This window comes from Arachis ipaensis, chromosome B8 (genome assembly GCF_059453495.1).
Source record: "Arachis ipaensis isolate K30076 ecotype BB chromosome B8, ASM5945349v1, whole genome shotgun sequence".
NCBI lineage: Eukaryota > Viridiplantae > Streptophyta > Magnoliopsida > Fabales > Fabaceae > Arachis > Arachis ipaensis.
The window spans coordinates 141,431,795-141,492,742 of record NC_142443.1 but is presented as its reverse complement, the minus strand read 5'-3'; the positions used below and the strand labels follow the sequence as shown (position 1 = coordinate 141,492,742).

The following is a 60,948-nucleotide window of genomic DNA, read 5'->3' as shown; positions in this document are numbered from 1 at the left end:
GATAATCTTTTTTAAGAATTTAATTTCGATGTATTATCAATATAAAATAATTTTATAAGTATATCTAATTATATAATATCATATCAATAAAAATAGCTACTATGTATCAAAATTAAATTATTAAAATAAACCCACAAAAATTATATATATAAAATTTTAAAAGTTATTTAAGTAAAAAAGGGTAATAATTAATTTTATTTTCTCCATACCAATTAGTATTATATATTTTGCTTTAGGAGGTTCTAATAATAAAGCAAATTAACCATCAATGATGTGGATTGCAACATATGGGGATAAGACTGAAAGATGTCAAGTACATATCTGGTTCTTTTCTTTTCTTTTCTTTTGATAAAAAAGGGAGAAGTTTAAGATATTGGGGGAAAAGAATATAACCAAATTAAATGGTTGATAATTGCTCTAGAGATTTTGGTAGATTTATCACATGTATAAGATTAGATTAGATCCCATGCACCCACTTCCCTCATCCTCTATCTGTCGTTGGTTTAGTACTTTACTTTGGCCCTCTCTCTATTCATTCTTGCTATACCTACTACTCTATGCTAGCCATGTCATTTCACATATTATAATTTTGGAAGAATTTTAAATATTCTTGGAATATAGGTGTTTCAATTATTTTAGTTGTTGTTTTTAATTATAAAAAAGTATATATAAAATATATTAATTAAAATTAAGTAAAAACTAGGTGAAGTCGACTTCACGTGAAGTTGATACCTGAGAGCCGTTAGATAAAAATTTAGTCAAATCAGTCAAATCATCTAACGGCTCTCAGGTATCAACTTCACGTGAAGTCGACTACACATGAGTTTTCACCTTAAAATTAACAGTTGTCAATGAGTTATAACTCAAATGATATAATTTTTTCATATTTATTTAAGAGGTAGTAGGTTTAAATCTCTCTATCTTTAGTTAAAAAAAAAATTAAAATTAACTGTTCAAATTATTGAAACATTGGCGTTTTTGGAATGTTTAAAATTGTTTTCTATAATCTTAACAATAAATTTATGAGTAAGTTATGGTCTACTAATTTTAAAATATTTGAACAATTAAGATTTTAATAACTACGAAAGATATAAATTAATTGATATTTATAAAAAATTAGATTAGTTTAATAAAATTATTTAAAATAGATAAATTTTTGAGTAATTTTATTGAATAACTTAACAATTTAAACAAATTAATTCAATTTTTAATGGATGTTAAATTAGTTTATATATTTTATAATTAGAATAATTAAGATTCAAACTTTTATAATAAAAAATGATAATTTATAATTTTATTTTATTCAAGATATATATGAATTCTGCCAATTTTTTATGATTGTGAAACTTGTGGCAATTCATGAATACATTTATCTCATAAGAAAAATTAAAATTTAGTGAATTATTTAATAACAACGTACACTAAATTGTAATTTTAAAATATTACGTGAACATAAAAAATCAGCTAAATGATCAGTTATTATATATTTATATATAAATATATATGTGTTTTTAACTCATTTAAATATATATTTTATATTTTAATAAATATTATATATAAATGACTGATTTGATAATTAATTTTTGATATTCATGTAAGAATATTTATTTTAATTTTTCTGAGATAAAGAGATTTTTCAAATATTCTGTAAATTTGAACTGTGTAATTATGAGGTAATTATTTTTTCCAATCAACCGTGGTAGCTAAAGTTTGGGATATTTAAATGTCAACTAATAACTAATAAGTTTGTTCCTACATTTTTAATGCATCACAATATTCAAATGGTAAATATATATGGTCTTTGGAAAATATTACTGAATTAATTAAAAGATTATATTTCTATTTTGGTTTTTACTGTGCATATAATACATGTGACATATCCAACATTTTAAAATCAATTTTCTCATTTTCAAATAATGGTGCCTATCTTCAAATTTACTGTGCAATAATATATTTATTTATTATTTTTTTTATTGTCCACGGTATTTCTCCGTCCGAAAGGCTAAGGATTAATCCGTTTCGGATTTGAGCTCTATTTAAGGGTTTGTCGTTGGCCAATGAATTACTACATGTACAAGGCAGAATTCAAACTTCCGACACTTGTTTAAGTGGACGAGTGAGCTCACTACGCGACCAACCCAAATTGGTTTTTATTTATTATTATTATTAATATTATTATTATGATTATAGCTATCTAGCTGGGTCTGGCCCTAATGAAATATGGAATGGCGTGAAGCATGCAACACTACTTCTACTTTTACCTTTTACCATTTTTCTTTGAACACAACATTTTCATGCCTGACTCCATAATCCATACTATATAGCTTCACCCATTTGTACAACACAATCAACACCATAACCCTACTCTTCTCAACTCTACTCAATCTATTACCAAATTCTTTTGATAAAAAATTTTTACTATTTAGCCTATGAAACTTTATTTTAATATGCATTTTATATCGTGGAAGATATTTGCTGTATAAAAAATAGACGTGTACAAGAGAGCAATACTAAAAAATAGTGCATATAACACTTCTCTTTATTGTTTGATCCCTAAAGTTTTTTAATTTTATAAACCTTGAGCAAATTTTATTTTCAAAATAACTCTCTTATTTACATATTTGCCTTAGCACGTCAAATTGTAAATTTTAAAATTTTAGAAGCTATAAAATATAAATTACATTTTGTTTTTCTTGCTTTTTTATCTTATTATTCTGTTGTAGTGTATAGACTCATTGATTATAAAATTAGATATAAATATTTTAGTTTGCATTTTGTTTTCACAGGTTGAGATGGCCGAGTTGGTCTAAGGCGCCAGATTAAGGTTCTGGTCCGAAAGGGCGTGGGTTCAAATCCCACTCTCAACATATTTAAATATTTTGGAGTTTCACAATTATTATTTTTCGATGACTGGATTTTTTTGTACAGGTTTGAGGACTAGATTTAAAACAATCCAATAAAGCCCAACCCACGATCCTTCTATTTTTAATGCGGGCCGTTGTTTATACTGTTCTTATTGGGCTTTTCGGGTTGGGTTATCCGACCCTACACATGAAAAAAAAAAAATCAGGCTTGAGAGCGGAGAACGACGAAAGAGAAGGTGCGTTTCGGTGGCGATGCCGGTGGGGAACAATTGGAGTCTGGAGAGCATCAGTAACAGCTAAAATGACGTCAAAAACCACCACCAACAACAATGAGAATGAGAAGAAGAAGAAGAAGAAGAAAAACGAGTTCGAATTCTGCAAAGTATGCAAGCTGAATCACAACCAAGGTCTCCGCCACAAGTACTTCCCCAACCATAACAAATCACTCTCCAATTTCCTCTCCAGGTTCCGCAATAAGCTCACCGACGTTCGATTCTTCCTCAAAAACCCTAAATTTCTCTCTCCTCAGTTCGCTTCTCAGAACCGGTTCTGGTGCGTCTTCTGCGACGTTGATATCGTTGAGCTCCATAGTTCCTTTGCCTGGTAACCGCCAGTTTCCAAACTCGATCCTATTTTTATTTACTCTTAATTTGCGTTTTGAAATTCGAAGCTGTAGGATTATTGCTTGAGTTGTTTTTTTTTTAAATAATTCAATTGAATGTGTGGCGCGTGGATATTGTGTTAGTGCTAATGGAATTCGTCACCTTGCGAGTGCTGAGCATGTGAAGAATTTGAAGCACTTCTTCTGGAAAAATGGTGGCTCGGTGGATCAGTTGGATGCTTTTATGGTCTCTGATGATGATGTTGCTAAGGTGATTGATAAATTTGTTTTTACACCAAATTGGTCCCGTTATGAATTGGCATGAACTACAAATTACTAACAGTTTTAGAATTAGAATGTAATGAATGTGTTGATTTTGGAATGTGATTTCTCATTGGTAGTTATTGTTTGTTTCTTTGTGACTGCAGTGGGAGAAGAAGTGTGAGGCTCTGCAAAATGAAGCTGTGTCGGGGAGTGGTGGATGTCGTGGAGCTGTGATTGGTCCTTCAAGTGATATCCATAATCAACCCAACAATGGAAATATTGATAGTTTTGAAAATTTTTATTCCCATTCCGTGAAATCATATCCTTCTTCAAATGATGTTTTGCCTTTACAATACTATACAAATGAGAATCAGATATCGGGACTCTCTGGAGTTCACAATGCTGGTGTTTTAGGTTACGCTACGTCTGTGGTACCTTTGGAAGCATCGAGCTCTGGTGAAAATTCTTTTGCCTTGCAGGATTTTGTAGGTAAGGATATCCTGTGTGTTAGAAAGTTCTTTCTGTATCCCTTACAACTATTATCCACATGGGATTTTTTAAAATTGGGTCTTATCTTCTGCCTGCTTATATTGTGTCTCAGTTGACAAGAAAAGCCATTTCTCCGGTAATAAAGGGGTTAGTTCCTTGTCTTCTTCCTCTACTATTCTAACTTTTAAGGCCTTAATTGTTTCTCATCTGAATCTAGCTATTTGTGTCTCATATTCGAAGTCAATGATTGGTAACTTCATTGGTTTGCAAGATCAATATTCTTTGAGTTTTGCAGAAAGAAAAAGTTTTGTCTTGCCAATCGATGAATATATTTATTTCGAATATTCTTGTCTTGATTCTCCATTTGTTGGTCTCTTAATATTGTGTCTACAAATATTGTTTCTAACTTCAACGCTTATAAGTTGTAAAAGGATTTGGTTCTGTATGAATGTAGCAGGTGTTAGACAATGGTAGAATGTTAAGCCGAGAGAGCAGTCATCATGGTACTTATCTACATATGTATCAAAGCTATTTTGCTTCCGTTCTTATAATACTATAGCCAGTAAACTGCAGAGCGTATGTCATATATTTAAGATTATGCTGTGCACCAAAAAAGTTATGTACTTACTATGGCATTATAACTTGCTTATGGATCGTTAGCATAGAGGAGTTTGTATGTGTGGTTAACTTGTTTGAGTGATGTGTTTTCTGCTTATGGTCCTGCATTTTCAGGTCTACAGATGCTCACCCAAATCTCTTCTGTGCCTTCCGAAAATGCTGGTGGAAATGTTCATTCTGGAGCACCCCCACCATGGTTTGAAGCAACTGAGGGGTTTCAGATACATTCTATACCTGTTTTAGGAGGTGTAGCTTCCAATTCAAACATGTCTGGGAAGTCCAAAAAATTGAATCCAAAGCGGGTTGGAGCTGCTTGGGCAGAAAAGAGAAAGATTGAGCTGGAGAGGGAAAAGAGAGGAGAGGTTGTGCGAAATGAATATGATCCCACATGGCTTCCTAATTTTGGTAGAGTCTGGCAATCCGGTAGCAGAAAAGAATCCCAAAAAGAATTCAAGAAGGAGAAACGAAATTTATTCAATGTTGAAACTCAATCTGAGATGCCACTCAAGATACAACCTTATGTTAGCAAAAGAATGGTGAGTCCTTTTCCTAATTCTTGTATTGCTCCTATAGTTTCTTTAGAACTGTCAGCCAAGTCACCAGAATTAAGCTATTCCAACCATCAATTTGTAAAATCTTTCAATGTGTTTCCTTTGTTTATTCTTTGCAGCGCATGGAAGGAGGTGGTGATCAAGCAAATGGGTGACATTTCAGGTTATAGACTAGTTCAAGGAGTCACCTTTGCGGTATGCACATGTCATAATCTTTTACAATGAGCAGAGGCTGAATGCAATTAACAGATGAAACATGGTGTTCAAATCAAATCCTGGATATAAAATATAGAGCAATCATTTCTTATATTGTCCTGAAACAATTGTAGTTCAGTAAAATAGGTGTGTGTGTATTAGTATATGCATTGAGCAAGGAGTGAGGCAGTTATTCAGCACCCATGTTGATCTGCCCAATTTTTGTGCAGCTTCTTGGTTTATTGTCGCCAGCCAGCTAAATTTTGAATATAGGGTTGACTCAGTTACTGCTATGAACATTTAGATAGGGTTTAAAATGTTGCTCTTTTCCATGTTAAACGGTCAACTTATCCACACTAGTGTACAGAATTGAGAATCCTGTCAATTTAATAAACTTGTGTTCATTTTGCTTGTGATGTTTTTAGTAGTGCAGTTTTGTGAACTGACACAACTCTCAACCCAAGGTATTAGGAATCATTCTGTGAGTCGGAATTTCTTTTCATTTTGGATATGGTTAATTTCTGCAAAAATGACAAGGTTTGGACTAAAGGGTAGTGTTTGATTATTGTGCCGAGATAGAGGAGATAGACATGTTAAGGATAGAATCATATTTGGACTTTGGAGACAATAGACAGACAACAAGGTTGTTGTTTTGGGATAATTTCTATGATAATTTCTTTACTTCCAACATAAATTAATACAAGAAGTATGCGAGGTGCGCGTTTCTATCCTACTGGCTCCGTTCCTGTTGACAGAGGAACTGGCTCCATTGCAGAGACATGATTTTGTTGTTTAACATGATTTATGGTGAAAATTGATACTTGATTGGTGATTGATAACACTATTGGTCGTATCCATTCTAGGCAGAATCTTGTGGAATTGAAAGTGACTCTGATCTTGAAGTGCAATAATTTCCTCTTAGGGTACACAGTTCAACGTAACCATGCATCTTGTTTTTTGAAGCAATCTTGGGTTTGATGATGATGATGCACGACCAGGGTTATTCCTAGCATGCTTCTTGAGCAAATTGTAAGCTACTTTTTGCTGTCACATTATAGCCTATTTATACAGACGTTAGGACTTGGAAACAATTAAAATTATACCAGACGAACAAGTAAATTTCTTATTAAAATGGTATTTCAGGGCGTATGCTACTGCGTCCAAGAGAAAATAAGAAGTGTAATGCTCTTTAAAAATTAATTTGCTATAACCAATTTGGGTTGGTCGAATGGTCAGCTCACTTATCTATTTAAACAAGTGTCAGGAGTTCAAATCCTTGTGCATACAGCAACTCATTGGCCAACAACAGATGCTTAAATGGAACTCAAATCTTGTGCATACAGCAACTCATTGGCCAACAGCAGATGCTTAAATGGAACTCAAATCTGCGACGGATTAGTCATTAGCTTGTCGGGTTAAAAAATACCATGGGCAACTAAAAAAACAAAAAATTAACTATTAAAGATGAAAAATAAAATATTTTAAATCTTTAATTCTAAATATTAAATTTAAATTATTAATATAAAATATGATAAATAAAGAGGTAAACTTTGTTTAAAAAGAAGTCCAACACTTTTTATTTATTAACGGGTGTTTAAGGATGAATTGTATCTAATTTATAAAATTATCTTATTCTAGATAAAGTTCTAATAATTTGCTAAGAGAAGGGCACATGATTTAATTTTTACTTCTAATAGTAGGTTATTTTATAAAGAGCATTGCATTCCTATTTATTTTAGAATTCATTAGCATTCATCTAATAAATTGTACATTATTTTCAGTAAGAAGTCACACGATTTTCATTTATTAATTGAGTTATTTAATGCAATAAAGCAAATGGAGAAATTGCCTAATGCCTATTGCTGATTGCGGCATCCAAATAATTTCTAAATTCAATATAGAGCCTACCTCAAATCAATAATGTCTACTGAGGATTAACTCACTAGTCCGTTTAAGTATTGGGAGTTTGGATTTTACTTTATGTATTGACTTTCGACAAATTCAAATAAAATGTTGACCTATGACAAATTAGTGTTTAACTTGATTGATAGGAAAATACCGTAGACAATCAACAATATCCACTAGAACCATTCCGTCACACACAGGAGCGGAGCTACATTGTAGCAAAAAAGGACAATGGTCTTCTAATTTTAATTTTTTACATGTAAATTATACGTAAATTTTAGTTTAGTCCTGCTTAAAATTTTATTTTAGTTTTATTTTATTATATAAATATTTTTTATATTTCTCTAATCTTTCATCTAACTCCCCCCTAGTGACACACAAAATTGTTTTTATCTTAATGCATGTGACTTGGTAATATTAAATATATATATTACTTGTGACCACCTCATTCTTGTCCATATATAGTCTTCTTCTTAAGGCATCTCTAAGCGGCATATTCTCACCTTTCTTAGCAAAGATTATGTTGATTTATATTGTATTGGTTGGTTTTTTTATTAATTTTGAAGACTATAATTGGTTTGTTCCGAAGTCCGAAACAATTAATATGGAAGGTCAAATCCCCTACAAGACCTATATAAAACTTAATATAGTCTTGTTTTAGGAGGAAAACAATCTAGTTTGCGGGAGGTGTGGGCAACATGTTATATTACCTTTTTTTTTTATAATATAGTTTAGGGTTTAGTGGGTTAAGTAGAAAAAAAAATTTCTTATTGAAACAAGGTTTTTTATATTTTAAATTCATTGAATATATATATATATATATTTTAAATTGCCTTATAAGATAGTTATTAGCTAATTCTTTATGTTTTTTATTCACCATCGTTTTTTAATATTTTTTTCTTTAGTTGTCTAGTTGATAATTGTTTTGGTAAAGTTAAAAAGTTCTGTCTCATTATTTTTAAAAATACGTAACCTCTCGAGTGGAAGTTGATTTCATATTTTACCTAATCACATTTCCATCCTATTAATTTTATTTAGGTTGTTTTTTTTTTACAAAAAATAAGAAGACTCGAACCCACAACTTTATAGATGAATATAAAAAAATTATGTTATTTGAGTTATAACGGAATTTTGTTCAGGTTGTTTGCTACAAGCCTACAATTCTTTCAAATAATGTTTCTCTAAATTTCATTTCTTCTTTACTTACGTTTAACACCGAATCAGTCAAATAATACATAAATTCATTTTCTACCGGTTTCTTGAATGAGTTTTAAATAAAAATGCTTCATTGAACACCAGAAACCAATATTACATATTTGAGTATATTTATATATATTTTACATATTTTTTAACAAAATATTTAATTACCAAACTAATCAAATGTTTTCAAACAAAATAATAAACTTTTCAAAAGAAAATAATCACACATTTTTACAGCAGCATCAAACTTTTCATGAAATAAAAAATCAATCAGTATTGTATTTTATACTTTTATTTGTATTTAAATTATATATATAAATTTAATTTATTATATTATTTATGAAGTTTGATTATAAATATAAATTGTTATTTAACTACATCCATTCGTTTAAATTACCATTCACGTGGTCAATAAAAAAGATAGATATTTTTGTTAATGTGATAATACAAGACTAGATACAAGTGTAAAACTGTTTCAAATTCAATATAAATACATTGTTTTTTTATATTTAAATATACATTTTTATTTTTTATATAGATGACTGGTTTTTTTTATCCATTCAAAAAAAAAAACGACAAATCAAACCTGGATTATATCAAAATTCCTAATAGTAATAGCATGATTTAGACACCAATGGTAAAAAAAATTATCTTAACCAGCTTATTCTTAGCAAAGTGATTCAAAATGAAAATGAAGCCAAGGCTTTGTTTGACTTTTTCATCAAAAGGTTCTCAAATGGTCATTTTCCATCCAACATATAAAATTCCCACACTGACGTTTCTTTGCCATTAACAAATTTTATATATTGTGATGTTGTTGCCATTCCAAACTTGCACCTCCAGAATCTTCTCCTAACGTGTTGTTCTAAATTTCAATTGATACCATAATAATAATAACCAGGTCCAAATTTTAAATTAAGGTTTAGTGTGAATTTAATTTTGATACATTGTTAGTCAATATAAAATTGTTTTATTAGTAAAAGTAATTATTTTTTATATTTATCGTGTGAATAATTATTCAAAAAAATCATTATGATTGTACGACTGTGCAAAATATTATTATTTGTTATAAGAAATTAATTTTAATGTACTGACAGTGTAAGACAGTGTAACACAATCATACAATTATATCTATTTTTTTAGATGATCATTTATGCAGTCAATAAAAAATATAGTTATTTTTATTAATGTGACATTGCATAATTAGATGCACGTGTAAAACTATTTTATACTAACAGTGCATCGAAATTAAATTCTTATAACAAATAATAATGTTAATTATTATGGGTACAAAAGAATAATTCCTGAGAATAATAATATTAATGTGCAAGAGGATAAAACTATTCACCATTTCATCATCACCTCATATATAAATATATACTTCACTTGATTTCTTTATTATTTTGCCATTAGATTCATCTAAGTGATTTTTTTTTTTTTTAGGGTTTCACATTCTTACACTTGTTTCTTGCTTCATTTTCCAAAGTGATTGTTTTCATGTTCTATTCAAACCTCCTTCAATTTCAATGTAATTAAATTTTCTAGAAGTTTCAAACTTTTTATGATCACAAATTGATATTGCTATTATTAATATTATGGGAACTAACAGCACAGAGCATGGAGGATCTGAGGTAAAGTGTTCACAATTCAAAGCTATTGTTTTTTATATAGTTCATGTGAGTTTCTATTTCAAACTGCTAAAAAGCTTTTGAATAATTCTGAATTCATTCACCTTATTCAGGAGATTATGGAAAATGAAGTCAAGGAAACTAAGAATTTTCCTATACACAAATTAATAGCAGATAGTAGTTCTAAATCAAACAGTATGGTCATAAAGGTAAATTATTGATCAGATTCTTAGTTTCTAAATGTTGTATTGCATCATAGTTTTGTGTTCATTGAAGGCTAACTAATGGTTCTGTATTGGTTTTGGTACTGGAAACAGAAACGCCATGCAGTGATTCCTCCTCACATCATAGCTGAGGCCATATCAACTATGGGAATTGACCTTAGATTTTCTGGTCCAATCACACAGAAAGAAATGGAGTATGTTGAGCAATATGTGCTCGCGAAGTATCCGGAATATGGAGGCCTAATTCAAGGAGATGGAAATGGAATAGACTTGTCTAGCTTCATCATCAATGAGGAGCCTTCAGAATGCACACAAGATGATCGAGGAAAGTCGCCAATAGGGACTCCTAGAGAGTCTTCTATGTATCTGTTTGGAAGCAATCTCCCTGAAATGGATCGAGCGCAGTTGGAGCCGTCGAGGCTACTAGACATTCTCAACAAGAAAACTTCATTCCATGGAAGTTTTATCTCAATCCCAGAAATCCAAGTTACAAACAAGGTTTTGAAGCATTGCGGCTTGCCGGATGATGAGTACCTTGTTCTCTTCACTCCAAGTTACAAGGATGCTATGATGTTGGTTGGAGAAAGCTACCCTTTTGTTAAGGGTAACTACTACATGACAACTCTTGGCGAAGAAGAAGATTGCATACGCGAATTCGCTTCTTTTAAGGAGTCAAAGGTGATTCTCGCGCCGAAAGCTTGGCTTGATTTGAGGATCAAGGGTTCACAGCTGAGCCAGAACTTTAGGAGGAAGTGTAAGATCAGCTTGAAAGGGTTGTTCTCTTTTCTAGCAGATGTGAATGGAACAATGCATTGGATTTCTGAGGCTCACAGGAACAGTTGGCATGTCCTGCTTGATGCGTCTGCGTTGGTGGTCGGAAAGGATAGTCTCCGGCTCGCACTTCACCGGCCAGATTTCGTTGTTTGTAGCCTTGATAACACTCATTCCAACCCTTCAAAAATCATCACTTGCCTCTTGGTGAGGAAGAAATCCTTTGATACTTCCTCAGCTACTTCTTCTCAGGTATTTGAATAAGTGAGAAGATGTACTTTACTTTGTGATTAATAATTTAGAAACAATTGAGAGCAAAATTGATATCCATGCCTACTTTGTAGATTCAATAAAGTATAACAAGTACAGATAGCAAATCATTTATTCTTGGTTTGGATGCATATTATATTTCTAATCATTTGTGCTTGCATTTGTTAGTTACTTGTTCTGTTCACTATTTAAGTGTTATTTTTGGACTGTATTTTAATAACACTTAACAGCTGATGGAAGTAGTAATAACTTAATTCAAACTTTAGTTTGGATTCTAAATCCAACTCTTTCCAATAACAATTGAATGGATTTTAAGATTTATTATGTCTTGATATAAATTCTAAGGTACCTTGTTCAATTACTACCACAAAAAGCTCTTATCCTGTTTTGGAAATGCACGTGTATGCCTATTGATTTTGCAACCAAACTCTTAGATTCCTATCATATTTGCAAACAATAACCATTCATTCATGATACCAAGTGGTCATGGTAGGTGACACATTATTCACTATTCAGTGTTGGCAACTTGATTCAGCTTCAAAAGTGTTTGAACATTTAGTGGCTAATTTGTTTTGCTTGAAGACAAAAGACATGATTTCCATTAAATGTTGAAGGGACCATTTATGTCCTAACCTCATAAAATAGTGCAATGAATGAGGATATTGTTATTACCAAATGAATGCAAACAGATTCTATTAGATTCATCCTACTTGACATCTTCATACCATTTTAATAAAATGCTTCATTGTCTCATCATAGTTCCAAGGTTATTTATAATCAAAACCAAGGAATGTAAATTTTAAACATGTATTTAACCCAACCAAAATAGCCCAAAGATACATTATTTTGTATTCTTTAATTACTATTTATTTTATTTTTATATTCATTAATTACTACTAGAATAATTGAATAATATTAAGTTAGTTTCCCTAGCATTATAAGAAGAAATCGTGCGAGTTTTAGGCTAATACGAAATTTTATATAAGCTTCTAATATATTTACTCTAATAACTATGACTTCATTCTCTCACCATAGCAAAAAAGCAAGAGTGGAACAAAGATGACATACAACAAATACATGCCACTGTCTGGTTACTACTACATGAAGAAAAGGAAAGTAACTAACGTTGCTAACCAAAGCACTAGTTTTACTACAACAAACTATGATGCTTACAACATGTCAAAAACTTAGATTTATGATAATAAGCATACCATAATACAAAACCATTCATCAGTATTTCGTTCTTCCATCACCCTCAGTAATCACATCATTGAAGGATCCATTACTTGGGATCATTGGCAAGACATGCTCTTGATGAGGCACAATCACATCAAGAAGGTAAGGGCCGGGCGTGTCCAGCATCTTCTTGATTGCGGCTCTAAGATCTTCCTTCTTCGTCACACGTGCTGCTGGTATTCCACAACCGTCGGCGAACTTCAACATGTTTGGAAAGATCTCAGCCTCATTCGTAGGGTTGCCGAGGTATGTGTGAGCTCTATTGGACTTGTAGAACCTGTCTTCCCACTGAACAACCATACCCAAGTGCTGATTATTCAACAACAGAATCTTAACCGGTAGATTCTCCACCTTTATGGTTGCCAACTCTTGTACATTCATGATGAAGCTACCATCCCCATCGATGTCAACAACGACAGTTCCAGGGTTAGCCACAGCTGCGCCAATTGCAGCAGGCAAGCCGAAACCCATAGCGCCAAGACCCCCTGATGTCAACCACTGCCTCGGCCTCTTGTACTTGTAAAACTGTGCTGCCCACATCTGATGCTGACCTACACCGGTACTAATGATTGCATCCCCATTTGTGAGCTCATCAAGAACCTGAATTGCATGCTGCGGCGAAATCAGATCACCAAAAGTCTTATAACTCAATGGGAACTTCTGCTTCTGCACACTCAGCTCTTCCCTCCAATCCTCAAGACCAAGATTCTTTTTATTGACCCCCTTTTCCTCCAAGATCCCATTGATCCCTTCCAATGCCACTTTCACATCTGCGCAAATCGACACGTGTGGGATCTTGTTCTTCCCAATCTCAGCAGAATCAATATCAATGTGCACAATCTTCGCCCTACTCGCGAAAGCCTCAAGCTTCCCAGTTACACGATCATCAAACCTAACCCCGAATGCAAGCAACAAATCACTCTTATCAACAGCATAATTAGCATAAACAGTTCCATGCATCCCCAACATCTGAAGAGAATCATCACCACCAACAGGGTAAACACCAAGTCCCATCAAAGTACTCGCTACCGGAATACCCGTAATCTCCACAAACCTTCTCAATTCCTCACTACAATTCAAACACCCACCACCAACATACAAAACCGGTTTCTTCGCCTCCGAAACTAGCCTCACAACGCTCTCTAATTCCGCCAAACTGGGAATCTTTGGCATCCTAGAAACATAACCAGCAACCCTAACAGGCAAATCCCAATTGGGAACCGCCAATTGTTGCTGAACATCTTTAGGAACATCAATCAAAACAGGTCCAGGTCTACCAGTAGTAGCTACAAAAAATGCCTCTCTAACAATCCTAGGGATTTCATCAACATCAAGAACAAGGTAATTATGCTTCGTGATAGATCGAGTTACCTCAACGATTGGGGTTTCTTGAAATGCGTCGGTTCCGATCATGCGGCGGGGAACCTGGCCGGTCACGGCAACGATAGGGATTGAGTCCATCATCGCGTCGGCGAGGCCGGAGACGAGGTTGGTGGCGCCGGGACCGGAGGTGGCGATGCAGACGCCGGGGAGGCCGGAGGAGCGGGCGTAACCCTCGGCGGCGAAGGCGCCGCCTTGTTCGTGGCGGGGGAGGACGTTACGGATGACGGCGGAGCGCGTCAGAGCTTGGTGGATCTCCATCGACGCGCCGCCGGGGTAGGCGAAGACGGTGGTTACGCCTTCACGCTCCAGAGCCTCCACGAGGATATCTGCGCCCTTGCGAGGCTCGCCGGCGGGAGGACGAGTGGCGATGGAGGGTGCGGTGGTTGGTGTGGTGGTGGTGGTGGTGGTGGTGGTGGTAGCGGATGGTGGTCGTGGTTTAGGGTTGTTTGAGATGGTGTTTGATATTTTGAGGGAATGGTGCTTCTTATTATTGGTGAGAATGGAGGAAAATGGGAGCGTGGATCTGAGAATACGGTTTGGGAAGGTGGAGTGAGAAGAGGAAGTGGAAGAAGATGGAGATACGGTGGAGAATGGGGTTCTGGAAGTGGCTGCCGCCATTTTTGAAGGTTGCAGAGTTTTTTTTTGTTGCAAAAACAAAACAGAGTGTGTGGTGTGTGGCTTCGAATCTCCGATGAACAAGTGAAGTGAGTGTAAGTGTTTGTCTATTTACTTTATTGCCCTTACAATATATAAAATAATCACTAAATTTATGAAATAAGGGTCTTCAGTTTTGTCTTTATCATTATATCCACGTGATTTAAAGAAATGATTAGTAAAATCTCTGTTAAATTATTTCATTCTTATAATAATAAGGGTAAAAAACACATTTAAGTCAAGGGGAGAAACTTATTACACATATCAGTTAAATGAGAATCTGTTTCATCAATCAACAAAGCACACTATAATATAATTCGAAACAACCTTATTCGAATTACATTCTTTAATAATTCGAATTAAGATAGGTCGAATTACTCCCACTCAGTTCCTACAAGTAATTCGAAGCAACCCGTCTCGAATTACTAGCATCGCGTGAAGAAAAAGTAGTTCGAACCATATTGATTCGAATTACTCACTTTTGGAAACATATGGTAATTCGAATTATTAGGGAGTCGCCTATATAAGGAGTTCGAACGAAGGTCATTCGAATCACTTTTCCATTCTTATACCCCACCAAATTCCAGAGAAAACGACATAGAATCGGTCCGAGAAAGACTTGATCGGCATACTCACGTTCACATCATATATATACAGTTCTGCTTCACAGTAATTCGAATCATCCTCATTCGCACTATATATATGTAATTTGAATCAAGACATTTCGAATTAGCCTTTGTTATCAAAATGGAGTAATTCGAATTAACATGATTCGAACTTTCTCCATCATCACATGATGTTAGTAATTCAAATTGACATAATTCGTTCTATAATTCGATGCATCTTGATTCGAACTACTTTGGCAGAATGGTTGGGAATAATTCGAGTTATATCAATTCGAATTATGTAGAAGTATAATTCGAATTTTATTGATTAGAATTACATTAAAGTTTGTTTTGGTTGATTGATGAATGAGAATCTCATTTGGCTGATTTGCGTAATATAGAGCTCCTCTTGGCATATATCTATTTTTTACCCGAATAATAATTTACTATCTCAAAAAACGGATATTAGTTGACAAATAATTCCTCTTTTTGCACTTGTTTTCTCTTATTTAATCAAGTTATTAGTAAAAAAAGTTATATGTTGTTTAATATTTTTAAATGAATAATTATTTTGGACCGTATTGAATTTAAAACTAGACAATATTTGATAGTGAGTGTGCACCTCATATTCAGTATTTGTTAATTAAAATGTGGAAAACAGTTTATTTCCTTTTCTATTGCAATGGTTGGTAGAACAGCATGGGGTAAGTAGGACTGGAAGTGAGCCGAGCTAGACTAAGCTCAAGTTCGGCTCACAAAAATTGAGTTTGGTTCTCGACTTGACTCATTAATAATTGAGCTTATTTCTTAAGCTCAAGTTCGGCTCATCGAAAGCTCACGAGCTGGCTCGAGCTCACGAGTTGGCTCAAATAATAGAAACATAAATACATAATCTATAATTCTATATCAATAAATTATAATTTATATATTTTATAAAATATTTAAAAAGATCAATTTTATATATTGTTATCTATCATTAAATTATAAATTTTTTATTTATGTCCTACATCAAAATTATATGTAAAAATTAAAAATAAAATTTTAAATAAGTAAGATCATATATATATATATATATATATCGAGTCAGTTCACGAGCTAATGAGCTGAGCTTATTCAAACTCAAGCTCAGCTCATTTAATTTATGAGCTCAATTCAAGCTCAAGCTTAGCTCACTAGCTCACGAGCTTAGCTTATCGAGCTATTAATGAGTCGAGCTCGAGTTAGCTCATTAACTGACTTGACTCACTTCCAGCCCTAGTGGTAAGGAAGTATAACTCAAATAGTATATTTTTTTTTATATTTATCTAAAAAGTCGAGAATTTAAATATTTCTATTTAAATAATAATAACAATAATAATAATAATAATAATAATAATAATAATGAATAGGCTGCTCGTTGCTGATTGCTTTTGTTGGCTTATGAGAAGTGTGGTTTGGTTTGAATACATACGTGTGGCTCACATGACACGAGTCGCATCAATCATCGTCCACTTGTTTTACGATTTATTTTTAGGTGGGTTTTATAGTGTCTTTGTTATGGTACTTAAATTGTCTAACTTTTCTTTTAAAGTAAAAAATAAAATATTTAAAATAAAAAATAAATCATATAAAATTTATTAAATATTATTTATTTACATTTTTTAGTAACTTAAGTACAAAGTAATAAACACCATAGCATTTACTTTATTTTTATAAGTTCTGTTAAGGAACCAATCAAATATTTGTAGAATGTGTACAATAGACTATATGAGTTAAAAAATGAACATAATGAAAAAAGATAATACTAATAGTTATATCTCTAATATTTTCCTAAACCTCTATTGTTTATATTGTACAAATATTTCATTGACTTTTTATACTTCCTCTATTTTTATATAATTTTTTTTATTTAAATAAACAAAATTAATTATTTACTCAATTAAATAAATTTTTTAATTTTTACCCTTTTAAACACACTTTTGTAGTAAAAGAGCGAACGGTTTCATTGACAACAACGCGCATTTAGGGGTGTCCGCGGATCGAATTGGATTGGATCGGATATGATATCCGCATTTTTTTAGTGCCGGATCGGATATCGGATATCGGATATATCTGCATAATTTTTTTTTTGGTGACTCTATATCCGCATAATTAAACATTCTCTTTTTAATCATATTTTTATGTAAAAGAATTTGATAAAAATATTTCTTTCATACTTTTAAATTTATTTATTCCTAAAATACTTTTAATCAAATTCTCTCTAAATAACAAAAATAAAATAATACAATATATGAATAATAATTACTAACTAAAACATACAAACAAGTAAATATAATATCAAATATATATATATTTTTTATTTTTAATTATTATAGTGTGGATCTGCGGATCCGCGAATCGGATACGCGGATGTAGAGCAGATATCCGCGATCCGATCCGCAAAGGGTGCGGATCCGATCCGATCAGATCAATTTGCGGATCGGATCGTATCTGCAATTTTCGGATCGGATGCGGATATTTACCGCGGATCTGCGGATACGATCCGATCCATAGACACCCCTGCGCGCATTTGCGCATGTTTTTTTTGGTAAAATATACTTTTTGTCTCTAAAGTTTGATAAAAGTTTTAAAAATACCTCTAAGTTTTATTTTGTTTCAATTTTGTCCCAAAAGTTTTCGATTTGTATCAAATATACCCTTAACACCTAAATTTTCAAAAAATTTAAAACTGATTCAACAATAATTTCATAATAACAACCCCTCAACACAAGTAAATCAAACATAATTTTCATGCATTATTGTTAGATTGGTCTTAAATTTTTTGAAAATTTAGCTGTTAAAAATATATTTGATGCAAATCGAAAATTTTTGGGACAAAATTGAAATAAAATGAAATTTAGAGGTATTTTTAAAACTTTTATCAAATTTTAGAGACAAAAAGTATATTTTGTTGTATTGAAGTGCTATTTTGAAAATAAAATTGAAAAGTAATAAAATAATGAAATAAAAAAACAAAAATGAAATAAACAAACCTTGCATAAAACAAGTAGCAACTTCTCACTTTTGTTGTATTGAAGTGCTAATTTGTCGTCTTGTGCTTCCCACCAACCCTAGCAATGAATAATGGGCCATAAACAATAATAGTTGGTTAATAGGTCTTCTTAATTAATACATAACTTTATTAATATTACTATTACTATTAATTAATTTAGACAAAACTATATATAGAGCAGCAAAAACCTCCTCTGCCCGACATATTTATTGTATGCAAACTGTAAATTGTAGAGTTTAAAAATAGAAGTCACTAAAGCAAAAAAAAAAAAAAAAAAAACTCCCCAATTAATTAATATGGAAGAGACATATTAGATTTTAGAAAAAATGACAAATAGGTCCTGACTTTTTGCTCCGCGGATATTTTCGTCTCTGGCCATTGAAAAATACTTTTAAGTTTCTGACCTTCACAAAATTTGGACGGATCAGTCCCTGACGGAGGCATTTGGACGGAGGGACTGATCCGTCCAAGTTTTGTGAAGGTCAGGGAGTTAAAAGTATTTTTCAATGGTTAGAGACAAAAATGTCCACAAGACAAAAAAGTCAAGGATCTATTTGTCATTTTCTCTAGATTTTAATAATAGATTCCTTGTTTATTAAATTAGTTAAAACAGTACATTGGAATGCATCTCTAAAATTGATCTGTGATGCTTTTTTAAATAGTTGTACTCTACTACTCTCCATTAAGAATAATATGTCTCAACTTAAGAGTGATACTATTTTCAAAACGAATTAGTTCTTAGTACTTTCTTTTTACTATTTTATTTTTATTTATAAATATTCATTTCTACTGTTAAAAAAAGATTAATTAAACTTTCTTTCTCGCTAATATTTTCTGAGATTCAAATAAGATTTTTTAGAATAGTAAGACATTTTTTTCTTTTTAATTTCAATTTAACCACTTATTAGTCAAATTTAACTCGACCAAATTTCTGTTAAAGCAATAGATTTCTTCTCCAAAAGAAGAATTTATGAATTTTTTTTTTGCATCCTCACAGAAGATGAATAGAGAGCTACAACAATAGAATGATGATGATGGTGACTGGGAGAAGACTATGGATCACACTCTCCTGCTGTCAAATCCAATACATTTTGGTAGAGATTTTTTGTTGCTCTTTCACGCCATATTCATGTTGCATAGCAACTTGATCAACTTTTATGTAAGGAAACTACTTTAATAAAAATACTAAAAATGTCTTTTGTTTTTAAACACGTTCACACATATCATTTTATTATTGGACATGTTTATTAAACTAATTAATAATTTATTTTTTATTATACATCAGAACAATATATAATAAACTCAATTATCTGCATTATAATTATTAGATCCGATCAAATTATACCATCTAAATCGAATATTTTTAAATTTTTTTATAAAAAAACATTTATATCCCTAACTTTTTATTTTTCGGACATTTAAATCCCTAAAAATTAAAAAACACAATTAAATCCCTAAAAAAAATTGGATTTATTGTTATTGTTATAAAAAATCGATTTTATTCTAATTTGTTAAAAAATTCAAAAATAATCAGTTTATTAATACGTCCAATAATAATGCGACACATACATATCTTTACAGAAAGACGTTTTATGCATCTTTATGGAAGCATCCCCTTTACATAATCCACATGTTTTAGTTTCGAACCGGTGGTGAAGCTTTCAATTGTGGAGTTCATGCACCGTTTTTAGAGCCAATGATGGCTTTGAATTTGTTGACAACGAGAGCAACACTATGGTGAGCAAGGACATAAGATTTGGAAATATGGAAATATGAGGAGGAAAAAAACCCAAGACAAAACTTTTGATTAATTGAAAATATACCCAAGTCAAATTTTTAACTTCAAACCCAGTCCAAAAGAATTTGAGTTAAGCAAGTTTTAGGGTCAAGCCAGAGATATAATCACACTTACTTTAGTTTGTTCCTAACTTTTTTTTTTGTATTATTCATTATTGTATTCATAATATTTTATTTTTGTCCTATTTTCATCCTTTTGTGCAACTCCAATTTACCCAAGAGTAACTAAATGTCCTCACAACTAACTACTTATACTACCGAAACACCCTCCATAATTATATCTATTTATTACATGACTAAATTTTCAAAGTGGTCACTAAAATTCACGTCGTGCACCGATTTAGTCCTGAAGTTCCAATTGTACTATTGTCGATCTCGAGATTGAACCGATTTAGTCCTGAAGTTCCAATTGTACTATTGTCGATCTCGAGATTGAACTCCAGACACCCTAGTGGTCCCTCGACTCCTTTCCGGTGGTGACTCAACAATCAGAGTGATGAGTTGACACTCCCTTGACACGCTGAACAACGGTGAAATGACGTCGTTCGCTTTTGAAACCCAATCAAAGTAAAAACGACGTCATTTTGATAATCGGTTTGAAGCAAATATGGATAAAACAGTAAGAAATGTGGCAAGTATGAAGTAGCATTCATTAGTGGGGCTTCTGAGCATAAAACATTAAACACAGTTTTGATCAACTGTCTCAGAGGATTGCACAGAAAAAGATCAATATTCAGTTTGAAATTTTTGTACATAAAAAAGTTGTTAACATCATTGCCGTTGTTCATTTAAGTTAAACAGGTTCACATTGTCTTCCCATAAAATTTAAGTTAACAAACCATCTCTAAATCGCAAGCAATCCAAAAACATTGTTCAGCATCGACAAGATCCCAACTCACAACAGTGCTCAGCTGCAGAGAGAATATAAAGAAAACCATCAGAGGCATCAAAACCATTGCCAGATGTTAGGTATGCAAAATAAACAAAACCTAATATATAGAACTAAACATATCTCAGTATGGAATAACATATAAGTATAAACAAAGATTCAGAAAAATTAAAATATATAGTCATGTAACATTTTAAAGTGATTATGTAACCTTCTAATAACTTTTAATCTTGACAGGGCCATGTATGACTACACAGTCAAAATTTTCTAGACCTATCAAGCAGGTAGGCGGGCACATTCGAGCCAGCTCATCATTAGTAACAAGCCAAGGAAATCCTGGCTTGACTTGACTAGTATGAGCTGACAAGTTAAACGGGTCGGCCCGCTTATAAACGAGTCATATTTTTACTGGCTCGACTCGCCCAACCTACTTTTACGAACGAACCAAGCCGGTCACAAGTTGCGGCTCATGTTGATGGCTCTAAAATTATCTAGAGTGAAACATAGCTATAAATTGGAAAGTTGCATTTCAATTTCCATACATGCTAATGAGTAATCAAACCTTTGGTCAAATTTTACAAGGAACATATGCTAGTGTTGCATCAGATAAGCAGGAACAAAGACAGAAGGTAATTAAGTAAAGACAAATTAACATGGCAACACAATAGAAGTTTAAGCCTTATTTACAAGGTTAAGTGGTTGCTGGATGGAAATGTCAATTAAGCCCTAAAAGAGGTACCAATAAATTACATCCCATCAATTCACACATATGAACAATATAGTTCTCACAAACTTTCTACCAATTTGAGCCACTCTAGTTGAATTTTTAGGCAGAAATGGAATGGCAAATTCCTAGTTAATATGATAGATAATTAACCATGCACAAAAAATCTAGAACGGTCAAGGAAACCTATTAAGTTATAGACTAATATACTAGATTGCTAATGTAAAGCACAAATATAATCTATTTTTATTAGACAATATGCTAGATGTTTGTTAATAAACCAATCTTTTAATAGGCCAAAAGACACATTATTATATGGCCTAATGAGATTTAATTTTATGAAATACCAAGATTAAACTTGGACCAGAAATCAATTTTATTAATACACAGGGCCACAGGTTACTAAGATATTATATCTGGAAAATTAGTAATCAAGTTTTATATTAATTTTAAATATACATATTCAAGAACATATGGTTGAAAAGGAATAATCATGGCTATGAACAAATTCGTGTTCCATTGTTATAACATTTCTAAAAGAAAAAACAACCCCCAAAAAAAAAATTCAGCACATTCCTATTTCGTTGTTATAATAGCTTAGGCATCCATGTCTAAAGATAGAATGATCATCACATGAGCACTCGTTACACATTGCCAATGCGCTATTGCAATTGAGTTTGCCCTAACTAATTAGTTTGCCCTAACTAGTCCACAGACCACAATTATTTAGGCCTTGCAAGTGTCAAACACAACATATTCACACTCCATACTTCAGGATCTAAACGAATTGCTAGCAAAGTTTCTTAATTATAATAGCTTGCCATGATCTAAAGAGAGTTGAATTTGCAAGGTCAAAAAACTCTTAAGCTCATTCAATTTTATTATGAATCTTGGATCAGTTTCTAGTCATAATTTTGACCTGTGTGTCTTTATTTACAAGAACAAATAAAATGATAATTCTTCTGAGTTGAATTACTCATGTTCCGCATAATCCCATACTTGGTAGGTTTAAATCTTAAATAAATCATATCTATTTACCTAGACGAAATAGACACTTACTAACAGTATAAATCAATCACTCATGCAAATTAGTGTTAAGTCGGAGAAGACAATTGGATTTTAAATATCCTAACTCTAAATCAGCACCATCTATAAATACAACAAATAAAGGGCAACATGAGTTGTACTCACTGTACATTTTTAGAATGCAATCAAACAAGCTGGCAGAGTCCAAGCCAATGCTATAGACAACAAAGCATCACAACCACAGCACATAAAGCTAAGGCCCGTAACATCTTTGCTCAGCATAACCAACTAGCAGTGAGAGATATGAAAACAAATGAACCATAGACACTAGATATAAGTTTCAGAAGAACAAAATTTTCCATTCCCAAACAGACAAAATCTGCTCCCACAAAGACTTGAAAAACCCTCTCCTTCCATTCTCCATCCAGAAAAATGTAAATTTTCTCCCTGTTCCACAACTTAAAAGACAGTACTACCAACAACAAAAGAATCCATAACAATAAGATCATCCCTGCTCTAAACACACACAAAAGAATTCTGGTCCAATCAAACTAGACATATTTGAAATGTATCAACTCTTCTAGTAATCAAGGCATAACCTAGTAGTGACAATGCTCCTCAAAGATAGTTTTATATTTTATAACATTCACAATCCTAAAAGTTCTAAAACTACATCAAGTCTTCTAGACTTCTACTGATCTGCTAAAAGTTCTAAAACTCAGTTCACTAGGAACGAAGATTCTCAAAGCTTTTTTTCTCCCTCACCAATCCAAAATGCACCAATTCAAGACCTAACTTAACATAACCTACAAAGTTCTGTGACTTCACTCCATCATGTGTTGAGCCTCTTCAATTTAAAATAAATAAATAAAAAGGATGTACAAACATGAAAACACCTAAACCAAACATAAAAATTAAAATTATAAATAATAATAACAATAACTAAAAATCAACACAAGCACATCCAAATAAAAAGGAAAGAGAATTCCAGAAAACATGCATTGATCCTTTTTCCCTTTCAAAATTCTAACTTGAAAGTATTCTAGCTACACAAAACTCTTCAACTGATCTACTTAAACTCAACACTAAGCACCTCAAACCTCCTTTTTTTTCTATCATCATTCATCTCCTCGGCAATTCAAAATGCACCAATCTCGAGACCATAATTAAGGATAACAAATTAAACAAAAAAGCACCCCTAAAGCAATAATAAAAATGGAAACTTTGAAGCATGCATTAGAAATAGAAATAGCATACCTCTGTCCATCAAGATTCCCTTGAGCGGCGGTGGCGCCACTCCCATAGTTGCCATCCTCCGCAGCAGTCTGCCAAACACTCTGCCACGCCTGCGACGGCGGCTGCACGTAAACCCCCGTTGCCGGGTCCACTGCGGGCCTGCCAATCATCATGCCGCCAGGCGGGCCCGCGGGCTGGCCCATGGGCGGATAATAGTACGGAACACCACTGGCAGTAGCCGCCGCCGCAGCAGCCACAATTCCGCCGAGCGCCGCCGCATCGTCCTTGATATCGTCCCTGGGAACAATATCAACTAAGAAATCGAAGATGTCGGTTCGCGTAATGGCGGCGGCGATGTCGTTCTTCTGAAGTGTCCTTCGCTTGTTCTCTTCGGCGTGAAGCCATGAACGGATCGTGAGCTCGAGGATGAAGAGCTCGCAGGCTTTGGCGAAGAGGATTGGGGCTTCGGCGGAGATCATGCGAACGTCTTCGTCGGCCTTCATGATCTTCTTGATGCGCGCCAATGGAAGCTGGTGGTTCTTAAAGTCGTTGACGTGTTCGATTTCTTGGCGCTGGTAAGACCAGAACATCTGAAGCTGTTGCTGTTGTTGCTGGAGGAGGTGGTGGAATGGTGCGGCGGAGGACGGTGGTGGTGCGCCTCCGGGGACGACGGTGGTGGTGGTGGGAGGTGGTGGGAGTGTTGGTGGGCCTGGGTATGGGCTCGATTGGGCCTGCTGGTGAGGGTGGTTGTTGTTGGTGTTGGTGGTGTTCTCCATTTTTGATCGGAGGGTGTGGAATGAAAGAGAAAGAGTGGATTGGTGGTGAGGGTTTCTTTATTTTTTATTTTTTATTTTTTTGTTTTTTGGGGTTGAAATTATGAAATGAAATGAATGGGATAAGGTGCATTGTCCTTGACTCCTTGTTGCCCATACTAAGGTTCGGTGTTTTACAACTCATTCCCTCATTCCCTCACAACAAATGTACTACACAAATATAATATAATTGAAAAGTAAAATAAAAATACTAGCTATATACTAAAAAATAATTATTAAATCAATTATTATGTATTTATATATAAATATATATAGTTTAATTTATTTTTAATATATATTTTATATTTTATATTAGTAATTAATTTTAGTATATATTTAATATAATTTAAAAAACAATTCCGTTACGTTATTAATAGTATTTTTGTCAACATCTGCCAACTCTTATTTATAACTGTTTAATGGAAGTGTCTTTGTAGATATGTTTAATAAAAATATTTTTTTTATGGTTGTGTTTAATAGAAGTGTCTTTATAAATATATTTTTTGGATATGTCTCTTTGTATATGTGTTTAAAATATAATAATTAATTATTATTGACAATAAATTAACAGATAATATATTAGTACCCTATATTTTTTCTTTAAAAAAATATTGAATACAAATGTCTATTATCACACCATTTATATTTGTTAAAAAGTACTATATACTAAAAATCAATCTTCCGTATATATTTGTATTTATTATTTTATATAATTTTTAATATATATCTTATATTCTAATATATATTTGACCGGAGTGAAATAATTTAGTGAATAATTTTTGGTATATATATATATATATATTATAATTGAAATTTTTTAGTTGACTTCTTATATTTTTATTTTATACAACTCCCAATGAGTAATATGATTTTACAAGCCTTAATATTTAGAATTATTTACCGCAAATTAAAATTGAAACTTTGTTTTAATGTCATCCCAAACACCTTTAACAATGTTTAAGGATAAAGATGTTTGAGTATAATTATGATTAATTATAATTATTTAATATATTTGAATATTTATTATAGAATATTATGTTTTTATTATTTTAATTTTTTTAATATTTATAAATATTTTTTTATATTGTATTATTCTATACAATTTGAATATATATAAATCTTTTTTCTACTGTTTTCTCTTATTCTTTTTATCGTGGTATCAGAGTCATAGTATCTTTCTTGAGTAGGATAGGTTGTTTTTTTTTGTGAAATCACTGTATTTTTCATATTTTTTTGTGCCATTTTTTTCTTCTGTTTTATCCATGCTTTGATATTTTCTTACCTCACCGATGAACTCATTCACTAGTTACTTATTCTCATAGAAAAACCAAATGTTTTCCATCGCCTTTCAATAGCCATCTCTTTGTAATTTGTCATTTTTTCAATAATTTTTCGGCAATTCGCCATCTTTTCAACAGTTTTTCGGCAGTTGGCCACTCTTGTAGCAGTTCCTTGTGTGTTTTCTTCTGGCTGTTCCGTCTGAGTTTTCTTGTATCAATTCCGTCTGCATTTCCTTATGGCAGTTCTATCTGCGCTTCCTTTCGACAGTTCTGTCTGCACTTTCTTCCGACAGTTCTGTCTGCACTTCCTTTCGACAGTTACGTCTGTACCCGTTCTTTTAGTTTATGCATTTTTTTTTATTTCATTGTTTTAAAAAAGTTTCACTTGAGTTTGAAGGGGAGGTTCGAGTATAATTAGAATCAATCAGATCAATTAGCATTATTTAACATATTTGAATACTTATTATAACGTCTTTATTATTTCGATTCTCTTAGCACCTATAAATACCTTTCTATATTGTATCATTCCATACAACTTGAATACACACAAATCCTTTTTCTATTGTTCTCTTTTACCCTTTTCTAACATGTTAGAAAGGCAAGAGAGAACAGTAGAGAAAAGAATTGTGTGTATTCAAATTGTGTTAAAAATATTATAAAATATATTTTTTTATTTTAAATAGGTACTATTATATTATACAATAATGAGTTTTGCTAATAAATATTCTAAAAATACTGGTTAAGGTTATTTATAATAGAAAGTTTTAAAGTTTTTTATTTTTATTTTTTTTCAAAAAATGTATCACAAAAGCATTAAAAACTTCAAATCTTTTTGTACAAAAAAGAAACTTTACATTGAACATCTTAACAAATGTCCAAAGAATAGTTGTTAGCTCAACTTATAATTAAGCAGTTTAGAACTCTTTCGGTTGAATTCCATTTCAATGAATATGATTATGATTTATGAATGTGTTGTGTGTAAAAATTAAAGTTCTCACTTGAAGACCATACTCCAGTAACAATATAAAATACTTATGTTCTTTCTATGTATTACTAATACAACTTTTTATTTATTACAATGAAATTTATTTGTTGCAAGGGACCAACATAAAATACTTGTGTTCCTTAAAGAATTTGGTGTTTAATTATTTCTTCTATGACACGGTAATCAATTAATATACGTGGTTTATATTTTACAAGATATTATGGGAAGCGCGCTGTCACGGTAAATTTTAGAAGGTTAAATTTAACAGTGTTTGTAGAGTTTTCTAGAGTATTTGAGAATGCTCTAGATGGTTCTGGAACGTTCTAGAATGTCCTAGAAGTTCCTGGAATATCCTAGAAGGTTCTAGAAGACTCTAGAAGATCATAGAGTATTCTAGAAGAGTGTAGATGTATATAGAAGTATAAAGAGTGGTATGGAATAATCTAGAAACAATTGGAAAGTTGTAGTAGGATAGATATTTGTAAAGAAGATTCTGGAGGATTAATCTGGACCGTTGATTAGATTTGATCTTAACCATCCATTGAGGAGGTGGATGGCTATAAATAGGAGGTAAGAGTTAGTGTAAGGTGTGTGAATCATTTGTAACAAACACTTGAGCAATAAAGTGTTCTTCCACCAAAGCTTCCTTTCTCTTGTGTTCTCTTGTATTCTTAGCCTTCTTGCTAAGTATTGAGGGTTAGGCTGACTTGGTCTTAGCTCAAGAGGTTGAGTAAGTCCGAGTGCCGGCACGGTAGCGTTGGAGTGTGTCCAAGGCCGTGACAATTTGGTATCCGAGCAAGGTTCGAGAGGGAGCACAAGTCGCTTGTGGGAATGGCTTCTAGTATCACCATGGAGCATGTTGAGTCTCAAAGGGGAAGGGATACTATTCTTTCTCAATGGGGAGGCAAGAATGTCCGTTCTTCAAGTGAGCCTAGAGGTAAGGACTCTAACTTCTTAGAAGAAAGAGTTTCTATGTTGGAAAATGTTCTATCCTCTATGGATGAGCGCTTCCAAATGATAGAACATGACAAGGAGACCCTCGAGGCTCACGTATTAGGAGAACTAGATGCTTTCAAAGAAAGCATGCTCCAAATTGAAGAGAAGCTTGAGAATTCCTTAAAGCTATTTGAGGAAGTTCGAGTTTGGTTCGAGGAGGCGAAATCTCGACCAACCATTATAAGGGAGACGACAAAGATTGATCTCCCCAAGCCAAAGGAGTTCAAGGGCGTAAGGGACGCTCGCGAGGTGGAGAACTTCCTATGGCAAATGGAGAGGTACTTCGAAGGCCAAGGGGTGGTCGAAGAAGCAATAAAGGTACGCACTGCAGCTCTCTACCTTTCTGATAATGCTACTTTGTGGTGGAGGAGAAAGTGCGTAGATATGGAAAAGGGCACTTGCAACATAGCCACATGGGAAGATTTCAAAAGGGAATTGAAAAGACAATTCTTCCCTGAGAATGTGGTTTATGAAGCAAGGAAGAAGTTGAGGGAGTTGAAGCACAAGAGTACGATTAGCGACTACGTAAAGGAGTTTACTACTCTCACGCTTCAAATCCCCAACTTAGCATCAGAGGATGCATTGTTCTTCTTCATTGATGGACTCCAACCTTGGGCAAAGCAAGAACTACAAAGAAGGAATGTTAAGGATGTTGATGAGGCCATCGTGGTGGCCGAATCACTCACTGAGTATCATAGGGGAGACTCTAAACCTAAGTCTTCCTCCAAGCCTAGTTCTGCTAAAGGTGGGGGAGACAAGGGGAAGAGCTTCTCAACCAAGAAAGAAGGAAAATACTCTTCAAAGAAAGAGTACGAAGAAAAAAAGAAGGCTTTCGTGCCCAAAGGAGGATGCTTCGTGTGCAAGGGACCGCACCAAATGAAGGATTGTCCCAAGCTAGGGACTTTGGCATCTATCGCTGAGGAACGAGAAGCTCAAACTCAAGTAACTGAGTGTGTTGGATCTATCAAACACATAAATGCTGTGAAGACCAAAGAGGCAAGTACTGCAGAAAAGAAAGGCTTGATGTATGTCAAAGCCTTTATCAATGAAAAACCTGTCATGGCTATGATCGACACTGGTGCTACACACAACTTCATCACGCCTGATGAAGCAAGGAGGCTTGGGTTGAAGATCACCGAAAAGAATGGTTGGTTCAAACCCGTGAATACCAAGGGTGAACCCCTTAAGGGAGTAGCAAAAGGGGTTGAGATGACTCTTGGTTCTTGGAAGGGCCTTGTGGATTTCTCAGTAGCACCCATGGACGATTTTAAAATAGTCATCGGGCTCGATTTACAAAGGAAGGCAAATATAATACCTATGCCATACTACGACGTAGTATGCGTCATGGAGAAAGGGTCTCCGTGCATGGTCCCTACAGTCTCTAAAGTTGGAGGACCACCGATACTCTCCGCTATGCAACTCAAGAAAGGGTTCAAGAAGGGAGAGATTACATATTTGGCCCTACTACAAGAGGAGTCAACACTTGAAAGAGAAGACGTTCCTCCCGAAATCAAGGAAGTCCTTGAAGAAAATAAGGATGTGATGCCTCCTGAGTTGCCAAAACAACTACCACCTAGGAGGAAGGTGGACCACAAGATTGAATTGGAGTTAGGAGCAAAGCCGCCCGCCTCAACACCGTATAGAATGGCACCGCCAGAACTCGAGGAGTTGAAGAAGCAACTCAAGGATTTGCTAGATGCTGGGTTCATCCGTCCATCGAAGGCACCTTATGGCGCACCAGTCTTATTCCAAAAGAAGCATGATGGTTCATTGAGGTTATGCATCGACTATCGAGCACTTAACAAGGTAACCATCAAGAACAAATACCCCATTCCTTTGATAGCCGATTTGTTTGATCAACTTGGTAGAGCCAAGTGGTTCTCAAAGCTAGATATGAGGTCAGGATATCACCAAGTGAGAATTGCCGATGGTGATGAGCCTAAGACCACGTGTGTCACGAGGTATGGATCGTATGAGTGGTTGGTGATGCCTTTTGGCTTGACCAACGCTCCTGCGACCTTCTGTACCTTGATGAACGAGATTTTTCGACCTTACCTTGATCGGTTTGTAGTGGTCTACTTGGATGACATTGTTGTCTATAGCAATACTTTGGAGGAACATGTAGAACACTTACGAACCGTGTTCAAGATCTTGCGAGAGAATAACCTATATGTGAAGAAGGAAAAGTGTTCCTTTGCAAGGGACGAAGTCCACTTCTTGGGACACATCATTAAAGGTGGAACTCTCTGCATGGATCAAGGAAAGGTGAAGGCTATCAAAGAGTGGGAGCCGCCAAACAAGGTATCTGAATTGAGGTCATTCCTTGGGTTGGCTAATTACTATCGGAGGTTTATCAAGGGATACTCCGCTAAGGCTGTACCATTAACTGATCTTCTCAAGAAGAATCACTCTTGGGAATGGTCAAAGGAGTGTCAAAAGGCCTTTGATGAGTTGAAGGCTGCTATCACAGAAGGACCAGTACTAGCACTACCCGACTACTCAAAGGTATTTGAAGTCCACACTGATGCTTCTGACTACGCTATTGGAGGAGTTCTGATGCAAGAAGGACATCCTATTGCCTTTGAGAGTCGCAAGCTGAATGATACAGAGAGGCGATACACTGTCCAAGAGAAGGAGATGACCGCGGTGGTGCATTGTCTGAGAACTTGGCGTCACTACTTGCTTGGTTCACACTTCATCGTCAAGACAGACAATGTGGCTACAAGCTATTTCCAAACTCAAAAGAAGTTAAGCCCCAAACAAGCTAGGTGGCAAGACTTCTTGGCTGAGTTTGATTTCGAATTCGAATACAAGTCAGGCAAGACTAATGTGGTAGCAGATGCGTTGAGTCGCAAGGCTGAGTTGGCGGCTATTTCTATGGTGGAAGGAGATATTGTGCATACCATCAAGGAAGGGTTGCATCACGACCCATTAGCCAAGAAGTTGGTGGAGTTGGCTAGAGAAGGTAAGACCAAAAGATTTTGGTTAGAAAATGACCTTCTCTACACAAAAGGGAGAAGACTATACGTTCCTAAATGGGACAATCTGAGAAGGAAGTTGGTAAGAGAATGCCACGACACCAAGTGGGCTGGTCACCAAGGTCAGCGAAGGACCTTGGCACTCATTGAATCTTCTTATTATTGGCCCCAAATGAGAGATGAAGTGGAGAGCTATGTGAAGACTTGTCTTGTGTGCCAACAAGATAAGATTGAAAATAAGACACCAAGTGAGTTGTTGGAACCTCTGCCTCCTTCGGAGCGACCGTGGGAAAGTGTCTCTCTAGATTTCATCTCTGCCTTACCAAAGTCCGAGGGGTTTGGATCTATTCTCGTAGTAGTGGATCGATTTTCGAAGTATGCTACCTTTATACCTGCCCCTACTGACTGCACTGCAGAGGAAGCAGCACGACTATTCTTCAAGAATGTGGTGAAGTATTGGGGATTGCCTAAAAGCATCATTAGTGATCGAGATCCACGCTTCACAGGACGACTATGGACAGAGTTGTTCAAACTCCTTGGGTCAGAGCTTCATTTTTCAACAAGCTTCCATCCTCAAACCGATGGGCAGACTAAGAGAGTGAATGCCTTACTCGAGTGTTACTTGAGGCATTTCGTAAGCGCTAATCAGAAAGATTGGACAAAACTCCTCGACATTGCTCAGTTTTCATACAATTTGCAAAGGAGTGAGTCTACAGGGAAGAGTCCATTCGAGATCGTGACTGGACAACAACCGCTTACACCTCACTCTCTTCCTTCCCCTTACTCAGGGAAGAGCCCTGGAGCTTATCATATGATTAAGTCTTGGGAAGAACAAGCAGATGTCACTCGTTCTTACCTCGACAAAGCTGCCAAGAGGATGAAGAAATGGGCAGATAAGAAGAGGAGGCATGCAAGCTATCAAGTGGGAGACAAGGTAATGATCAAACTTCTTCCACAACAATTCAAAGCCTTTCGCAAGGTTCATAAGGGCTTAATCCGCAAATACGAAGGGCCATTTGAGATCATTGGACGTGTTGGGGAGGTTGCTTACAAAGTAGAACTCCCTCCCTCTATGAAGATTCACCCGGTCTTCCATGTGAGTATGCTTAAACCATATCATGAAGACCAAGATGAACCGAGTAGAGGTAACTCGAGTCGTGCTCCACCCGTGGTAATTAGATCCTTTGATAAAGAAATTGAAGAGATCCTAGCTAATCGCATCGTGCGACGAAGAGGGGTGCCACCAAGTATCCAATACTTGATCAAGTGGAAAGGGCTCCCGATAACCGAAGCTAGCTGGGAAACTCGCGAAGATCTGTGGCAATTCCAAGAACACCTAGAGCGCTATCATGAACAGAACGCGACGAGGACGTCTGCGCATTAGGTGGGGGAGAATGTCACGGTAAATTTTAGAAGGTTAAATTTAACAGTGTTTGTAGAGTTTTCTAGAGTATTTGAGAATGCTCTAGATGGTTCTGGAACGTTCTAGAATGTCCTAGAAGTTCCTGGAATATCCTAGAAGGTTCTAGAAGACTCTAGAAGATCATAGAGTATTCTAGAAGAGTGTAGATGTATATAGAAGTATAAAGAGTGGTATGGAATAATCTAGAAACAATTGGAAAGTTGTAGTAGGATAGATATTTGTAAAGAAGATTCTGGAGGATTAATCTGGACCGTTGATTAGATTTGATCTTAACCATCCATTGAGGAGGTGGATGGCTATAAATAGGAGGTAAGAGTTAGTGTAAGGTGTGTGAATCATTTGTAACAAACACTTGAGCAATAAAGTGTTCTTCCACCAAAGCTTCCTTTCTCTTGTGTTCTCTTGTATTCTTAGCCTTCTTGCTAAATATTGAGGGTTAGGCTGACTTGGTCTTAGCTCAAGAGGTTGAGTAAGTCCGAGTGCCGGCACGGTAGCGTTGGAGTGTGTCCAAGGCCGTGACAGCGCTCTCTTTTTTTCATGAAATGTCTTTAAGCTATGGAAACTATAACTTTATAGGCCTAGGTGAATACTGAATACCATAAGTGCATTAATAATAATAATAACAATAATAATATCTAATTGGTATAAGTATATAAAAGAGTAAAATATACTTTCGCTCTTCGTTTGTGACTTTTTCAAAAATTTCTATATTTAATTTTATTTAATTTTATCTCTATATTTTCGATTTGTGTTTAAAGTACCCCTAAGAATTAACTCCATTAGAGATAATTGAAAGCGGACCAAGGATAGCTTTAACAAAAATTAAAAACATTGAGGACAATTTATTGAAAAATTGTGAGTGATGCATGCATCAAAAACTGAGAAGGCTTACAAGGAATAAAACTTCCTTTCCTTAGACTTCAGAATTTATAACAAAAATTAGAACAGGTTTTGCTAATTGGACTAAAGAACTCAACTTTATCCACATTCAGTGTTAAAAAACAACAGAAAAATTTTTGCATGAGTCACTGGTCAAATTGTTAGAGCTACATTTAATAAAATGAACATGAAAACACCATGTATAGACAATTAGACATACATCATGACAGAACAACATAGTTCAACAGGTAGCAGAGCTTTCAAATTTGCGAATGGTCCATGTTCGATTCCGGTTCACGGGTATTGGTCCAAGCCGTCCGGTTCAGTCCGATTTTCATAACTATGGTCTAAATCAGAGGAAACAGGAAAATCTTCACAAAGTGGATATGCACAGTATTCATTGGGATCAAATCCAGTATCAAAAATCAAAATCTATATACCAACAAATGCTAAAAAGACATTATATTACAAGTGGCAACATTAGTGATACTAATAGAACCAGTGGTAGCCTCATCTCAAATTAACATAGAATTAAAACTACCTCCAGTTCATGATAGATGTCGCTCTGAAAAACATTTGTACATTAATGGGAGTAATTTATCAGAATACAAAATTTTCAAAGTGATATTGTGAACTCGAGGAAGTGATATCTAAGAAAAAGAACAAATGATGCTACAAAAGAAACCATCCTTCGGCCAGATTTTGAATCAAATACTTGAATGAAGGTATAGGAAGAACCAAGAAAAAATTGAAGGACAGCACAAACCTTCAATTTGCATTCTCAGTTCGCCCCATTAAAAGAGTAAAGGTGAGCACAACAAATGGCAAAAACAACAGAAAAATTCATGAAACATGCCTAAAACATGACAAAATAGTTTTTTAATAAAGTAACGACTCGTGCAATCTCAGCATTATATTGAGAAGCAACAGGGGTGATCAACTTGATCTTCAATTCAAGCTCCCCAGACTCAAGTCCAGCCCGTAATTCACCTTCAAAAGATCATTCTTGATCTTCCTATCCATGAAAGCAGCCCAGTTATAGGAGTTGAAAGCTTAATAGATATTGGAGTTGAAAGCTTAATAGATATTAAGGGTTTTCTATTCAAGCTTCTAACACAGTATAAAAAAGGAAATATCTAAAGGTTGGACATGTCAAATGCCAAGAAAAGAATTTTGTTTCTCAGGGTTCAAAGTAATCATTAATATCATAATACATAAATACGAAAACATTTGAACTGTCAACAAACTATGACATTTAGAAATCGGATAAATACCAGGAAAAACTGACCTCATTCAGGTACCCCAAAGGTTTCTAGCAGAGTGCAATTCAGCTCTTGATTCCAAACAGTGATCGAGCAGTTATTAATGACCCCGGTTTTTGCTGTTTGATACAATTTAACAAATCATTGCCAGATTAAACATATGACACAGAGCTAATATAAAAAGATAGAACACTAAAGAGAAAGTAAATCCTTATTACCTGATTCCCCAGCTTGATCACAAAAAAAAACAATCATTGCTCATGAAATTCCAGATCGCTAATTTTTTTCCTTGAACAACTATGACTTTCAATAGCCTCAAGCCCTCAACTGTTTGTGAGCTCCGAAAAACACGTTAAATTTAACACAGTACAACGGCACATAAAATTGGTAATATTCACTTATTCAGTAACTTTCAAACAACAGAAACTTAATATTGAAATAGTTTACTACTATAAATTGTTTTATGGGAAACTACTGCAGATATAGAAAACAACAGATGAATATATAAGTACAGAAATTACCAGTGTAATTCCAGATAATTTGATTGGAATGCTCTAGCGATAAACTGAGCCTTGTAGGAACTGAAGATGTAAGGTGCATCAATGATTGATCATGTCAATTAATATGTATAACCATCTATTCCCAGCACAGATGAGAGCATCAACATCCATTCTTGCAAAGCATTTGGTGCATCCTTCTTAACCATTACTTCTAGCCTTCCAATATCTTGCTTTGAAACTCCATAATTCAGCAAACATTGTCCAAGAGCTCTGAATGTAAAATCATCTGGTTGAATTCCGGATTTTTCCATTTCCTTGAAAGTCTTGGTAGCTTCCTGTGGCCTCCTAACAAGAGAATACAAGCCAATTATGTTATTATAACTTAATAAATCAGTGAGGAGTCCTAGGTTTCTCATTCGTTTCGCAATCTGAACAGCTTCGTCCAATCTCCCAATTTTCTTATACATGCGTAACATCATTGCATATGAGAACTCATTTGCAACACCTTTCTGCTTTAAGCTCTCAAATATCTCAATCGCTTGTTCAACCATTAGTCGCTCAGTATAAAGATCAAGCATACAATTAGAGGAAAATATAGAAGGACCCTGCTCTGATGACTGAAGCAACTTGTATGTTTCTTGTGCTTCTTTCAAGTACCCTACTTTGGTATACAACTTCATCAAAGAGTTATCTATAGTTGGATTTCTTGGAAAACCTGCCCATTGCATTTCATCAAGATAACTAACAGCTTCTTTAACACTTCCAGCATCAGCAAAAGCATTGATTAACACCCCATAGATAATTACATCAGGCTGGACATTATATGCAATCATCTCCTTGTATAATCCTTTTGCCTGTTCCAATTGGCCTAACTTTCCAAAGCTTGTTATCACCGCGGCATATGGAATGCAATCAGTCACTAGTCCTGCATCTTGCATTCTTTTCAAATAAGCTTTTGCAATGTGTGGCCTGTCAGCAGTGGCCAAGATATGTATGAGAGAACTGTAGCTACACTTGTCTGCAATAAAACCATATGTTTCCATACTGTCAAACAACTGACATGCTTTATCATAGCATTTTCCAACCCCATAAGCTTTAATCATCACATTAAACACAAGGACGCCAAGCTTCTTCCTTTCTTTGCAACAGTTAAAGACTCTCTCTGCTTCTAAAGTATACCCTTGCTGGCCATATGCATCAATAATGGCGGAATAACAGTCCGACGTAATACTCCCAGCTAGATGAAACCTCCTGAACCACAACCATGATTTCTTAAGCATACGCAACTCTACATACATCCTAGTCACAGCAGATTGGGCGAATTCATCAATCTCAAGACCCTTCTCATCCATCTCCTGCATGTGCTCTTCGGCTTCAAGGACCATTTTCCTTGTGGAGTATGCATGCAAGAGGGTACGATAACTAACAAGGTCCGGTTCAAGACAGGTCTCTTTCATCATTGCAAAATACCTCACTGCCAAATTGATATTATTATGCTTAATATAAACAGAAATAAGTATGTTATATGTCCTTGCATCAGGTAGGCACCGAAGCTCCACCATCCTCTGCAACAGCAAACTAACTTTCTCAAGGCATCCATGATTTCCATATAAATGAATCATTGTATTAAGTGTCACTGTGGTCAGAGATACACCTTGTTTGATCATCTTAGCAAAGATTTCAAACGCTGCCCAAAGTTGGCCAGCTTTACCATACATGTCAATCAAAGTATTATATGTCCTTGAGCTTAAACAAACATTGGTATATGATAACACATTGTGGCCTACTTTTGAAGTATTATTACTCCTCCTTAGTCTCAGAGGTTCACCTGTTGAGTACCATTTACTAAAAAATTCATGAGCTTTCTGGTACTCTCCATTCCTCTTGTGCAACTGAACAACAATCCCCATTGTGATCTCATCAGGTTCCATTCCTTGACTTCGCATCTTCTTAAGCCAAACAAGTGCTTTGTCTTTTCTCTGTCCACCTTTACCATAAACATCAATCAAAGTTCCATATGTGGAATTCACAGGTTCAACCCCTCTTGCATTCATCTCATCCCACAAACTCTCCACAAGGCACCACTTTTGCGCCTCGCCTAGGACCCTGAAGATAATGTTATAATGAATCACATTCAACTCATAACAACCCTTTTTCTCAAGCCACTCAAAAATCTGAAGAGCCCTCTCCCAAGAAACCTGTTCCTTCAAAATAATACTAATTTCCTTGCAGGTCAAGGCCTCTTGCCATGGCATGAGAGCCTCATCCAAGTCCTGAACAGTACTCAGAGCCTGAAGAATAGAAGGAATGCGTCCACCATAACATACCCATTTCGTCAAACACCTGATGTGCACCTTGTTATGCTGCAAAACAACAGACCTATTAACCCTTTTCTTTAGAATCCCCAAATCCTGTTCCAAATTCAGGCTCTTTGGTGGAGTGTGTTGGTGTTCTATGACATGTTTTGTGGAATTGGGGCTATGGAGAATGCGGACAAAGTTGTTGTTTTCAGGCAGAATTGAGGTGGAAGTTGACGTTGAAGTTGGGGCAAGTGCATTTACATCGTTCAAACACAAAGGGTGAAACTTCAAAAGCATTTCCCAAGAACAAAACTATTGAGAATTGTGAAAAAAACCTGCAACGAATAATCCTAAATCCTTAAATAAAGTCCCATTGAAAGTATCACAAACTTTGGCCATCAGATTTTGCAAATATATCTACAATTCAAGGTAAATCAAATCAAGTATCATAATGGAGTACCATCAGATTTTGCAAAATATTTACAAATGCAAAGACACTTTAGAAGCAACACATTCAGTAGAAGGCACCTTATGTTATTACAGGTTTATCAACTCAGGGGCTTAAAACTATGGTCATCGTAACAAAACATAAAGTTTAGCATCCACAAGAAAGTTCTCATAACCAAGAATAATTCAACTCCCAAAGAGATGCCCCCATGATAGCATATTGAAAGGCTAGAGTTTATAACCACCCATGTTCTACCCAAAAAGCCAATGACTTGAGAGCAACACCCAAAAACAGAGATATTTACCATGAAGATAGGAAGATAAGTAGTCCTCATTCAAACGCAAAAATATTATACATTATGGAGGCTCATGGCGTGAGCTGAAAATCCGCCATAGTTACTCCACCCGATTGCCTAAAAAATACATGTATGTGCACACACAAAAAAAAAAAAAAAAAAAAGAAGAAGAAAAATTGCATATGTAATAAATTATAATTATAGACTCTAATCCATGGTTTTGAAAACCAAACCAGTCATTGAACCGCTCTAGCTATTGGTTCACTGGTTTACTAGTTCAACCGGTTCAACTGTGATTCAACCGAAATAACCGTTTTATAATAAAATAATAAATAAAATATAAATAAACATACTAAAACATAATCATAGTCTAATATAAATATTAAAATGTCATCCAAATTAAAAATACTAAATCAACGAAAATGTTATAACCTCATCCAAGTACAAACCCAAAAGTCAAATAACAAAAGAAATATCCAATGCCAATATTAAAGTTTGTTACCAATTATCAAAATCCGCAAAAATCTATTCTTCTTAATTTAAAACAAGTAGAAAAAATTATGCTTCAAGTTTTGTGAATGGCTTTAATTCAATAGGCAAGGGACAACGGTGAAACAATAGAAGATAATCATAATACTAGCCTATGGTTAAATACTTATTGGATATGAATCAAGAATTCATTCCTGAACATTAATGTAGTGCATGTATCCTCCAAACCCAAATATAAGATGCATTTTGTCTTCGGTGTAAATTTTTTATTTTTAAACTATAAATCCATAACTCAAATTACATCATTATATTTTTCTGTTATCATTCAAATCTCTCTCATCAAGTTAGATATATTTTCATGACATTATTCAGTCATTCATGGAACTAGAATCCAATGTTTTAAAATAGCGGCCATGGCGGCGCCATAATGGTATGGCGTGGCGGGATTTGGCCTCGTCGCCATACAGAGGCCACCACGACGTGGTTATCACGGCGGGCAAAAGGCGGCCGCAATTGCGGTGGCGCCATGGCGGACCGCCATGAACCACAAGAACGTCCTGAAATCTGTGGCATAGAGAGGTTCAACTGTTAAACCAAAACCAAAAGAAGAGCCAGCCAAATTGAGTTTCCCTATTCAAAGCTCAAATTCCTCTTCTGTAGAAACCATTACCTTTTAAAAGCACCAAGAAAGAGAATTCATAAACACTAAGTACCAAAAAGTACAATAGATCATTTCCAAACTTTAAAGCAAATAATTTTATCTATCGTACCCATTAATTGTTTCATCTTCTTGTTCATCGATATTGTGGCATTAACAAGGAAAATATGTGAATAATCTTCTTATTCATTATATTTTATTACCGATTCTTAGAACCTTGTGTTGTGAATCTCTGGTAAAATTGATTAGCATTTATTCTTACTATGACAAATTTCTTTTAGAATAATTAATTAATACTTCTTAATATTAGAAGAAATCTGTTCATGCTAGCAAGGTTCCACCCAACTAAATAGTAATAATCAATGAAGACCAAATAATAATACCTCTTTGACAGGTCAACCTTTTCGGATTTCACATTTATTCTTCTCAAGAGCTTCTCAGATTTTGCTTCAGCTTCAGTGGTTCTTCCTCTCTGAAAAATACCTCTAACAAAATAAAATCAGCACTTAAATACTAGATTTACAAGATGATGAATGACTTCGGTTATCATAGTAATATTAACTAATAAATAAAATGAAATTTAAATACCTGAAAAAATTCTAAAATATCTCGGAATAAGTTCCTCTGGCTATTAAGATCCTTTTTGGCAGAATCCTTGCCACGGGCCTCCACAAAAAGGTTTCTGTATTGATTTATGACCTTCCCTTTCAATCCTTGTAAATATATTAATTGGCCAACCTACATTGCTTCTCACTTCTTTGATCGATGGATGTTCTTATCAAACAATAACTAAGAAAAGAAAATAGTTATTTCTTAAAGGTGAACAAGCAAATAAAGGTGAAAGGACTTGGAAGAAGAGAGAGAGTCAGCAGGTATATAGAAGCTATTAGCTATATAGCTAGTGGTAGAAAAGAAAGATTAGAAAAAGAAAGAATTTCACACATTCTGAGAAAGAAGGATAATTTAATAACATAACATTTTATAAAGGATAAACAGAAATTTTCCAGTTTAAAATTCAGACTATTGACTCACCAAAGATAACAGAAACACGGTAACATTCACCTGTTTCTAATGCAGATATGAAGAAGAAAATTGATAGAGTAATATGCATGGGATTTTGAACATAAAAGGGACTTCTAATTTCATTCTCCAATGACATCTAACATTAAAATAATTTGGGTCAAAATGTCATTAAGAGATCATGCTATTGGTATACTAGTACTATGATCCAAATCCAGAAGAAGGACTACATGGAGAAGAATGAGACTGTTTAGCCCAAAAATCGCGCAGCACGATATTTCACTATAACTGAAACTTGAAAGTAGTAACTAGTAGTAGTAAGTATTGAAAGGATAATGACAAACAAAAAAGAATTCTCAAAATTTTTCATTAGTAGTACTCAGAAACTCGGTTAAAACGGAACACAAATTAAACCAAGATCCACTAACAATATCATTCTATAGACCTAACACAAAAGAAAATAGGTTGAAACATTTCATCGAACATGTTGAGTGCATTCAAACAAATAATAAATAGAGCATTCAAAGAAATCTGGTTGAAGCATTTCATCGAACATGTTGAGTGCAGGTAAAATTAAAATGATATAAGAGAATTCAAAGAAACAATCGCAAGTATGAACATGAGGATATAATCATAACAGTAAATTGCAGCAACAACAAAGAAATTACAGGGAAAAATATAGTAGAAGAACGATTAAATACTCACTATCAGTGTTCGCACACATAAAAGAGGGCAAGAGAAAGGACGATGCGGGGGACGACGAACAGTGAAAGGCGAGCGCGAACCGCAACGGTGAACAGCGAACGCGAACTGCGACGCAGCGACAGTGAAGGTAATGGTGTTACTTTCTCTATTTCTCGTCTCTTCTCATTTCTGGTGAATTTGTTTGACGTGAAAATGGGAGGAAAGGAAGATGGAGGGAAAGAAATAGGAAGGAAAATACTTATTTTCTCTTGTTTGGTTGAGGAGAGAAATGGAAGAGGAAAAAAATAGATGAAAAAATATTGGTAGAATTTATTAATTTTTTTTTTTTAACAATAAAAAGAAAATGGAGAGAAAATTAAATCTCTCTTTTTCTCTTTCTAATATTATTCTTTTATTTTTTTTCTATATCATTTATAATATAAAGATAAAATTGTCTTTTTATAATATTTTTTTTTTATTTTTCTTTTATCCAAACATATCTAAAGAAAATAAAAATCCACTCAATTTTTTTCCTTTCTTTTTTTTTTATTTCCTTCCTTTCTATTTCTTTCCTTCTAACCAAATATAGTCTTCGTCTCAAACGGCAGAGTAAAAGGAAGTGTGAAGAGAGATATAAATTTCATTACTGACGGTAAAAAAAAATTATATTATAAGTGTCACAATGTTAATTAATGAAGACCCTTAAAATTAGGGTCACAAATTTAGTGTAACTATATGACTAATTTGGTGTAGTGTAATGACCTTATTAAAGATCTAAATTAGATAATACACTAGCAGCTTGATTCATCTAGCAAGTAGCAACACAAAATCTATAGTTATAGGAATTTTTAGCCACTGTTAATTTATTTAATGCACGATAATCTATGTTGAATCTCCATTCACCAATATAAGATCGGTAACAGGTATGAACTCTACTTGATGAATAACACAAACTACTGTCTTTAAACTCAAATAACCTAACAAACATTTCTGTGATTCCACAAATAAATTAAAAAAAAATTAGTTAAAACAAGTTATTCATATTTTTTTATTATTTTTTGGTGACTGAACATAACACAAAAAAAAGCACCTAAGAGAAAGAGTATCACTCCTCTCTAATAATAATGTCTAAATTATTAGGAGGTTGTAACCACTCTAGGTACACCTGCTTGTTTAAAGCAGCAGTCTTAGCCATTAAATCAGCCGCTCTGTTACGCTGGATGAGCACTAAAGTAGCTGTCCAATTGCGCTGAAGCATCTCTTTGATTTTGCCAAGCAGATCAGAGTCATTCGTAATCATGCTGGTTGTGCCTCGCGAAACAAGAAGAAATGCATCAAGATTATCAGTTTCACATATGACCTCTTTACACTCGCAATCCCAAGCCATAACAAGCCCTCTCCAAATAGCATGAAGCTCACAAGAGAGAACACTAGAAAGAGGTATACTGGCAGAACAACCTTTCATCCAAATTCCCATGCTGTCTCTAATAATACATCCAAAACCCGCTAATTGCCTATTTTCAAAAACGCTTGCATCGCAGTTCACTTTACAGACATTCATTGGAGGTGGTTCCCAGTTATATTGCAAAGAAGAAGGAATAATATGTTTTTGGTTGGTAACAACCTTAGAGAAATCGCGAGCAGCATGTTGAACTAAGTGAACAATTTTCTCCTTACTCCATGGATCATCTTGATTGAAGATGTCATTGTTCCTATCCCTCCAAATCCACCAAAAGGCCGCTGCAAAGAGAAACTCATTTTTGTTGAGGTTAGAACGAATCCAAGACACAAAATCCAAACTAGAGTCCTCAGCGGTCATTCCCAAATTTAAGCTAATCCAAATCTGACGAGCTTTTTGGCAAGTCCTAAAGGAGTGGTTAATATCCTCTAGAGCAAGATAACATCGCTGACAAAAATCAGAAGTAGCAAGACCTCTTTGAAACCGGTAACTAGCTGTGGGAACTCCGTTGTTGAGACAAAGCCAGAGCAGACACTTTATCTTCTCCGGTATTCTCAAGCGCCAAAGCCAAAGCCAATTTTCATTATCGTTCCAGCCAAATTTCTTCTTCAATAGCCATTCATACCCACTTTTAGTCGAGTAGGTGAGAGTATTTGAGTTTGTCCAAAACCAACCTGTTTTATCTCCTGCCTGCTTGATAGGATCAAAGAGCATCAAATCAAGTTTAACTTCTTCCGGAATCATTGTGCAAAGAATATCCCACCGCCAATGTCCATGGTACCAGACATCTTCTAGTTTCAAGTGAGAATCAGAGATGTGCACAAAAGGAACCAAAGGAGCTAGCGTTCCACATGGTCGCCAAGCATGATACCAAAAGGATTGAGACATCCTGCCTGTACACCAATCAAAACCATCACGAAGCTTTTCTATTGTCTTATAAATCGCTCGCCAAGTGCTTGAAACATTATTAGAAAAACTGGATGAAAAGCAAGACCTCCCAGATAAATATTTTGCCAACATAATTCTTACCCAAAGCTTACCATTATTATGCAGTAATTGCCAAACAAGCTTTCCTAATAAAGCAAAATTTACACACTGGGTATCTCTAATTCCCAAGCCTCCATATTTTCTTGGAGTGACAACTTTGCTCCACTTGACATAATTTAAGCATCGCTCCCCCACCTTTCCCTTCCACAAGAATTGTCTAAGCACAGAATCAATTTTTTGACAAATCGAAGTAGGAAAAAGAGTCACTTGCATCTGATAAATAGGAAGAGAAGAAGCAACATATTTAATTAAGCAAAGCCTGCCTGCTCTGTTAAGGAGCCGACCTTTCCAACTAGCCAGCCTATTCTTGATCTTCTCTAAAGAGTCCGAAAAAATAGACCTAGCAGCTCGAGGATGATTAAGGTTCACTCCCAAGTATTTGCCTAGGTCACTAGTAAAAGGAATATGAGAAACCCCAGACAACATTTCCTTCCTTCTATTAGAGATATTTCTAGAACAAATAGCTTTAGATTTTTCAATGTTAACCTTCATACCTGAAGCTTTGCAGAACAACTCCAAGGTGTGCACAACATTCCGAACTTGATTTTTCTTCGCTTTACAAAAAAGGAGGAGGTCATCTGCAAACATCAAGTGAGAAACTCTAGGTCCTCCTCTAGAAACAGCCACACCATCCCAAATACCCTCGTCAACTTGTTTGGAAATGAAGCACGCCAATCTCTCCATGCACAAAACAAATAAATAAGGAGAAATTAGATCTCCTTGCCTGAGCCCTCTGCGAGGTTGGAAGCTGTCCAATCTATTCCCATTCCAAAGGATGGAAAGATTTGAAGCCTGAACACAATTCATTACAAGCTCCTTTTCTAGACTTTGTCCGCTTAAGAAAGTGAATAACTTCTTGGGCCACAATAATATTATCAGGCGCTCCTCTATCATGTATAAACCCTCCCTGAGTTGGGCTAACAATCTCATCCAAAAAAGGTCATAATCTATTAACCAGCACTTTAGTCACTAGCTTATAAATTACATTACAAAGGCTTATTGGCCGAAAATCCTTCAATCTAGTTGGAGGGTCGCATTTAGGGATAAGAACAATCAAAGTTTCCAACAAAGAATGGCTTAAAGTCTCCCCTAAGAATGCTTTCTGAACAGTACGCCACACCTCATGACCCACCACATCCCAATATTCCTTGAAGAAAAAAACTTGGAAACCATCCGGCCCAGGAGCTTTGAACGAGCTCATATTATCCAGAGCTTCTTTAACCTCCAACATTGTTACTGGTTTAGACAAATTATCACAAGCATCCTGGCTAAGAGATGGCATAGGAATTTCTCCCATGCAATTAACCTCAACAGGCTCAGTAGAACAAAAAATATTTTTAAAAAAATGAACGACCTCTCTTTGCAAAACTTTCGGATCATCAGACCAGGACCCATCACTGACCAGCAACCCATGAACCTTGTTAGATTTTCTTCTAATGATGGTTTGCATATGGAAAAAGCTAGTATTTCTATCACCATACCGAACCCATTGATCTCTTGACTTCTGGTACCAAAGCAATTCTTCCTGGGCCAAAACTAGATTATACTCAGCTCTCAATTCTTCCTCTTTGTGCTTCAAAATCGGATCATCGTCAGCCTCCATTTTTCGTTGAATACAATTCAAATAAGCCTCCAATTCCCTCTTTTTAATAAAAATATTGCCGAAGACCGTAGAGTTGAATTCCAACGAAGCTTCTTGAACCCCCAACAACTTCCTATGGATGCCAAAGTCTGTACTATTCCAAGATTTCTAAACAATGGCCTTGTAATCAGGATGCGTTGCCCATGCCGCTTGGAATCTAAAAGGCCGGTTTCCTTTCTTGATAGGAACTCCTTGACATCGGATAAGTAGGGGACAATGATCAGAGTGGGAACGGCTGAGAACTTCAACAAAAGCTTCTGGAAAAAGAAGACGTCATTCTGCAGTACAGCAAGCTCTATCTAATCTCTTTGCAATTTCTCTGTTTCCTTGAATTTTACGGAACCAAGTAAACCGTCTTCCAGAGGTTGTCAGATAAAAAAGACCACAAGAATCTAGAGTACTTGCAAAGACACTACTGCGAGTCGAATAGTAATTACCCCCCTTCACCTCATGAACACTCAAAATATCATTAAAATCTCCAACCACCACCCATGGGTCCTGAATGCACAAACCAATATCAAGCAGATGACTCCATAATTCTACTCTATTAGTGGCTTGAGGGCTGCCATAAACCGCACTGCAAATCCATCTTCGCCCACCACCATCAATTTCCAAAGTTACACATTGATTCATAGCCCAAAGAATTTTACAAGAAAATTTTAAATTAGCAGAGAGGAACCAAATTCCTCCCTTATGTCCAACAGCATCTACAATCCCTACAGGATAATAGCCTAATCTCCCCCAAAATTCTTTCATAGTTTCAAACCCAATATGAGTTTCCACCAAAATAAAAAAAGTTGGTTGAAATTTTTGTACTAACTCCTTACAGTGCACCCGAGACATCTTATTTGACGCTCCCCTTACATTCCAACTAATAATATTTAAATGGTCACAATCCATAAAAATAAATTAAATAATTGGAATTTATAATCATTCTACCTCACGTTGATGGACCCCTGTCTCCAATTGTCTTCTGGTGGACTTGCGTCGCAGAACCATCATTCTTCTGTTGAGGTTGGTTCTCCAAGTTTGTTGTTGCACTAGCTTTATCAAGCTCTTTTTGTACTCGAGAATCCGTTGACAATGCTTCAATAGGTGAGTTTTGAAGCGAAATAGGACGCTGCCTTTTGTGCCCTGCTTTAAAAAAAGGAGTACTCTGATCCTTGAAAGCCACCTGAGTTGTTCCCAAAGAGCCAAGCGTGGATGGAGGATCTTTCTTTTCCTTAGGCTCCACCTTTGCATTTGATAAAGACTTCACCTTTGCATTTGATGAGGATCCAGCATGCATTTTATTAGACCCAAAAGAAAATTTCTTACTCACCAAATTGGAGCATATTGCTACATTGGCTTTTTTTGGCGCTACATTGGGGCCTTTACCCATTTTTTCCTTGCCTTTTCTACTAACTGTAACCCATTCATCCTCTTTTGCTTGAGTATCCCTATTCATGCGTGATTCTTGTAAATTATCATGCACAAGACCCGCTGCTCCATGCTTCTCCATAATTGGAATTGATTTGGCATTAATTCCAAATTCAAAAGTTGAATTTTGATTTTTTACTGGGATTTGACTACCTTCTGCCGTTTTCTCATTGTTATCCACCGAAAACAGTGACGGCAAATTTTTCTCCTTCACCATGGTTTCCTTCCCAATGTCATTGTTGTTTTCTTTCGCACATTCTCTTGTTACATGCCCAAAGCAGCTACATTTTTCACAAATTAAATTCAAGTGCTCATATTCTATGTCATACATATGACCATCAACTTGAATCTTTTTTATGACTGGAAGTCCCAAGTTAATTTGCACACATGCTCTTGCATACTTTCCCCTCTCTGCAGACTTGGTGGCTAAATCGATGCGGATCGGTTTACCAACAGCTGACGCAATCATTTTCATGGCTTTCTCTTGATAATAGTTAATGTTTAAACCTGTGATTCTTATCCAAACCATGGTAGATCCAAAAGTATTTTCACAAGGTCTGAATGAAGAACTCCAAGGTTTAACCGCAACATAACTACCAGTAATCATCCACGGTCCTCCAAGTAGAACTTTTTCTCTATCCTCCAAGAGATCAAATTTAACTAAGAAATAGCCAAAACCGACATCTAGTACCTCATATCCTCCTTTGGTTCTCCAGACTCCTTTAAGCCTGTGCGTGATCGCCGTATAGCTAAAGTTTTTTTCAAGAACTTTGATCACGATGACATCTTTGTAGGGCTCTGTAACACCCTACCACACTAAGCTTTACGCTTAAGTCGTAAAACGAAGGTGGTGTGGTATTACGACCTCTAAAATAAAATGAGTACATATAATAGCAGAAGAATTATAATATGCTAGGAGCCTTGAAGAATAGGGGAAATAAAAATCGTGAGATAAAAGCGCAACGCTCAAGGAACGAGTTAACTTGCGGGATAAGAAAATCGTAACTGTCAAACATAAGATAACAGAAGTAGGAAAAGAGTGCCAAAGATACAAAATAACAAGCTCCTAACTCAGCCTGCGAAGTCAAGACTAGCCGGAGAATATTTACACATATATACATACATATCAAAAACCCAAAAGTACATATACACAATCCTGCCTCTCCATAAACCTCTAAGAGGATCAAAAAGAACAAGTTATGCAGAGAGAAAGCTAAGTACATATATATTTATCACTGTACAATAAAACTACCCAGTAACCACTCCGCTTCAAGAGTCCAGATGCCTAACGAGGTGTCTCTTGACCTGCATCTGAAAAACAACAACATAGTATGGAATGAGAACCGGAGGTTCTCAGTATAGTAAAGGTGCCACACACATAATATATAAGGTCCTGGGAATGCCAGAGGCAATCCTAGGACGCCGACACTTAGATTATAGAGCTTAAAGTATTAAACAGGAGCCATAAGAGGTGGTTTTCTAAGAATATTTAAACCTAACTTAACTTAACCTTAAATCTAAGTACCATACTGCCATTCCTCCATACCTCCAACTCCATCATGGATTTTCACAGACAAATAGACAGATAAAGACAAGCACAAGAAGGTTACAATTACTGCAAGTAACAAATACACATTTAACATGGCAAATACATATAGGCACACCCAATTAAAACACAAGCAAGTAATTCAAGTATTATGCATATGATGCATGCCTGTCCTATGGCTGATGAGGCTCATCTGTCGGTTATCCAGCCAACCCGACAAGTCTGAATTGTCCTTAGACTGTCCCCCCGACGTGCATCCCCAAGAGTCTATGCATAACTTTATCTCAAATAATCAATATTACTCAATGGGGGTAACATTCCCGGGAATTTATATAGTGCCCGGTCACACTTACGTCGTAGGGTCAACAGAGTATCGAGTTTTCAACCTGGTACACGTGGTGGCAAGCCACGGCACTTAATCCAGGGAACCTCGTATCTCAGATCATTAAATTATTCAAGTCATATAAATAATTCAATTATAATTCATCAACATCCACATCATTCTCAATCGCATCTCATTCATCATCATACATCAATCATATTCAATCCTTATCTTTCATTATTACACCTCCCATTCCGTCCATCAATAGTTCCAATTCAAAACGTAATTCATTCTTTTCTAAATGAATCAAACTTAAAACATGCTCATTTTCTTAATAACTCAAAATCAAACCATATAACCTTTGAATCTAAATCTTTTTAAATAATCATATAAACAAAATCTCTAATTTTTATAAAATTTCGGCAGCATCTCCTCTAAAACTCGGACTTTGCCACCCTTTTCGGGTCCAAACCTGCATTCTTTTCAATTCAACATACCCTTCCTCACATCATTACAATCACCACAATAAATCTACCTCAGATCAACAATTATACTCATACAATATTCAAATCCAACGACCAAAATTCAACTAAAAATCATAGTTCACAAATCCTAGGCTTTTAACATAAAATACCTCATTTTTCATTCAAAATTTCCATTCCAATTATTTTCAAACCTATTACCACCAATCCAAATTGCCAGCAATAATCCTTAACAAGCTCCATGTCTTTCCATCAATCATCATTCAACCAAACCAAAATATAGCCATATAATCAACAATTCAATCACATATCCTTTCAAAGATCCAACTAGCAACCAATATCATCTTACAAACAAATCACCAAACCAAACCAAGCATATTTATCAACCCATTACTAAACATTAAATATACACCTGCATTCCAACTTATCCTATGGTCATCTAGCCTAAGTTTTCACAGAACATTATATATTAAATGCAAGAAACCTAAACCATACCTTGGCCGATTCCCACGTAACGATTAAGGCACTTTAATTATAATAAACACAGCCCTTCCAAAACAAACACAGCCCTTTCAAAATTCAATAAACACTAGGCTCAGCTTCCTCCAAGTTCCAATATCCATAATTCCAAGCTCCAATTATTTATTCATAACCTAATACACATTCATAACACATATATATCTAATTTAATACTCAAAGCTCAAATTCAATGAAAATAAAATAGAATTATCATATCCTCACCTTACCCAAGCTTCACATAAGCAAGAGTGAACGTTTTCCTCAAGCTAATTGGATCCTAAAACATCAAAAATCAAAGAAATTCAATACCCCTTCTCAAAACTTGAAAATTGGGAGAAAAGAGTGGCTGAGAATATTTAAGGGCTTACCTATGAAATTGTTCCGATAGAAATGTAGAGCTCGACGCGATGAACGCGTGGCCGTAAACGGTGCGGCGATCGGAGCTCGGACGGAGAAGTTACGAAGATCGGAAATTAACGTAAGGGTTTCGGGAGCTTTTCTCATTTCTCCTCTCCCTGGAAGCTGAAAGCTTCATTTACGCTGAATGAAAGAAAAGAGAAGGCTTCGGTCTTCTTAAGTGATGGGCTGGTTGGGCCCACGGGCCCGGTTTGGGCCCGGTTCGGCCCGTTCGGTCCAATCTTAGACCGATTTTCTCGAAATTAGTGTCAAAATTCTCGTTTCGATGAGCTCTACCCTAATTTAATATAATATTCACATTTCTAATCCTCCTTATTAAAAATTAATTTATTGACTAATTACCTACTAATTTAACCGGGGTTTACAGGCTTTGCCAATATCTCCTTTGCTTCTTCAGTGAACGTCACAGTTGGTATCTCCGAATCGCCTTGCTTACCAACTACTGTAGCCATCTTATCCCCATCAAGAGAATCAGCAACCTCCAAAGCTCTCCTTGTTGAGGCACCCACAACTTTATCTCTGAACGATATCCGCTGACCTTGAATCTTGTTATTGTCTCCTTTAATTCTCTCCTTTTCACCTGATGCATGCCCACCTCCACTCTCCCCTTATTGCTCTCGCCGGCATGGCCGGCTGCCTCGCTATGTGCCACCCTCGAAGACTCTCCCCCGCTCTCTCCACTCTCCATTTCAAAATTCAAAATAATAAAAAATGTCATATTTTTTTATTATGCATAAGAGACTAGATCATAATGCACACGATAAATAACAAAAAAAAAATTACCTTAAAGATATGAGAACTTGTATGAGCATCAACATCACTAAAGGATCATCAAATAGATATATATTAGAAGAGAAAGTATAGAGAGCCAATGGCCTAAGCGTACAATGTGTACAATGGAAGTTTATAAAGTATTAGAGATATGACCATTAGTGTTACATTGTTATATCAGGTTACGTTTTTGGGATAAGTGGTTTCATGACATGGTATTAGAGTTCTAGATCCGAAAAGTCAAGAGTTCGATTCTTAGTGAACCCCAAAATCAGCTTAAGCTTTTTGGATGAGTGGTTTTATGATATAAGATATTTATTATCCCTAGGTATCCAGATTTAGCTCATTGTACATATTATACACTTAGGCTATTAGCTCCCTAGCAGTATTCATATTAGAATCTTGATATAAAGCACAAGCTATTTGAATTCTTTGTTTTTGTCCACCACTCAAATTTATCCCACGTTCACATATAATTGTTTGGTCCCCAAATGATAAATTCTCAAGATCCTTCTTTAAGGAACAAGCTTTAAGAACCTTCTCATACATTTTCTTATCTATTTTCTTATCAAACTATATATTATCTTCAATTTTCTCATTTTGTATCCACGGTGATTGAGCAACATATGCTTTTTTACCACACACTTTTAGAATTTCTGAACCTTGTGTGTCTCCACTAAAAATGATAAAAAAATTTATTTGTTATTTACCTTCAATAGTAATAACAGTATGATCTAATTAGAAAAAAATCAATGCAAAAAATATACGATATGTAGTATAAGTCTAATTATAAAGCTTAGACAGTTATCTATGAAATAATTTCTATTCAAGGAACGATTGTGAAAAAAAAAAAATTTCTAGGCAGGTAATGATAAAATCCAAAGAAAAAAAAAATCTGAATCAAAATATTTATACAATTAATAATAGCTATGTGCCTAAAAAAAACAAGGAAAGAAAATAGTTGATGAAATCTATGTGAACAATGAGAGTTATATATACTAGAATGAAAACAAGCTTGAACAATAGTCATAGGCCATCGAGCATGAACATCTTAAATGAATTCATCCACAATTGATAGATACTAAAAACAAAGGTGTGACAAACATCTACTAAGAAAATATTAACTAATCAACCAATGAAAACTTTAAATAAGAAAAAAAAATCTAACAAAAACATTTTACTCATAAAGACGATTTTTAGGTAGCTCTTGATTGTTGGTTCCAAGTGGAAGTATCTATCACAATAAAAAATTCAATTTATAACAAGTTAAAAAGAGTTACTAGCTTTACCTAACAGATTATCTTAATAAAGTCAAAATAAAATTAAGATAATCAAGCTCCTTTGTAAATAACACATATTACACCAGGTAATAAACTGAATAATTAAAAAAAGTATATTAATAAAATATATTTTTCAAAGCATTCTAACATGGATAAAAATGCTTTAAACCAGATAGAGTATTGTGAACCATTCAAAATGTTTTAAATTAATTAGCAAAGTCAAAGATATAATAAATCAAATGAATAAAAAAATAAAAAGGTAATAGCAAAACCTAATTGAAGCAGCTATTTGATCTGGAAGCCTTCACGAAAAGCACCTCAACTCAAGACAAAAATCTTTTTCATTTAAACTAATATGCAAGTGACATAACCAATTGAGAAGATCAGAATAAAAGTAACCAAGTTATTTAAAGAGATTGAACCATATTGTTACTAAGAAATATACAAGAGGCATATAAAACCATACTTAAATTAATGCTGCAGTAAAGTAAAACATATTACAACAAATAATCACAAAAGGAAACCAAAAGTTGAATAGGAAAAAGGTACAGGTCCTTCCAATCTCTTACACATAAAGCCAATCCAATTCTAAAACCAAAGACCTTGTACTTCTAGAATATTCTGAGCCAAAATTAAAACCATAATGATAGCAAAGAAGAAATGACCATTAGCTGCTAATAGGAAGTCCAAGAATAAATATTGACCTAATTCCACTTTAAATGAATGTTTTTAAGCAAAAAAGAAAAACATTCTATCTTTAGAAAAAACTCAAGTTTACCTTTCTTTCTTCTCATTAATCCTACTCATTCTTCTCTTAACTCCAACCAAATTGCATAATCAAAGAAAACCTCCAAAGACAGAACAATTTCTAAAAAGAATAAAAAAAAAAACTTTTTAGATAAATGATAGGCACCATTTCTTTAGTTACCCTTTCAGATTTTTAAAATAGAAGCAAGACAAACCATCCATGATATGTTAACCATGATTATTATGCAAGTGGTTCAACAAAGTTAAATATATAATGGCTTTGTGGACATTAACAGATTTTAATCTAATAATTCAATGATCATAAATAAAAGTGGAGACAAAATAATCAAACCAAAAGGACGATAACATACCTGAATATCCAACTTGCAAAACAATTGAATGACTGTGATAATTTATCATAAGGAGACTATGATCCTTGCAAGCATTGCCAATGTTAGTACATCAACAACATTAACACCAGTAGATTCTGTTTTCTTAGCCTCAAACCACTCCAAGTTAAATGCACTAGTGAAATCATCAACATTAAAAAATGAGTAAGCTTACTAGTATCAATATCAACCAAGATTCATGACCTATCTTCTAAGCTCCCATTTCCATACTCAAAGGGGATCACTTGATTCTGACAAATTTATAAAAATATTTGTAAAAATTATTTTCACACTGCAATTTACAACTTGATTTAGATATTGAATGGAATATACTAAAAATATTTGATATTGAGCTTTCTCTTCTTCTTTGAATAAGTAAAACAATCAATTTAATTAGTAGAAAAATCTAAGAGCAGAACCAGAATCAGGATTTAGAGTGAACAAAAAATCTGAACAAAAAAGAAAAAACCATATACAGCAACGCCAACAACTCTGAGCACGACTTAGCGATGTCGAGGAGAAGACATATACAAATCTTGAGGAAAATAGGATTCAAATTTTGTAAGTAATCAAGAATGAAAATAAGAAAGAAAGAGCAATGTGGAAGAACGAACTAGTGACAGGGAGAGGCCGTGATAACTCAGATTCGTGCACGGTAGAGGAGCGGGGAACGGTCGACGGCGGCGAGAAGAGGATGTCTGGATAGCCACGTGACTCAAAGACGACACAAACGTGCACGGGAAAGCAGAGAACAGGGGTAGGTTATGCATACCGTGAATGAGGGATTTGAGGTTTCACGCATTGTAGAGTAGAGGGTAATAGTCGAGGCGGTGAGAGAAGGTTGGGTCGGCAGCCACGCGACTCCACAGTGACATAGCGGCGCACGGTAGAGCAAAGAACAGGGGTTTGCCCCTTCCACTCTCCTTTCACGAGTTTCCCACTGAACTGATTTGGAGTGAAATTAGTATATTGCGTTAGGGTTAGTGGCGGGGCTTCATGGAATCAATGCTTATCCAAGTTGATTCTGCGTCACATTGAAGAGATCGGATGCCAATCGCAGCTATCTTGGCAAATTGCAGCAGAGGGAGAAACCGCAGACAATTTGCCGCCGCTATTCTCCATTTTTTCTGTAGTGATGGAACTGTCGGAAGGAAGCGCAGATAGAACTGCAACAAAAAAACACAAACAGAACTGCCACAAGGAAATGCAGACAAAACTACCACAAGAAAAGTGCAAACGAAACTGCCGGAAGGAAATGCAGACGAAACTGTCGGAAGAAAATATAGACGAAACTGCCACAAGAAAACACAGACGAAACTGTCACAAGAAAAGTGCAGACGAAACTGCCGCAAGAGTGGCCAACTGCTGAAAAGATGGCAAACTGCCGGAAAACTGCTGAAAAGTGACAAAGTGCGACAATATGGCAAACTATCGGAAGGTGACAAAAAACATATGGTTTCTCCATGAGAATAAGTAAGTAATGAATGAGCTAATCGGCGAGATAAGAAAAGCATCAAAGCACTGACAAAAGAGAATGAAAAAAAATGGCATGGAAGAAAAGTATAAAAAGCACAGTGATTTCACTAGAAGAAAATCAACCTATTCTCCTCAAGGAGGATACTATAGCTTTGATACCATGTTAGAAAATGTAAGGGAAAACAGTAGAGAAAGAATTTGTGCCTATTCAAATTGTATAAAATAATGATACAATATAAAAAGATATTTATATGTGTTAAGAAAATCGAAATCATGAAGATGTAATAATATCCTATAATAAATATTCAGATATGTTAAATAATATTAATTGATCTAATTGATTCTAATTACACTCTAACAGAAATAATAATAATAACAACGAAAAATTAAAGAAAAGGAAAAAAAATGAAGATACTATATATTTGACCATTATTTGAATTTTGAAGTGCATATATATATATAGTTAATTTGAAATAACAAGTTTAATCAAATATAGTTAATCTAAGATGCGCTCATTAATCTCTTAAAATATTCAATGTTATGGCAAGCATCCCTAAAGGAATTCATGGTGGAGTTGATGTCTTGGCCTTGGATGATAGAACGCTTATTTTTCTGGGCTTGGTGCCATGATTGGAGGGTGACATTACGGATGAAGAGATCACATGCCTTGGCCAAGACAACCGGCACCTCGGCCGAGATCCGATCAACGTCTTCTTCGACCTTCATCATCTTCCTAACGCGATCGAGGGAGAACAGGCCGCTTTTGAAGTCGCTGGCCTGTTCCACCTCGCGGCGTTGGAAGGACCATAAGTTCTCAATCTCTATTTGATGTTGATGAGTACTATTTTGGTTTCCCATTGTGTTAATTATTAATTTGTTAGTGTGTTTTTGAAAGGGAGAAGATGAATGGTATGCATTTTATATAAGCTAGGGTTCTTGAATTGATTGTGCTTGTTAGGAGACACAACACATGAGGTGGAAATGAATGAAAATAATTATGTAATGAATGAGAGATATATAAGATATATAAAAGATATGCATGCTGGTGATTTCTTTAATTTTGTTGCAACTTATTTTGATTATTTAATGTTTTGCTTCTGTCTTTGGGATATGGACGTGCATGCATGTTAATTAGATTAATGGTTTTCATTATATGCATGCAATACAATTGATAAGCCTTATGCCTATCCCCACGTTTGATTTGTTTAAAAAATATAAAGAATCAATTTTTAATTAATTAATATTAGTTAATTTTAAGAGATATTTTGAAAGAGATGTGAGACTTGTAATTAACAAATTTTATTGATGATAAAAGTAGTGGATTGCTGAAATCAATTTATGGTTTTCTTTTTTTTTTTTTTTTAAGAAAAAATCTTATATGGGTATCTGTTACGGATTCAGCTCACGAAATGAGTCTCAAACTCGGCCACCCGGGTTTAAACCCGATCCGCCACTCGAAAGGCCCAAAACCGGCCCGATAAGAATTCCTAACTGACTTTCGAATTCAAATACCTCCCTTATCTTAACCAAACAAGATAAGATATGATATTCATCATCACCTATAAATAAAGGACCAATAAGGTCCCTCAGGTATTCATTCACTCCTCACATTTTCCACCTCATAGATCCATTCTGACTTGAGCATCGGAGTATCTTTACAGGTACCACCCCCATTGCTCCAGTCAAATAATCCGGCATCCGTCTCAACCTATAAGTTTCCGATCTATCTCTTAACCCGTACCGGAGGTATCCAGTACAGTATCCATTGCAATGCATTCTTGAGTTCCATGGTAATATATATTTTATTGATGTACTTCTCAATGTTGAAAAAATCGAAATTTTACGTGAAATCGAAAAAATACATTAAATACGTGAAACGTAAAATCTTAACAAGATTTAAATCGTAAAATCGTCAGATTTAGTACAAATTTCGTAAAATTGATTGACTTATTTAAAATCGTAATATCGAAAGATTTTAAGAGTTAAATCGAGATTCTAATTACTATAATACTTTTAGTGTTGCATATCCTTTTAGCATTTCTATTTTCTTCTTCGACAAACAGCAATATACTTTCATCAAATGATAGATTATTTTTGCTTTTAATAATGTAAAATCCATATGCGAGATTTAATAGTGATATATTGAGAATGGAAATTCATTAGCTCAGTTCATAATCCAAATGAATTAAGTAAATTAAAGGTACTATATTATATCTTATTTTTCTCTTTTTTTAGTAGGACCAGTATTTAGATTATATTATCAAGGACTGACCAATAATCCAATTTCAAGCATATATTTTATTACTTTTTCTATGAAAATTCCAATAGTAAATCCAAACTCAAAATTTCGGCATTGCAATCTTATGTTAGAGTTAGAATGACAATCACTTGAATTGTTTTACTCATAATACGTATGTTTCTAATCTAACCGAATAATTACTATTATTTGGTGCAACATAAAAAAAAGTAAAAAAAAAAAAAATACATTTGAAATGAAACATTAAATTATTGATCGAATAGGATTAAAATGAGTCCAAAATTCAAACGAGATAATAACAGAATTGGAAGGTTAAATTTTTTTAGTTCCTGAAGTTGCACTCGAATCTTATAGTAGTCCCTGAACTTAAAAATTTCTCAAAGTCATCTCCGAACTTGCACTCCGAGACTCAAAGTTGTTCTTCCGGCAATTTCTGGACACCTGGTGCAACCGGAAAGCTGAGCTGGCAGCCTTCATGACACGTGAGCCTTACTGAAACGACGCTGTTTTGGCTGTGGTGCCAAAATGAGATGAAACGACGTCGTTTCATGCTGAAAGCCTCCTTCCTCCTTCCTCCTTCCTCCTTCCTCCCTCCTCTCAAAACACAAAACAAACACAACAGAGAGTGAGGTTTCTTCTTCTTCGAGACAGTCACCAATGGCACATTTGCGATTGCATTAACCGCACCAATTTCAGTCAAAAACTCAGGCCCTGGAGCATCGCTGTTGTCATCTCCTTCATACACAGAGTTGGGAAGGCTAGTTTCTCTGACACAGGTAAGCCGAAAATGAAAAAAATATGTACTTTCTCTGTGTTTTGATGTTGTTGTTAATTTAACATTCACCAAAGTTCAAGTCGTTTCTTTCGAATGTAATCTGTGGCTATGAACGTCTCTGTTTTGGGCTCTGTACTAGGGTTTGATCAGTTACTAGGTTTGTTACGGTGGAAAAAAAAAAGAAAAATTCAAATAAAAAATGATACCTGATGTTATTTCTCAGTCTTCTATAGTGCAACTCATTGAAACTTTCATCAATTTTCCTTTTTCTCGTTTTTATTCTGATTGCTGTTGATTTGTGCTGGTTTTGTTTCTTAATTGTAGAAGTTTACCTGATTCTTTAATCAAATTGATGGTCGTACTTGTTGCTATGTTTTGAAGATTTGTTTAATGGAAAAAATTATTGGTGAGAAACTGTCTGAATTTTACTGATATTCTCATACCTTTACTTCGAAAGAGCAATTTGATGGGTTGTCCTGATCAAGCCATTTGTGTATTATTAAGTTCTGTTTAAATCATACAAACGGTTAAATCGGATCCTTAAAGGTCACCAGATGGATGAAATCTTTAGCTTGTATTTACTTACAATGGATATCATTTTTGTTTCTTACTTATCCTCACATTTTTAAGTTAGGATTAGCTAGTGATCTCCAATGTGATGTTGATGTATAAGAGTCCTTGATGAACAAGAAAAACAAAGTCATGTTACCTTTTGTGTGTTAATATGTAAACTATCCCTGTGGTATATTTGGGATTGTTTTTCTAGTTCTGTTGAGTGTAGATGTTTATTTATCTAAGGTGGTGCAAAGAAGGTATAAATTTGCTGTGACCATTTCCCAGCGAGACCGGAGTTGATCTGAAACTGAGTAACTATCATAGGGTAGTTACTGTTGAATAGTGCACAAATGTGGAGTAACTGTGTGTAAGTGAATATCTAAGGTGATGCGTTGTATTTCCATACTTCTAATGCTTCTGATGCTCTTTGTTTTGGTCATCATAAGATTATACAGTTCTCCCTTTGAGCTACTGTTTGTTCTAAAGCAGAGGGTTTCATTCATGTAGCTGATATTCACTTCCATAGACATTCATCAGTTTCTAATACCAGTTAGAAGCAACTGAGTACATTAGCATTGGGTCTTGTTGGACGGCTCTGACTAGGTATGATTACATATAGTTGTAAATGGCACTTCTTCATTCTGGAAATGAAGATATGTAGGCAGATAGCTATTGAAGATACAAAAGCTAACTTTGCTCCGTTGAAAGGCTTTACATTCTATATTATGTGAAAAGCATGGTTTCCTCAAGATCTATGTTTAACACAATGTCATATACTAACATCATTAGGCACCCTTTTAAGAGTTACAGTGAAAAAATAAATAAATTGTTCGAGTGGTTTTCAACTTTATTCATCGAAATTCCTTGCTACATAATTACATACTTTTTGTATCGTGGCACTATTTCTATCCAATATACACTGCCTAGTTTCGTAACAATTGGGTAAATCATATGCCACAATTGCGTGATATCTATGTACTTATGCCATAGCTCGTGCTTGCCATAACCGTCGGGCTTCAAAGATAGAGAAGACAAGAACACAGAACCGAGGAGAAGAGAACAGAGTGAGCACTGTGGCCTTCAAATTTGGGGATTAGGGTTTTAACTTTAACTGAGGGACCAAATTGATGTGGGAGAGTTTACTCTGCCACATCAGCTAGCCGTTGTAAGGCCCACGTGTCACGAAGGCTGCCAGCTCAGCTTTCCGGTTGCGCCAAGTGTCCAGAAATTGCTGGAAGGATAACTTTGAGTCTCGGAGTGCAAGTTCGGGGATGACTTTGAGGAACTTTTAAGTTCAAGGATTGTTATGAGGCTCGAGTGCAACTTCAGGGACTACATTGAGGCTTATCTCGTAGCCTGAGAGACAAACAACGAAAGCAATGAATACAAACATAATGATTTATACATTTTAATATATCAAATTAAACATAATGAGGAATGCTAGGGGCCAGCAACTTTTGTGATTTGTAGCCATCAAATAGCCATCAATTATGGTTTTAATGGTGTGAGATTGGTGTGAGATTTCATCTAATGGCTCACTTTTCTTTGTTGGTTACATACTGGCCAAAATTTAACAAAATTGCTGACTCCTAGACTTTTCCTCAAAAGATATTAATTCATTAGTAGAATTTTGTCAAAATCTATTAACATATTAAATTTTTCATAGTTTAATATTAAAAAATTTAGTCAAACTTTAAAAAATCTTAAAACTGTGGTAGTAATAAGTGGCAAGAATTCTAACAGAAATAAATGTCTCTTCTCTTTAAAACTGTAATAAAGAAAAAAAGAATGTGTAATAAAAAGAATGAACAAAAAGATAAATGTCTAATTATCAATTTTTCTTAAAAAAAAGTTCTCTTCGTAAATATTTTTAAATATCCGAAGAGAGATGCCATGTTAATCCATAGAGTAGTTGGTAACCTATAAAATAAAAATTTAGTAAATAAACATATAATTGCATATTAAAAAGAGAGGGGAGGGGGAGGGGCAGGGGCAGAGGGAGAGGGAGAGGGAGGAATAATAAAAATATACTATATAATAATAATAAAAGTAAAATTATGATTGTTATACATGTTTGTCTCATTGCTTTATATAATAAAAATGAGTAATTTACTTAATTAAACTAATTAAAGATGGATACTATCAATTGTTCTAAATCTGAATACACTACAATTTTATTCTTTAATTTTTTTTTATATAAATCGTGGCACTTCTATTAATTTTTTTAAGAAAAAATATAAAACCTAGAAGAAGACCACAATTTATACTTTAAATTTGCATGTATAAATATTGTACTAGTACATATTTTAAAGGTGTTAGAAATGTGACATTTTTTTACATGAGGACCCTACGATTTACGTTGAAATTAAAATCATGGACAAATGAGACAAAATTATAGGCGCACAAAGCATAAGTAATGATGAATGATGAAACCCATAAGAATCTACTATTTATGGTAAAAGATGTGTAAAACATGTAAAGCACCAACAACTTATACATCACTTTTTTCTTGACATGTCATTCTCGTTTAATTTACCTGTGATCATAATAAATTAATTACTCTCCAGATATTTATCTTGGACAAAATTAAAGCTATGCATAAATCGTTGGTTCCTTATATATTTTAGGCACCTCTTACCACAGATAGTATATTTTTTATGGGTAAAAATTCAAGT

General features: G+C 34.8%; 7 protein-coding genes and 1 non-coding gene across 13 annotated transcripts; 3 read left to right on the top strand and 5 right to left on the bottom strand.

Annotated features, from left to right (window-relative positions):
• The first annotated feature begins 2,786 nt into the window (after nt 1-2,786).
• TRNAL-AAG (transfer RNA leucine (anticodon AAG)) lies at nt 2,787-2,867 on the top strand. The gene has a single exon. It is a non-coding gene; the product is annotated as a tRNA-Leu (tRNA).
• Nucleotides 2,868-2,988: 121 nt separating this feature from the next.
• On the top strand, nt 2,989-5,998 carry LOC107613985 (coiled coil protein). 2 transcript variants are annotated; one of them, XM_016316196.3, is made up of 7 exons: nt 2,989-3,467; nt 3,610-3,736; nt 3,894-4,218; nt 4,331-4,365; nt 4,673-4,721; nt 4,951-5,372; nt 5,507-5,998. In XM_016316196.3, the coding sequence occupies exons 1-7, from the start codon at nt 2,989-2,991 to the stop codon at nt 5,540-5,542; spliced, it is 1,473 nt and encodes a 490-aa protein (XP_016171682.2). In that variant the 3' UTR covers nt 5,543-5,998. The 2 variants fall into 2 exon arrangements, with proteins under 2 accessions (XP_016171682.2, XP_016171683.3); XM_016316197.3 differs by having other exon boundaries at nt 3,069-3,467; nt 4,676-4,721.
• Nucleotides 5,999-10,086: 4,088 nt separating this feature from the next.
• On the top strand, nt 10,087-11,725 carry LOC107614436 (uncharacterized). Its single transcript, XM_016316646.3, has 3 exons — nt 10,087-10,318; nt 10,429-10,524; nt 10,633-11,725. Exons 1-3 carry the CDS (start codon nt 10,283-10,285, stop codon nt 11,572-11,574), a joined length of 1,074 nt encoding a protein of 357 aa, XP_016172132.1. The 5' UTR covers nt 10,087-10,282; the 3' UTR covers nt 11,575-11,725.
• Nucleotides 11,726-12,577: 852 nt separating this feature from the next.
• Nucleotides 12,578-14,936, bottom strand: LOC107613382 (acetolactate synthase 1, chloroplastic). The gene has a single exon (XM_016315348.3). The coding sequence runs from the start codon at nt 14,815-14,817 to the stop codon at nt 12,811-12,813; it is 2,007 nt and encodes a 668-aa protein (XP_016170834.2). The 5' UTR covers nt 14,818-14,936; the 3' UTR covers nt 12,578-12,810.
• Nucleotides 14,937-20,954: 6,018 nt separating this feature from the next.
• On the bottom strand, nt 20,955-25,114 carry LOC107612722 (nuclear transcription factor Y subunit C-1). Its single transcript, XM_016314437.3, has 2 exons — nt 24,183-25,114; nt 20,955-21,197 (listed from the first exon to the last, which is right to left on the bottom strand). Exons 1-2 carry the CDS (start codon nt 24,935-24,937, stop codon nt 21,194-21,196), a joined length of 759 nt encoding a protein of 252 aa, XP_016169923.3. The 5' UTR covers nt 24,938-25,114; the 3' UTR covers nt 20,955-21,193.
• Nucleotides 25,115-33,593: 8,479 nt separating this feature from the next.
• LOC107612721 (pentatricopeptide repeat-containing protein At3g23020) lies at nt 33,594-41,395 on the bottom strand. 5 transcript variants are annotated; one of them, XM_088496958.1, is made up of 7 exons: nt 41,192-41,385; nt 40,055-40,255; nt 39,850-39,951; nt 35,298-37,911; nt 34,995-35,103; nt 34,803-34,895; nt 33,594-33,861 (listed from the first exon to the last, which is right to left on the bottom strand). In XM_088496958.1, the coding sequence occupies exon 4, from the start codon at nt 37,871-37,873 to the stop codon at nt 35,396-35,398; it is 2,478 nt and encodes an 825-aa protein (XP_088353084.1). In that variant the 5' UTR covers nt 37,874-37,911; nt 39,850-39,951; nt 40,055-40,255; nt 41,192-41,385; the 3' UTR covers nt 33,594-33,861; nt 34,803-34,895; nt 34,995-35,103; nt 35,298-35,395. The 5 variants fall into 5 exon arrangements, with proteins under 5 accessions (XP_088353084.1, XP_088353083.1, XP_088353081.1 ...); XM_088496957.1 differs by having other exon boundaries at nt 39,850-39,938; nt 41,192-41,379; XM_088496955.1 differs by lacking the exon at nt 33,594-33,861 and adding an exon at nt 34,075-34,529 and having other exon boundaries at nt 39,850-39,938; nt 41,192-41,395.
• LOC148550098 (uncharacterized) lies at nt 39,177-45,279 on the bottom strand. Its single transcript, XM_088495933.1, has 5 exons — nt 44,667-45,279; nt 43,304-44,254; nt 42,336-42,430; nt 39,850-39,938; nt 39,177-39,372 (listed from the first exon to the last, which is right to left on the bottom strand). The coding sequence occupies exons 1-5, from the start codon at nt 45,277-45,279 to the stop codon at nt 39,177-39,179; spliced, it is 1,944 nt and encodes a 647-aa protein (XP_088352059.1).
• Nucleotides 45,280-45,591: 312 nt separating this feature from the next.
• Nucleotides 45,592-46,074, bottom strand: LOC148550097 (uncharacterized). The gene has a single exon (XM_088495932.1). It carries the CDS (start codon nt 46,072-46,074, stop codon nt 45,592-45,594), a length of 483 nt encoding a protein of 160 aa, XP_088352058.1.
• Between the last annotated feature and the right edge of the window lie 14,874 nt (nt 46,075-60,948).

What these genes read in the sequence shown, in the direction of transcription:
- LOC107613985 (XM_016316196.3), top strand. Translation starts at nt 2,989, where the DNA reads ATGCGGGCCGTTGTTTATACTGTTCTTATTGGGCTTTTCGGGTTGGGT. An exon ending in TGCCTTGCAGGATTTTGTAG is followed by an intron (nt 4,219 to 4,330) that starts GTAAGGATATCC and finishes ATTGTGTCTCAG; the next exon opens with TTGACAAGAAAAGCCATTTC. An exon ending in CTTATGTTAGCAAAAGAATG is followed by an intron (nt 5,373 to 5,506) that starts GTGAGTCCTTTT and finishes TATTCTTTGCAG; the next exon opens with CGCATGGAAGGAGGTGGTGA.
- LOC107614436 (XM_016316646.3), top strand. Translation starts at nt 10,283, where the DNA reads ATGGGAACTAACAGCACAGAGCATGGAGGATCTGAG. An exon ending in CAGAGCATGGAGGATCTGAG is followed by an intron (nt 10,319 to 10,428) that starts GTAAAGTGTTCA and finishes CACCTTATTCAG; the next exon opens with GAGATTATGGAAAATGAAGT. An exon ending in CAAACAGTATGGTCATAAAG is followed by an intron (nt 10,525 to 10,632) that starts GTAAATTATTGA and finishes TACTGGAAACAG; the next exon opens with AAACGCCATGCAGTGATTCC.
- LOC107613382 (XM_016315348.3), bottom strand. Translation starts at nt 14,817, where the DNA reads ATGGCGGCAGCCACTTCCAGAACCCCATTCTCCACCGTATCTCCATCT.
- LOC107612722 (XM_016314437.3), bottom strand. Translation starts at nt 24,937, where the DNA reads ATGGAGAACACCACCAACACCAACAACAACCACCCTCACCAGCAGGCC.
- LOC107612721 (XM_088496955.1), bottom strand. Translation starts at nt 37,873, where the DNA reads ATGCTTTTGAAGTTTCACCCTTTGTGTTTGAACGATGTAAATGCACTT.
- LOC148550098 (XM_088495933.1), bottom strand. Translation starts at nt 45,279, where the DNA reads ATGGAGGCTGACGATGATCCGATTTTGAAGCACAAAGAGGAAGAATTG. An exon ending in TTTTCGGCCAATAAGCCTTT is followed by an intron (nt 44,255 to 44,666) that starts GTAATGTAATTT and finishes TGATGTTTGCAG; the next exon opens with ATGACCTCCTCCTTTTTTGT. An exon ending in CTGCTGCTTTAAACAAGCAG is followed by an intron (nt 39,939 to 42,335) that starts GTGTACCTAGAG and finishes GGTATTTTTCAG; the next exon opens with AGAGGAAGAACCACTGAAGC.
- LOC148550097 (XM_088495932.1), bottom strand. Translation starts at nt 46,074, where the DNA reads ATGAAAGAATTTTGGGGGAGATTAGGCTATTATCCTGTAGGGATTGTA.